Source organism: Vitis riparia, chromosome 6 (assembly GCF_004353265.1).
Source record: "Vitis riparia cultivar Riparia Gloire de Montpellier isolate 1030 chromosome 6, EGFV_Vit.rip_1.0, whole genome shotgun sequence".
Classification (NCBI taxonomy): domain Eukaryota; kingdom Viridiplantae; phylum Streptophyta; class Magnoliopsida; order Vitales; family Vitaceae; genus Vitis; species Vitis riparia.
The window spans coordinates 22,481,881-22,538,585 of record NC_048436.1 but is presented as its reverse complement, the minus strand read 5'-3'; the positions used below and the strand labels follow the sequence as shown (position 1 = coordinate 22,538,585).

The 56,705-nt window shown below is 35.2% G+C and overlaps 6 protein-coding genes and 1 pseudogene across 9 annotated transcripts; 4 read left to right on the top strand and 3 right to left on the bottom strand.

Moving 5' to 3' along the window:
* The window catches only part of LOC117916031, a 2,645-nt pseudogene extending 114 nt beyond the window's left edge, over nt 1–2,531 (top strand).
* A 1,385-nt stretch (nt 2,532–3,916) lies between these two features.
* On the top strand, nt 3,917–6,392 carry LOC117916033 (60S ribosomal protein L4-like). The gene is made up of 2 exons (XM_034831838.1): nt 3,917–5,063; nt 5,946–6,392. Exons 1-2 carry the CDS (start codon nt 3,960–3,962, stop codon nt 6,057–6,059), a joined length of 1,218 nt encoding a protein of 405 aa, XP_034687729.1. The 5' UTR covers nt 3,917–3,959; the 3' UTR covers nt 6,060–6,392.
* A 3,797-nt stretch (nt 6,393–10,189) lies between these two features.
* LOC117915537 (receptor-like protein 46) lies at nt 10,190–13,420 on the top strand. Its single transcript, XM_034831106.1, has one exon. The coding sequence runs from the start codon at nt 10,516–10,518 to the stop codon at nt 13,174–13,176; it is 2,661 nt and encodes an 886-aa protein (XP_034686997.1). The 5' UTR covers nt 10,190–10,515; the 3' UTR covers nt 13,177–13,420.
* Nucleotides 13,421–17,532, bottom strand: LOC117915538. Its single transcript, XM_034831107.1, has 2 exons — nt 16,339–17,532; nt 13,421–13,838 (listed from the first exon to the last, which is right to left on the bottom strand). Exons 1-2 carry the CDS (start codon nt 16,677–16,679, stop codon nt 13,775–13,777), a joined length of 405 nt encoding a protein of 134 aa, XP_034686998.1. The 5' UTR covers nt 16,680–17,532; the 3' UTR covers nt 13,421–13,774.
* Nucleotides 17,533–19,867: 2,335 nt separating this feature from the next.
* LOC117915647 lies at nt 19,868–26,897 on the bottom strand. 3 transcript variants are annotated; one of them, XM_034831267.1, is made up of 4 exons: nt 26,504–26,891; nt 23,084–23,164; nt 20,678–20,841; nt 19,868–20,223 (listed from the first exon to the last, which is right to left on the bottom strand). In XM_034831267.1, the coding sequence occupies exons 1-3, from the start codon at nt 26,666–26,668 to the stop codon at nt 20,680–20,682; spliced, it is 408 nt and encodes a 135-aa protein (XP_034687158.1). In that variant the 5' UTR covers nt 26,669–26,891; the 3' UTR covers nt 19,868–20,223; nt 20,678–20,679. The 3 variants fall into 3 exon arrangements, with proteins under 3 accessions (XP_034687158.1, XP_034687159.1, XP_034687160.1); XM_034831268.1 differs by lacking the exon at nt 19,868–20,223 and adding an exon at nt 21,133–21,214 and having other exon boundaries at nt 20,360–20,841; nt 26,504–26,897; XM_034831269.1 differs by lacking the exon at nt 19,868–20,223 and adding an exon at nt 21,133–21,182 and having other exon boundaries at nt 20,360–20,841; nt 26,504–26,897.
* A 1,469-nt stretch (nt 26,898–28,366) lies between these two features.
* LOC117916708 (lysine--tRNA ligase, chloroplastic/mitochondrial) lies at nt 28,367–40,845 on the bottom strand. Its single transcript, XM_034832854.1, has 14 exons — nt 40,507–40,845; nt 39,585–39,803; nt 38,529–38,640; nt 38,140–38,248; nt 36,713–36,770; nt 35,674–35,742; nt 34,783–34,890; nt 32,846–32,938; nt 32,589–32,693; nt 31,871–32,077; nt 31,248–31,342; nt 30,275–30,365; nt 29,617–29,793; nt 28,367–28,781 (listed from the first exon to the last, which is right to left on the bottom strand). The coding sequence occupies exons 1-14, from the start codon at nt 40,747–40,749 to the stop codon at nt 28,689–28,691; spliced, it is 1,779 nt and encodes a 592-aa protein (XP_034688745.1). The 5' UTR covers nt 40,750–40,845; the 3' UTR covers nt 28,367–28,688.
* A 4,591-nt stretch (nt 40,846–45,436) lies between these two features.
* LOC117915746 lies at nt 45,437–50,206 on the top strand. Of its 2 annotated transcripts, XR_004651440.1 has the most exons (3): nt 45,437–45,846; nt 46,232–46,269; nt 49,993–50,206. XR_004651440.1 is itself a non-coding variant. In XM_034831426.1 (2 exons), exon 1 carries the CDS (start codon nt 45,540–45,542, stop codon nt 45,813–45,815), a length of 276 nt encoding a protein of 91 aa, XP_034687317.1. In that variant the 5' UTR covers nt 45,437–45,539; the 3' UTR covers nt 45,816–45,846; nt 49,993–50,206. The 2 variants fall into 2 exon arrangements, 1 of the variants encoding a protein (XP_034687317.1); XM_034831426.1 differs by lacking the exon at nt 46,232–46,269.
* Nucleotides 50,207–56,705: the final 6,499 nt, after the last annotated feature.

Below are 56,705 nucleotides of genomic sequence, written 5' to 3'. Positions count from 1 at the left end.
GCTTTTTCTTTTTCTTCTTCTTGCCTTGTCTATCTTGCCCTGCACACCAGAAGCAGGCTCTTCTCCAGTTTAAGTCCTCCATCCTTGCTATTACTTCTTCATTGAACAGTTCCGTCTCTCAGTTGCAGTCATGGAATTCAAGTTCAAGTTGTTGTCGATGGGAGGAGGTTGAATGCAATGATTCAACTACAAGTGTTGTGATTAGTCTCGATCTAATAGGCCTTTTCACCGATCTGTCTCCACAGCCCCGGGTGCAGTCCACTATCTTGGCACCCATTTTTCACATCAGAAGCTTGGAGGAGCTTCAAATCTCAGACAACAACATACAAGGTGAAATCCCGGCAGTTGGGTTTGCAAACCTTAGCAATTTGGTTGGTCTATATATGTCGGGGAATAACATCAGTGGATCCATTCCTCCTCAGCTCTTTCACTTACCATTTCTTCAGTATCTCTCTTTGGATGGTAATTCTCTTAGTGGAGAAGTCCCTGAAGAATTTGGAAACCTCACAAGTTTGCAGGTGTTGTCCCTCTCGGGTAACAAATTTTCAGATGGTATGCTTCTTTCAGTTTTGTCTTTGAAGGGATTACAAGAATTGGACTTGAGTGACAATGATTTATCCATGAAAATACCCAGAGAGATTGGAAATTTACTCAACATCTCCACTTTGGCATTGAGTAACAATCGGTTAACCGGTGGAATCCCCTCTTCGATGCAAAAACTAAGCAAGTTGAAAAAGCTTTACTTGCAAAACAACTTGCTAACCGGAGAAATTCCATCTTGGTTGTTGGATTTCCAGGGCCTCCAGGATTTGTATCTTGGAGGAAACCGTCTAATTTGGAATAACAGTGTGACGATAGCACCAAACCCCAGGCCATTTCGCTTGTCTCTGAAATCTTGTGCTCTTTTTGGAGAGATTCCAAAGTGGATTTCTACCCAAACGGGTCTTTATTTTCTGGATTTGAGTGAGAACAACCTCCACGGAATATTTCCACAATGGCTTCTTGAAATGAAATTACTTCAGGGTTTGATTCTATCAGATAATGAATTTACGGGTTCTCTTCCACCTAGTCTTTTTTCTGGAGCTTCTCTAGGCGTGCTTGCTCTCTCAAGGAACAATTTCTCCGGGGAGTTGCCCATAAACATTGGAGATGCAGCCTTCCTTAGGATTCTTATGTTGAGCGGGAACAATTTTTCTGGGCCAATTCCTCAATCCCTCATCCATGTTCCCTACCTGCGACTGTTGGATCTATCTAGAAATAGATTTTCTGGTAACACTTTCCCAGTTTTCTACTCTGAAGGAGCACTAGCTTACATCGATTTCTCTTCCAACGAACTCTCAGGAGAGGTTCCAACGACCTTTCCTAGAGAAACTAAATTTCTTGCACTGGGCGGAAATAAGTTTTCAGGGGGCTTGCCATGGAATCTGACTAACTTGAGCAAACTTGAACGCCTTGAACTTCAGGACAACAAACTTACAGGTGAGTTGCCAAACTCTCTCCCAAATCTCCACTCTACAAGTTTTGAACCTCCGGAATAACTCCTTTCAAGGTTTAATCCCTGAAAGTATTGTCAACCTCAGTAACCTCAGAATTCTTGATGTTTCCAACAACAACCTAACTGGAGAAATCCCCAGAGAGTCTCGTAACCTTGTTGGAATGATTGAAGCACCAAATTTGCCATCATCAATCCTTCAGAAAATCGCTTTAGATTTTACTGAAAGATGGTCGAGCCAAGAAGTGCAGGTCTCTCTGGAGTTCAGGGACTTGATAGTGAATTGGAAGAACTCAAAGCAAGGTATCTCTAGCGACAACCTTAACATGTACACTTTGTTAGACTTATCAAATAACCAACTCTCCGGCCAAATTCCAGCCTCGTTGGGCACTCTTAGAGCCTTGAAGCTACTCAACATCTCTCACAACAAACTCTCCGGGAAGATACCAACAAGTTTTGGTGATTTAGAGAATGTAGAGACTTTGGACTTGTCCCACAACAAGCTCTCTGGTTCAATTCCTCCGACCCTCACAAAGCTGCAACAACTCACCATTCTAGACGTGAGTAACAATCAGCTCACAGGTCGGATCCCAGATGGTGGGCAAATGGGCACAATGGTATTGGATCCAAACTATTATGCCAACAACACTGGATTGTGTGGTATGCAAATTCATGTGTCATGTCCTGAAAATGAGCCCCCACCACCGACGAAGCCACAGGAGCATGATTATAAGGAGCCATGGTTTTTATGGGAAGGTGTGTGGATTGGGTACCCAGTTGGATTGTTGTTAGCAATTGGAATCATATTTCTTACCGGGTATTTTACCTCACCACCACCTTCAAACGCCCGCCGGCATCGCCCATATCGTCCAAATCGTCCAATCAGGCGATGGAATTAAACCAGAATATTGGATCGAGGGCGGTCTCCACAAGCAGTGAATTTCATGGGATGGCGGAAGACCTTTTTTGCATCGAGTGAAATGTAAAATAAAAAATTGAAATAAAAGTGCATTTTCTCTATAGTTTCATTATGTTGATAAGCCGGTATGCGTGTCATTTCATGCATAATGTATTTATTTACTTATTCTTCTGTTGAATAATTCATATATATATATATATATATATACTTGATCTAAGGGTAAATTAGTCAAAAGTATAATTAAGTTCCAAAATTTTAAATGAATTCTTCCACTACATAAAAGCTTATGTACATTGGGCATCAATCATTATTCCTATTCATTTTTTCAAACTATTTTCCAATATTTAGTTAAGAACTTAAGATTAATGCAGTTTTATTTGTGCAAATTTTTATTTATTTTAGATAAGTGAAATAAATATAAAGTAATATGCAAAAATAATTTATTTAAATTTTATTTACATTTACAGAATTTCCTTTTACATGCACCTTATTTATACATCTATTTTGAAATATTAACTATATTAATGGCATTTAATTGCAAATTTCCAATAAATTTAAAATACCATTTTCACCCTTCTTTTCCACATTCATCTTCTTTCTTTTTCTTTCAAGTTTTTTCTTCTTAACAACCATAAGAGGAAAATATCTTGTAGGGTTTACTTGTTATGTAAATTTTAACTAAAAAAAATCATTATAAAAATAGTTTTAAAACAATTAACAGGAATTTAGAAATGATTTAAATGTGAAAATTTGTGAAAAATGCAAAAGAAAAGAACGTCGGTTCAAATATTCAATTTTAGTGTTGAGGAAAAAGATAAATGTGTATTTCTTCTTAAGGCAAAAAAATTATTATTTAGATGGATGTAAGAAAAATCTATGTTAATGCAAATATAATTTATCTTATTTTAAATCTATTTTTTATTTTTTCTCTCTATTATGTTTTCTTCCCTTGAATTTTATAAAAATCTAACATAGCCCTATGGGAAAGGAAAATCCGAGAGCTTTTGTTTTTCTTGCTCATGAAGCCCGAGTCTTGGTATGAATGGGCCTTCCTTTAGAGGCCCAAGTTGTAAATAATAAAGTACCTAACAACTTAAAAAAATTGAATAATAAATTTTTAATTCAATAATAAAAACATATGGAGTAATACTAATATTTTAGCTTTGCGTCGATGAAATTAACCGTTAAATATAATCTTAACGTTTTTTTTTTTATAAAAGTATTAAAAAAATATGAAAATTGTTTTTAAAGGAAATGTAAACCAAAAGTGAGAATTAGTTCTAATAAAAATTGACAAAAATATTTAAAGAAAATTTTGAAAAGAATTAGATAAATAATTTTAAAAAAAATTAAAATTTTTAATACTTTTAGTAATTTTATCTCAAATAAGCTTAAATTTTTTAAGAATTTTTAAACAATTCAATATAAAATAACTGAAAATAAATTCCTTTATTTAAAATTATAAATTTATAAATTCCAAACCCTATTTTAACCCCCACACGCCAAAACCCTACTTCCTCTCTTCTCCAACTCCACACACCCCCAGCAATGGCTGCCGCCGCTCGCCCTCTCGTCACCGTTCAGGTGCTCAAGTCGGATATGGCCACAGACGGCGGCAACGCAGTCCCTCTCCCGGATGTCATGAAGGCCTCCATCCGGCCAGACATCGTCAACTTCGTCCACTCCAACATCTCCAAAAATAGCCGCCAACCCTACGCCGTTAGCCGTCGCGCTGGTCATCAGACCTCCGCCGAGTCCTGGGGAACTGGCCGCGCCGTCTCCCGTATCCCTCGTGTTCCGGGTGGTGGTACTCACCGCGCTGGCCAGGGTGCCTTCGGAAACATGTGCCGTGGCGGTAGGATGTTCGCCCCCACCAAGATCTGGCGCCGCTGGCACCGCAAGATCAACGTCAACCAGAAGCGGTACGCAGTGGTTTCCGCCATCGCCGCCTCAGCCGTCCCCTCACTCGTGATGGCTCGTGGGCACAGGATTGAATCCGTCCCGGAGCTTCCTCTGGTGATCGGAGATTCGGCCGAGAGCGTCGAGAAAACATCGGCGGCGATTGATATTCTGAAGCAAGTTGGCGCTTATCCTGATGCAGAGAAGGCGAAAGACAGCCATGGTATTCGTCCCGGAAAGGGTAAGATGAGGAACCGCCGCTACATTTCAAGGAAGGGTCCGTTGATCGTCTACGGCACGGAGGGTGCGAAGCTTGTAAAGGCTTTCCGGAACATTCCTGGGGTTGAGGTTGCTAACGTCGAGCGGCTCAATCTTCTGAAACTCGCTCCCGGTGGCCATCTTGGAAGGTTCATTATCTGGACCAAATCGGCAATTGAGAAGGTGGATTCAATCTATGGATCCTTTGATAAGACATCGGAGAAGAAGAAGGGATACCTCCTGCCACGCGCAAAGATGGTAAATGCTGATTTGGCTAGGATCATCAACTCGGACGAGGTTCAGTCTGTGGTGAGGCCAATCAAGAAGGAGGTGAAGAGGGCACCTATGAAGAAGAACCCGCTCAAGAACTTGAATACAATGTTGAAGCTGAATCCATATGCCAAGACTGCAAGGAGGATGGCTCTTCTGGCCGAGGCACAACGGGTCAAGGCCAAGAAGGAGAAGCTTGACAAGAAAAGGGCACAAATTCCTAAGGTAATTTCTATAACTTGTTTGGTTTCTGGCTGGCATTAATTTCTAGTATGAAAATCTTTTGTGGGTATTTATTCTTTGTGTTTGTACGAATCAAAATTTTGGCTGGCTCATACCAAAAAACCTTTTGATACTGGACTTTTATCAATGAACTATGCTCTAGATACATCTTGAGCAAAATTTAAGCTATAAGTACACGTACACCATTGATGTGTGTGGCAGAGGAAAATTGATAGCAAACAGCCTATTAGACCAGTACAAAGCAATAAAGGGACTTTGTGCTATGAATGTGATGTTATTATATCGGTAGAAAACAACCCATTAGACCATAACTAAGGTCTGATGATCCTATAGTGTTTTTTTTGTCTAGTTAGATCTCTGGCACTTGAGTATGAGCTCCTAAAGGGAGAGAGCCTGAAGTACAATTCCCATAGTCTTTTGAGTTATTAGCCTATATGTGCTGGTTTCCTAGATATTGTAAATGAAGTGATGAATATAGCAATGGCTTCTAGGAGTGTTATTTATTCAATTTCAATTGTTGGAAAAACTAAAATAGCAAAAGCTCTGGTTTCTGTCTATTTCAGGTTTATGCTTCTTTCTGGAATTAATTTCTACTATGAAAATCTTTTGTGGGTGCTTATATGTGTGTATCCAGAATCAATAGAAGGGTTTGCTATTTTAATTCACATCATAATGTCCCTTTTTTTTAGTTGGTAAAGATTAATTCTAAATGATAATATGTGGTGTATGTTCACAACTCAGTTTTCATGCTGATGCTAATTAATGATTTATCTGTTACATGAAAATCCATTGTTGTTACATGATGTATAAACTTATGATAGTTTGATTGATTTTTTTTTTCTCCTTTTATATTTGATTCCTCAGGAAGAGGCAGCGGCTATCAAAGCTGCAGGCAAGGCCTGGTACCAGACAATGATCTCAGATAGCGACTACACGGAATTTGACAACTTCTCAAAGTGGCTTGGTGTCTCACAGTAATTTTGCCTTATGCCTTGCATGATTTCAGACCTCTATTTTGTTAATTTTTTTGGTTTTGGTGTACTCTATTATGGCAATTTTGATTTTGTGGGTGAGATTAGGTGGGAGGGGAATGGTTGGAATAATTGACAGACCCTTGGCCTTTCACTTCCCTTTTTATTCACTTTCCTGGCTTAGGTGGGTAAAGGTTTTAGTTGAAACAGAACTGAAGTTACAAGTAGCTTGTTTATGCTTTATGGTTTGGACATCAGGCTTATGTTACAATCCTGCAACATCATGTTTTCAAATTTCTATGTTTTAATCTTTTTGTGTTTGCATGTGGTTGATGGGCAATATTTTGTTGAAATCCATTGTGTTTGAAATATATACTGCTTTAGCATTCTCTGTGTGATGTTTGCGTTAAAGCCTTATGGGTTGAATGCTTGTGCCTGGATACAAAGTATAGAATTGAACCATTGCTTAAGATTATTCTATGAAGAAGAATTGATATTTTATTGAGGATGCTGGTCTTCAATTCCTATTTGTTTACAGTATGTAACATAACATGCTCTTCATTTATCTATTCATAATGAACTAAATGGAGCAAGCTGAGTGGGGTGAAAATTGTACAATACTGCCTGAGAGTTAGTAGAAGGTATAGATATAAATAACAGATAATGACAAAAAAGATTTATTGAAACTAGTCCTAGAAGTGAGGATAAAGCTTCATTCAGCTGAGAGACTCCTATTAATAGAGGTCTTAAACCAACTACACAATACAGATACAAGGCCTAGGGGTCTTAATTACATTCAACAGTACCGACTGATGAAGCCTCTTTCTTGTGGTTGACACAAAATGATGATGCAGACCTGCTATATGGAGCATTGAACCTCTAACCAGTCTGCATTAAGTATTATTCTCATACAATCAACTCTAATAATTAATAATTTTGGGAATCAAATTCTCTGTTAATGGAATTATTAAATATTAAATTTTAGTATTGTATTAACAATAACACATCCTTGCAAGTGTATGACTTTCAGCCCAGAAAGATGATCTTGTCTATGGCTTTCCAAGTACATTCATGTATGTTCAAAAGAAATAAATTTTGTATCCTTGAGGCAGAAAACAAACTCCAAATGATGGCCCCGGGGCGAGGGGAAAAAAAAAACCTCAGCAGATGATATGGGATAGGATGAGAGGGACAAGAAAGAAGGTTCTTTCAATCCTATGGATCAGCCCATGGATAGGGCTATAGCCTGTCATCATGAACTCAATGTCATCATCTTCACTCAAAAGAGAAAAGAATGAGAGAAGTTGGTGGGTCGTCTGTTGGCTAATTTTAATCAAGTCACTCTTGGCTCAAGCATTGGAGAGATAGTTAGCTCACCCACTGTGGCTTTTCAAGGAGATCTTGGAATTTATTAATAATTTGGGCAGAAGTTGATAGTCTTCTGTGAGGTGGTGTCTCATTTTGCTTTTCTTTTCCCCAACTTGGGTTGCATCCCTCTTTGCACCTTTTTGATTTATTATCTTCCTTACCAAAAAAACTAATTCTCTATCAAAGAACCAAGTTGGCTTCAGAAGCAGTTTATAGTTATTAGAGATTTAGGTCCTATTTGGCAACTGTTTTCAAGAACAGTTTTCTGTTTTTTAGAACAGAAAAATTAAAAAACACGTTTGGTAATTAGAAACTGCTTTCTGTTTTATTTTTCTGCTTTCTATTATCAGAAAACAGTAAACAGGGTGTTTTCAGATATCTTCTTTTAATTGTTTTTAGTTGTTTTTTGAAAGTTGTTTTAAAAATTAATTATACAAACATATATAATGATTAAAAATAAAGCTATGGACATAAAATTTATTTTTATAACATATTTAAAAATATTAAAAACAGGTTAAAAACAATTTTAGGTTCTCAATCAGATTTTTATTTTACAAAACATTAAAGAACAGTTTTTGAAAACTATTCTTAAAAGCTATTTTTTTATAACTGTTTTCAAAAATAGTTACCAAACAAGGCCTTAACTTCTCAAATTATGTGTCCACTGTGTGCATGAAGTTATACACTAGCAGCTTCCCTCCCCACTCTTTCTTCTAAATAAGCATAACAAAGATCAAGGTTGGAGGTAGACTCCAACATCAGTGGAGACAGGTTCCTATGATATTCTTAGAGTCAGACTTGATCACTAGCTTCCTCTGATCTATCTAATTTATGCAAATCTGCACAGAAATTTTTCTAGGCTGACTTATCCAAGAATCAGTTAAGATACCTCTTATGGTGTGATCTAGAGAACTGAAGGTAAATTGTTAATCTAGAGAGATCAGTGATATCTTCCTGTAGCTAGACATCCACATGTTTCAGTGTAGGGCAGAACTAAGAATGGAGAATATGATTGTCTCTAATAAATTTGGAGATGGAATTGTGCTGAGACAGAAGCTATTAGTATAAGGTTACAGAAAGAAAAGAAAAGGTTCAAAGGTGGATGGAACGTGGTTATAGGTTTGTGTGCCTTTGTGCCTTTTTTTTTCCTTTTTTTTTTTCTATGTTTGGCCGTTTGGCCTTTAGGCTTCATTGTATACACTGTGCATACCTTCTTGACAATCTTTTCTTACTTACCTATGAAAAAAGGGTGTTAAAGCTAATAAATCACTAGAACTAAGAGTTTAAGAGTTAGAAGGAATAGGTTAATACAACTTAAGGGCAGAATGGAAAAACTCGGCTACAAATCCTACTTTCCAATTATTTTACAAATTCAGCCTACAATAGGGAAAGAAACCAGGCAGAATTTCTGGCATTAAACATGACTCTTGAACTACCATTATAACAAGGTCTATGTCTAAAGTGAATCATGAACCAAGAATTCAACATGCAAATACTGAATTTAGTATCAGAGATCTGAAAAACAAGTGTGATTGATCAATCAATTTAGAAACTTGAAGGATATGTCGTAGAGAAAAACAGTCAGAAATATCAGCTGCCTGGGAGAAACCCTCACAACGGAGCTGTATGCTATAAAGTTCCTTGTTAATATCACGATAGGGGTGGAGATAGGGTGGTATGGATAGTTTCAAAGAGTGGTAACTTATCAGTTAAATGCCATTACTCCAAACGGTGCATGGGAGATCAGTGGCCTTTGGAATCCAGGGTTTGAACAAAAGTTGGGTTTTTTTTTTCATAGGAAGCAGTTTGAAAAGAATTTTTACTATGGACCAATTAAAAAGGAGATGATACACTTTGATGAATAGGCATTTTATGTGCAAAGGTGAGGAAGAATCTGTTGAGAACACTAGAGTGTCAAACTATGAATTGATGAGTTTATCATGAATGGCATCTTGGTTTGAACTCTAGAAGTCCAATTCTTTGGGAAAAAAAACCTATGATAACTTCAAAATCTTCAGGATCACCAAAATATTATTGAAAGCATCAATCTAAACTTCAGCCTCAATCTAAAGCTTTCTCTATTTATTATTGAGAAAGCTTCCTCATGGAAGAGGCCGCACCATAACAGATTTATAGGTCAAGAGAGAATAGGAGAAAAGGATTGCCAGAGTCAGGAAGACACGTCTTTTGAGCCCTCATGAAGCAAATTACTTCTAAGGCTCAAAAAGGATTCACCAAATTAGCAGATCTCACTGTTTTCCTCACCCCTGTTACTGTGGAAAAATTTTGAAATGATAAAAAGATTGGTTAGGATACAACCATCCTGTGCTTCAGCATGAAAATGAAGCTATATTTCTGTACTTGCTACCAGTGATTCTAATTTCAATACTATCCTGTTGCCCTACTGTAAGAAAATGCCTGTTTTTTTGCAACAAGTGTTTTAGAATGTCCGGGCAAGTTTTCAATTATCTGGGCACCTCTTGGAGAACAAATTGGGAGGTCATATATATAAGCCCTGCATTCCTATAAGCATTGCTGTAAGTGGAAGCCATACTTTGAAGGTTCACATTACAACACAAATAAGGGGACCATTGACTGTTTGTTGGGCACTTGGTGATGTGTCTTATCATTCATCAGAGGATTAAGGCAATTTTCTTTTGTATTTTCTATAATGAAATCAAATATGGAAAAATCATTTTTCTTAAAAAAATTTCTTTCCTTAACTTTTCAGAAACCAAACTTAACTTAAGATGATTTTTCGCCTTCATGAAGTGCAATATGGAGGTTTAGTAACTTAGTTTGCATTTTGATATTGACCTGAATGAAGAAGCCTTTCAAGCATGTGCCAAGCCGAAAGAGAGAGCTGATGTTGTTGCATTGGTCCAACGGAAAATCTGGCTGGGAACTAGCGAACATTGTTGAATGATATTTTGGTTGTTCACACTGAGTTGGTACGTTTAACAGAAATAAGGACCCTTCTGTGGAAATATTTAACAACCAAGTCTATAGAAAAAGCAATAATTGAATACTTTGAACAAAAAGGGGAATGGACCGGCACTACGAAGCCATTTACACCACAATCATAGGAATGATTTATGTACCCAGAACCAGTGAGAAAGCAAGGAAATTGTGTAACCCATAATACCCAGTTAAAGATCTCGTGGAACACAACCCAATGTACCTTCTTCCCAATCTTTTTCCCTCACCTTGATGATGAGTGCAACCTCTATATATTCATCAATCGTATTCATCCATTCACCCACAAAGAAGCCACAAACCCAACAATGGCCAAGCCAAGTCTACTGCTTCACTTCTTTATCTTCTTTTTCATGATCCTGCCTTGTCTCTCTTGTCCTGAATGCCAAAAGGAAGCCCTTCTCCAATTCAAGTCCTCCACCCTTTCTATTTATTCTTCATTGCATGCCTTGGACTCATGGGAGTTCAGTTCAAGTTGTTGTCTATGGGATGGAGTCATATGCAGTTCTCCTCTAAATTCAACTTCAAGGGCAGTGATTGCTCTTCATCTCTCTGACCTTTTTGTAGGGTCACTTCTAGAGAACTTGGAGCTCTTTCCTTCTTCTATCTTGGCACCACTCTTTTTTATTAGAAGCTTGGTTGTGCTTGACATTTCCTCCAGCTCCATATATGGTCAAATTCCAGTACTCGGGTTTGGTAATCTCAGCAAGTTGGTTTACCTTGATATGCGCTGGAATAGATTCAATGGATCCATTCCTCCTCAGCTTTTTCACTTACCAAATCTCCGGTATCTCGATTTCAGTGATAATTCACTCCATGGTAGCCTAAGTCCTAAAGTGGGCTCTCTTCAAAACTTGAGGATATTGAATTTGGCTCACAATTTTCTTAGCGGAGTTCTCCCTGAGGAGATTGGAAACCTCACAAAGCTGCAGCAATTGTCACTTGGAAGCAATGAATTTTCAAATGCCATTCCTTCTTCAATTTCGCATTTGAAAGAGTTGGAAAAATTAGACTTGGGTGACAATGTTTTGTCCATGGAAATTCCCACTGACATTGGAAATTTATCAAACATCTCCACTTTGATATTGGGGAATAACAATTTGACTGGTGGAATCCCTGCTTCGATGCGAAAACTGAGCAAGTTGAATACACTTAAATTGGAAAACAACTTGCTGACAGGAGAAATTCCATCATGGTTGTTCAATTTCAAAGGCCTGGATCACTTGTATCTTGGAGGAAATCACCTGACTTGGAATAACAGTTTGAAGATAGTACCGAGGTGTATGCTGGTAACATTATCTCTGAGATCTTGTGCTCTCAGGGGAGAAGTCCCAGACTGGATTTCCACGCAGAAGAGACTGAATTTTGTGGATTTTAGTGAGAACGAGCTCCAAGGAACATTTCCACAATGGCTTGCAGAAATGGAGGTCGCATATATAATTCTACCAGATAACAGACTCACAGGTTCTCTTCCACCTGCCCTCTTTCATTCTCACAGTTTACGGCTCCTTGCTCTCTCCAAGAACAATTTCTCTGGAGAGCTGCCCAAAAACATTGGAGATGCCAACTCCCTCAGGATTCTTATGTTGGCTGGGAACAACTTTTCTGGACCTATTCCTCCATCAACCTCCCAAATTCCCAACCTACAAGTGTTGGACTTGTCAAGAAACAGATTTTCTGGCAACACTTTCCCAGTTTTTGACCCTCAGGGACTGTTGAGCTACGTTGATTTCTCTTCCAACCAACTCTCAGGAGAGGTTCCAACCGCGTTTTCTCAATACACTGAAATTCTTGCACTAGGAGGAAATAAGTTTTCTGGGGGCTTACCTTCGAACCTGACTAAGTTGAGCAATCTTAAACGCCTCGAACTCCAAGACAATTATATTTCAGGTGAATTCCCAAACTTCCTCTCCCAAATCTTCACTCTGCAAGTTTTGAACCTGCGGAACAACTTCCTTGAAGGTTTAATCCCTGAAACTGTTTCCAATCTCAGTAATCTCCAAATTCTTGACCTCTCAAACAACAGTCTCACTGGAAAAATCCCCTTAGGATTTGTTCATCTAATGGGAATGATTGAGGCACCAAATTTGCCATCATCATATACTTCTATATCCATGATCTACATACTGTACTCTGAAGACATCCGGTCCAACATTGTGCTCAATGACTTGATAGTGAATTGGAAGAAGTCAAAGCAAGGTCTCTCAAGTCACGACCTTGATATGTATTTTTTGTTAGACCTGTCGAGTAACCAACTGTCTGGTGAAATTCCAGCCTCGCTAGGTGCTCTCAAGGCTCTGAAGCTACTTAACATCTCCCATAACAAACTCTCTGGGAAAATACCAGCAAGTTTAAGTGATTTAGAGAATCTAGAGAGCTTGGACTTATCCCACAACCAACTCTCCGGTTCAATTCCTCCAACCCTAACAAAGCTTCAACAACTTGCTATATTTGATGTGAGCAACAATCAACTGACTGGTCAGATTCCGATTGGTGGCCAAATGGACACAATGCTGGATCCCAACTACTATGCCAACAACAGTGGGTTGTGTGGTATGCAAATTCGTGTGCCATGTCCTGAAGATCAGTCACCAGCACCAAAGCCACAGGATTATGATAACAAGGAGCCATGGTTTTTGTGGGAAGGTATGGGGATTGGATACCCAGTTGGCTTCTTGTTAACTATAGGAATTATCTTCCTTGCTGGCCATTTTAACCCATCGCCACCTTCAAACAACCACCACCGCCGCCCACACCACTCAATCAGGCAACGGGTTTGAACCAAAACAGTCCAGGTAGGCTTTTCTGTCATGGTGAAAGTTTTGGATTTCCTAAGATGGTGAAGAACTTTGGTTAAAGCATAAGCCTTATATCAAGTAGAGTTTGGTGGCCCTGTATTACAAAGCACCTTTCTTAGTGAAATTCCTGTTGTAGTTCCTTTTGTGATGTGATGGGAGCGAAGTGTTTTTCATGTTAATGAATTTCATGAGAGTGTCATGGAAGATTAATGATAAGCATACAAAATGATGAAGCAGGCCATTTATTAGAAAAAGTTCAAGAACTTGTGTGAAATTTCATGATGGGTGAAAAATCAAACATTGTTGTGTCAAAGAAAAGAAGAATAGCTTCACATTCTTACTAAGGAAACTTGACTGTCTGCTAAATTCAATTCCCAAAGAGCAGTCTGGTTTCGGGTGCTGAAGAGCCAGCAATAATGAAAAAGAATACCCATGAGTGAATATGATGGACATGGAGCTCTTTTCTAAACCCATTGGATAAATAGAATGAAGTTGGAATCAAAAGCTTGGTTTCGCGTCTTCATCTTCTCATGGTCATAGCCACAGTTGGAATTTGCAAACTGAAGCTAGTTGAGCAGGTTCAAAGAATGATACATACACAACCTCTGTTGTCTTCAGCCTCAGTGTCAGTATCCCCTGTTTCACTGTAGCAGGAAAAAAATAAACGAAATGGTTAAGGGAGAATCAGATTATAACCAAAACCATGGTTCAGCACAAGAATGAAGGTAAACCATTGTACAACTAATATAATACTTTGCTGTCTATTTGCAAGAAAATATCTTATTTTTGCAGCAAATATTTCAGAACATGTAGAGCCTGATTATGAATCATCTGGGCAACTTAAGGAACAAATAATTAATATGAACATGTCAAATAGAAAGGTCTTATATGATCCAAAGCCCTCATATGCCCATAAGCATAATTATACACACAAGACATGCTTCAAAGGTTATAGTCAAGAAAATACATCAGAGCAAGCTGCATAGAAATTTGGATAAGCCATAGCCTGTTCCAATGTTTTTGCTGCATCTGCTCCATCCTTAGTGTTTTTAAAGTTCAATTATCTCATAATATGGCACAGATGCAGCACAAATTGGAGCATTTAAAGCAACCCTACATATCCCAAGTCTTCTCATGGACTGTTTTTAAGCAGAGACGAAAATATCAATAAATATTTCTTCAAAGCAGAAACAGGATGAAATTTCATAAAATAGATGGGCAGGGAGAGATGGTCCATTTTTTAGCTCCAGAAGCCATTTTTCCTTGTAGAGTGAACCAGAAAAATCAAATAAACACATTCGTATCTTCAAGTCACACCAGGAAAACTGTAACATCAATAAATATACTATTGTCACAATCATAAGGGCACCAATCACTAGGTCCTGGGAATCCCATTCTTAGATTTTGGCTTGTTACAAGCAGGATACAAGGGGGATTCAGCACCCTTAAATTTCCATGGCAACTTGGGAGGCCGCTTATGAATATCTGACGAATAGGATTGTGGCACTAGACATTAGTGAGATATTTATCTCAGTAAATCTCAATTTTCCAGTATGAGGAAAGAATACTCGATTTGATAAGATCATCTGCCCATACTTATCCCAGCTACATAAAGTTAGCACATAAAACCCAACTCAATCATTTGGGAACTTATAAGAATAAGGGACCATTTATCAGAGGCATCTTCCATCATCAGCCTTGTGCATTCTTCCACTGTGAGTTATCATCTATGATGTGTTTGAACGCTAGAAGTCAATTCATTATAAGGGAGTGAAGAGGTATGGACAAATGTAATCTAAACAAAATGTATTATAACTGGAAACCCCTTATCTCCCTGCCTCTAGTTCTCATACAGTAGACTCCTGTGCATGTACTTCAAAATCTCCAGGGTACAATATTTCCCCCATGACAAAATATTATTGAAAGCATCAATCAGAATCAGGTCTTTCACATGAATATCGAAAATTAAAATTCAGTGTCGACCTACAGCTCTCTTTATTATTGAGAAAGCCCCTTCATGGAAGAGGCAAGGCCATAACAACCATAACAGGAGAAAAGATTACCAAAGTATCATAGCACCCTAAAAAATTCATTTTCTTACCATTTATGGCAATGAATCTCTATCCAAATAGCAAAATGGAAAAGAAATATTGAGCATTTGGGACATTACTGAGAATACTGCAACAATTGCCTCAGATTTCTTTTCACTCCGAAAAAATTCTCTTTCTCAGATAAAAGAAAGTGCCGAGAAAGCACCATTAAGCTGAAACTCATTTGAGGTTAACATGCCTTCAAAGAGTATTAGGCTATTAGCAACAGGTGGTATTTCACAAACAAATTAAATATTATGACCCTCAAATCCTAAGAGTCCAATTTTAACCAAAAACTTATATTATATGCACCAAAGTCGGGAAGATATGACTTTTCAAGCTTCAACCATCATGGAAAAAATAATTTTAGCCCCAAAAAGGATTCACCAAAATAGCAGATCTCACTTCCATGGTCCAAACCTCACTTTGTCGAAGTTCCCTTTCACCCGTCAAAAACTTGGCCTTCAATCTCGCTGCATTTAGAGGTGTGAATAACGTCACAAACCCCCATTCCTTCTTATAAGCATAAAGTTCCCATCTAAGCCAAGCACATTTTCACATTTTTTGACTGCATAATTTCCACAACAACCACTTCCTTCCCAATTCTTCCTATCAATATAATCTCTAATACTCCAACCTGATTCAAATTCTCCTCTAGGGAAGCAAAAATCTTAGTTTAACCATCAAACTTTCCCCTGAAGTTTGATAATGACAAGAAACTAGGCAGGATTTCAGTTTCCGAGCCCCCTTTCCATGGATAACCAATACATCTTCACTTTTAAATTAAATGCCAAGCAAATCATTATTCAAATTTGATCCAAAAAACCCAGTTATCCTAAGCTGATTCATCTGCCAATATTCTCAACCTCCTAAAGTAGATTACAGTGCTAACAACAAAATGAAGCCAAATCAGTTCAATTATCTTGTTGTCAATTTCAAGCACCATTACAAAATTCATGCAGAACAATTTGAAAAACACATCAGAAGGTAAATCAAACAAAAGAATTGGAAGCAAAAATTATTCTAGATATAGAGATAGGGAGGGAATATCCACCTGGATTCAAATTCCTTGATCTCAACAAGTTCTTTCCCCAAGAAATCCATCCATTGTACTCTCTTCTTTCCAACCTCTTTGGGAGTACCAGGTTCTGAAGGTGCCTTCTTGAGACTGGTTTTCAGAAGATTCTCATCTGGTTGCTTCCCATCTGAGCTCCCATCCTTGACCTCAATGGTATCACCAGATAAATGATTCTCACCATCAGGAATTGACACAATTGATGGAGGAACATGTGGGTTGTTCTCCAATTTCAATGGTCCAGGAGTGTAAATATGAGGGGAGGGTTTGCAGAAGCAGATGAAAGAAGGACAGTGAATCTTGCAGAACAAAACCCTCATGAAAAAATTATGAGAAAAACTTATTACAACTATAAGTAGTCCATTTCACAACTCCAAATAAGAACATTAACTTAATCAGAACTTAAACTTCTTGATTCCTTTTCTTCTGAGTGTAATGACACAGAATCAAAAATCACCAAGCAAAGGATTTTCTAAAGAAGAAAAAATCCCAGCCAGGTTGACCCTCATAACAACAGAAAACACCCCATTAAAAAGCATACCAGATAACAACAACCCAGATCCCAAATCTTCTCAAAAACAGAACCAAAATCAAGAATTTTTTTTCTCAAAACTGATTGGTTGACGACAAAGAAAATTTCCGATTTTTTTTCTTTTTCTTTTTTTTTTTTTTTTTTTGTTTTTCCAGAGCAAGAAGTGAGAAACTCCAATTTTCCCAGAGAACGAAGGGACACCCAGAAAGCCCTGTTGATTTCTGGATGTATCTGATGGTGAATTACAAGTCTAAGAGGAATGGGTACCTGTCAAACAAGCCTAAAATTATCCAGAAACCTCTGTTTCCACTGTTATATGAGAGAATCTATCAGACAAAAACAAAGTGATCATGTACCCTCAAAATGACAATCCTACCCTCTTTCAAGATTTCATCGTGCATTCTTCTCAAGCATGAATGAAGGAAGAAGAATTGTAATTAGGAGATGATATTAGAAAGAACAAAAAGAAGGAAAAGTCTTAGCTGGAAAGACCAGATACCAATTCGGATGACAAATCCAACTGTCCAAACATTCCCTTATGTAACCGTAGTCCATCTAGGAAAGGAATTTTATTAGTAACTGCCATAAATATCTTATACTGAGTAAAGAAAGCCAACACCCAACACCCTTCTATATTTTAATCTTATCTTTCCTTACCAACCAACATCTAGTAAAAAGAATACTTTCTGGATCTCTTTTTCCCCTTTCTTTATAGTGGTACTTCCACATTTTCACTTTTTTTAACCCTTTGATGTTGGACCTCAACTACCAAGGCAAGTTTTTTATTTATATTATATTTTTTTCCTAGATATATCTATTACACTTTTTTTTTCTAGATTTGTTTTAAAGTTATATGAATCATAACCTGAAATAAATATCATTATTTATAGACATATTTTAAAGTTATTCCTATCTTAACCCTAAAATAAATGAGGATAAAATTGAGAGGATCATTACCCATTCTCTTCAATTATGTGGGTTTGTATTATTAATTGAGAATTTTTATTTTTATTTTCATTTTTTTCTACTTTAATGTACTAAATGATTGAAATATTTCCCATTTTTTACCTTCTCATTTTTTTATATACTTTTTTTTTAAATTGATTTTAAAAAGTTTATAGTATCATGGAGGCACATGCATTTTGTACATTTGTAGCATTTATTATTCAGAGAATCCATTTAAAATATGAAACATGAGAAGACATGTGGACAACCATGGAGGGGAGGGCTTTTTGATGTTTCTTAAATTTAGTTGAATTTCTCAAACAAATTAAAATAAGGGCTACATTGAAATCTTCAACATTATGATGTGGATGATTGTGGGAGTAGCATGGAATAAGAAAATGATAAATGTTCATAGTATCCAAAATGAGTATTTAATTACCATCTTTTGTAATACCCCAACCTAAAGCAAGCTTTGCCAAGCCTATAAAATTAGTAATTGGATTAGTTTATGCTTCATCTATTGAGGATGAGTTTATAGTGTTACAAGGAGCATCTTAAGGCGGATGTATGATTTTATAGCACTAGACCAAATTTCAAATCTAAATCAGTAAAGTGTATGATTGAATTTGAATCATTGAATAAAGGTAGGAAGATATGAGGCTCTTTTAAAAAATAAAATCAAATCAAATCAAAATACAAACAATTATAAGGTATAAAGCAAAAGAATTTTTTTAAGATGTGATAATTTATGACCCGTCATCACTTTTATTTATGATATCGAAAAACTACTTTTCAGTACCATAGGATGACTATAGCTATATCTTAAAAACTTACTCAATCCTAAACCCATCAGTCATAGTGACTAGAATAGTAAATTAAACAAAACTTAATCAATTAGGGTAGCAATGTGAGAGAAGTGGTGAGCCATTAGGTCCATATGATTTATTTTCTTTTGTGCAAAATCTAACCAGTGGAGGCTACTAAGTGGTAGATAAGATCTCTGTTGTAAATGATTAGCCATCAAAGCTTCCAACTTGTCTCACATGTGTGCCCATTGTAATGATCTTGCATGAAACTTGAGAAGTTTGAGGCCAAAGCAAGCCATGTTGATTTGCTAGAGAGATGAGCCTTTCCTTTTGATGCTCATATGTTAATCCCATTTTGTTTTATTCTCCTTCTCAAGTGGGAAGTCTGTTGCCTTTTTCCTTAATAGAAGGCCCATCTTGAAAGCTTTATGGAAGGCACAAACTTTTTCTTTTCTTTTCTCCTTTTTTGCCTTCTTTTTCCTTTTTTTTCTTTTTGGGTTTAACATGGATGACATGATACACCCTTTTGAAAATCTAGATGGGTTCTACTTTCCATTCTCATAAAAGGCAATCCACAACTTTTCTCAGCCACACCCACCACTATCCATTGCATAAATATCATACTTTTGTTATATTCCCCTGCATAGCTCTTCTGGGTCCATAGAGTCCAGCCATAATCTAACCCAAATTGAGAGAAACTAACCCCATTTTGGGGTAAGATTATCAAGATAATCACGTTTTAAGTGTAGCCGACACCAAGCCCCGCAACATGTGATATGGGAATCGGGTGATGCTGGAAATAAGGAGATGATCCAACATGTGTAAAACCATATAATTAGAGCAAGGGCAATAAAGGTGGGAATGGGAAACCCAGGTAAGATGATAGCTGGGTGTCAATTTTACCTTTTGTTTGTTGTTGGGACAGGCGCATGCCCAAGTGTATTTGATTGTGGAGGCATGGCCCCTCCTCAAATGCAACCATGTCCAGCATCATAACTACATGTAATCTTGAAACAAAGATGGTATGTCCTCTTAAGCACAAAGGGTTGTTTCTACCCAGAAAAACGCACACATGGCGGTGTCTGATTGGGACAAGCTCAAATATAATTGCTGGGCATGGTTGTGACAGTAGGGATGTAAAATATAATTGAGAACTTTTACCTGGGAAACAACTTGAAAGCAAGTTCCAGTTGAGAAATGATGTGAGCAGCAGCAACAGCAACCATGAGGGAAGAAGCACTGTTCAGATTCTGCATGACTAACAAAATGAATGTGTTCAAAGGCAATACTCTGTTGAGACAATCGGATAACTCATTCAGACAGTTTTGCTCATGCTGACATGAAAAATGTGTTCACAAGTCTTGCATATTAAGCAACCTATGAACCATCATTTCATGCCCTTTTTGTCGAAAACCCCTCACTCCTGGTCTTTCTAACAACATTCATTCCCTTTCCTTAGGTGGGAATATCTAATCTAAAACACTTGCTAACCCCTTCTGGTTTCAAAGGTCGAGCATACTCTCGAGTAGATCCATTCCACAGCGGCTGCAGTCCCGCACCAAGAACATGTGATCTACCTATCTGAAAAAGAACAGACCCCATGAATATCAATAAATATGTTAAGCCATGAAGGAAGACATGATGAAATGGAAGCATTACACTAATGGGAAGTTATTGGATCGGTTTATCAAAACAGTGATCCAATGTGGACTAGTTGTTGAGTTTTTGAAGTCTATAACCAAAACTATTGAGTAATTTATAAATATGTAATACACATTCTGTTTTCTCTATAAATATATAAAAACTGTAGTTTGTAAACCATCCATTGGTCTTAACTGAGGGTTGAATTTCCTCAGATTTAACCCACAATACAAACGAAACCAAGACCTGCGACTGTATAAAAAGAAGAGAGACAAACATCATGACTAGCAAAACTGGACAAGATGGCAGGTGGATGAACTATCAGCCCTCATGAAATGGATGATCAATATGAACAACACAAGGAAAGAGACCGAAAATGAGAGGACTCCTTCACCATTAATGAGGAGATTCTTCAATCTCCATTTCTGAACTAAGAGAACAAAATGCATTTTCGTCTCGATCTTGGCTCTGCGTGAGGGAAGTAGAGAAAGACAAATCCGCCTCATTCTGCCTGCCATGGAGTGGATTAGTTGGAAGTGATACACTGTTCAGCTCATTCTGCAAACACATCATGGAAAAGCAAAACAGTAAGACTTAATTGGAACTCAGTCATTTATCTATTCATAATGAACCCAATGGAGAGGCTGCAGGGAGGTGAGAAATATACAAGATCGTTTATGAGTTAGTAGATCTAAATAACGCACAATGACAAAACAAAATTATTGTAACTAGCCCTAGAAGTTAGGATAAAGCTTCATTCATTGGAGACACTCCCCAATTAGGAGAGGCCGCATCCCAATTACATAAAACATATACAAAGCCTAGAGTCCTAATTACATTCAGCATTACCAACTGATGAAGTCCCTTTTGGGGGGTTGACTCAAAATGATGACGCTGACCTGCAAATGGAGGCAGTGGATCCGTAAACAGCCTGCATAAGTATTATTCCCATACAATCAACTCTAATGATTATAATTGAGGGAGTCAAAATGTATATTAAATCTCACTTATATTAAGAAAAGACATCCTGGCAAGTGTACAGCTTCCCATAAAGAAACACGACCTTGTTTACATCTTTCCAAGTATACTCATGCCATGTACACAAGAAATAGCTTTTGTATCCTTTAGGCATAAAGCAAACTCCTAATGATAAGTGGAGAAAAGAAAGAGTGTTGAACCATAGAGGAAGAAACGGGATAGGAAGGGAGGAAAAAAATATGTTTTCTTCAGTCTTATGGATCAGTCCATGGGCAAAGAGGGGATAGCTTCTCATCATGGACTCAATGCCATCATCTTCACTCAAAAGACAAAAGAATGAGAGAAGTCGGTGGTTTGTGTGTTGGCTTATCTTAATCAAGTGATTCTCAGCTCAAGTATCAGTAAGATGATTATGGCTTTTCCAGGAGATCCTAGATTTTATTGATAATTTGGGAGGGAGTTAAAAGTGTAGTTTTCCATCAGGTGATATCTTGGCTTGCTTTCTTTTCCCCTGCTTGGTTCCCCTTTTTGCACCTTTTCTATTTATTCTCTTGTTCATCAAAAACTAAGACTAATTCTCTACCATAGACCAAGGATCTCACCCCACAACAGTTATTAATATGAGAGACTTAATTTGTTAAGTATTAGTCATTAGAGTGTTGATTCTGTATATGCACAAGCTCCCAGCCTGACTCTCTCTTCTAAATAAGCTTAAAAAAGATTCAGGTCACAGGAGACAAATTTTACAATTTTCTTAGTGTAAGATTTGGTCATTAGCTTCCTAATCTATCTAATTTATGCAAATTTCTAGGCTAAAGCATCCTATAATCCATTGAAAGACCTCTGTGGCATGATGTAGATAACTAAAGGAAAGGAAAATTCATGATCTAGAGAGATGAGTGGCATCTTTGTATAGACAGGCATCCACTTGTTTCAGTGATGTAGCACAGAACTATGAATGGAGAATATGGCTGTCCATAATAGATTTAAAGATAAAATCAGGTTGAGACAAAAGTTGTAAGTGTAAGGTTACAGAAGGAAAAGGAAAGGCTTCAAGGTAGATAAAATGCAGATAGATTGATATAGGTGTTAAAGCTAATAAATTACTGGAACTAACAATTAAAAGAAAGGTTTATGCAATTTACAGACAGCATGGAAAAACCCAGGTACAAATTCTCAGTTAACAAAGGGAGCATGGTTTAAGACTCCATCTACTACAATCATTCACCAATGATTAATGTTATGCAACAGTTATAACTCACTTAAAAGCATGATTCTATACCATGCATCCATCTAGATCTCACTCATTTGGCCAATAAAAGGACCCAGCAAATTTGAAAATCGGCTCCCAAACCTTAAAACTCCTTTTCTTGGACCTTTTACAGTGAAGAAAGCAAATGATTTGTGCTTGAACCAAAATCTAAGTTCGAAAGTCAGTATTGCTCAGATCCAACGTAATAGGAGTTCCACCTTTGAAAACATTAGATCACACATTGGTAGGTTATTATGACAGCTTCAAGCATGCAAGATTTTCACCCACTTCAGATCCAATCCTACTTCCCAATTATTTGGAAAATTCAGCCTATAGTCGGGAAAGAAACCAGGCAGAATGTCTGGCATGAAACATGACTCTTGATCTACCATTACAACAAGATTTATGTTTAAAATAATCCTATTATTTAATAAGATCAGTAATGAACCAAGAATTCAACATGCAAATACTGAATTTGGTACCAAAGATCCGAAAAAACAACAATAATTAATCAATCACTATAGAAACTTGAAGAATGTGTAGTAGAGAAAAACAGTCAGAACACGAAACCTGCAGATAGGCAGAAATATCAGCTGTGGTGACCAGCATTCCTTCTTGATGCTTCACTGTCATCCACTCATTCAGTTTCTCCTGCAGAAAATTCATGGGAAAGAATAAAAATGCATGACTTTTACAATAAGTTTAAAACCGTATTCTGGATTTCTTTTGTATGTAGAAGTTGAATTATAAGAAAGCCAGTCAACACACTTCAGACTGCATATAATTTAGTCCATCAAGTAAACTCAAGAATGTTCAAACAATGCAGTCCCCCAGGGAAAAGCCTCTCACTACTGAGTTGTAAGCTAAAGTTCCTTCCTAATATTATGATAGGGGTGAAGAAAATAAGGTGGCATGGATGGCTTTAAAAAATGGCAACTTCTCAGTTAAATCTTATTACTCTTGGATGGGGAAGAGGACATCAGAACCTTTTTCCAATGGATGTTATTTGGAATCCACGTCCAACTTAAGTTGGTTTTTTGTTTGAGAAGCAATCTGGAAAAGAATTTTGACAATGGATTAATTAAAAAAGGAGAGAATGGACTTTGGTGAATATGCAAAAGTGAGTATGGACTTAAGTGAATTTTGAGTACAGATGTTAAGCACATCCTCCTTCACTGTGCCAAAACAAGAATCCTATGGCAATGGTCTTCTCCTTGTTTGGAATAGTATGGGTGCTAAACTTTTCAGTAAAAATGACCCCTCTAAGTTGGTTTGGATCCTTCATTCAGAACATGGAGAGTTGCTCTTTGCTGTTTGTTTTGGACTAGTTGGAAAGAGAGATCAAAGGTCTTTTGTCAAAGTGGAGCACTTGAATCAAGTGATTAAAAAATGTCTTTTATTTGTAATCTTTTGGAGTGGGTTAGATGGGGTTTCGAGGAAATGTCTATGTCAATGATAGACTTGGTTGATTAGTTAGGCACAAGTAAGGAGAGGAAATAGTTTTTGTTCTCTCTTCTTTTTCCTTGCCTTTTGGCACTCTTGTATATTTCCTATGTACTTCGATGCGCTCTTTTGCTAGGGGCTTTTATTATATTTCTTTGCTTGCTTATCAAAAAAAAGAGCCCCATTGCCAACTCCCCACATCACTTGTTGAATTCATTGAATATGTAAGAAAACAACTCTTACTTTTAAAGACATACGCCCAGGCAGGTGAACCCAACTGACCAGTGTGCCTTCTGTATAATGACATACCAAGACCAAATAAACAAGTAGACATCACCTTCCAATCAGGTAAAGTTTTTCCAATTTCGTCTTTCAATATGAAGAATGGCCAAAGGTTTTTCCTAAGCCTCTTATATTTCTTTCTTTCTCTTTTTGTGTATGTAAAGTTTATAAAAAAAGAGCTTTGTATAACTCACTCTACCATTTCAAGTTGATATTGAAACCAAATGAATAGTTCCACACTACGAGACATGCATTCTTTAAGAATTTTACGGGTTCCGTTATACGTTGTGTATAATGTAACACAGACTAACCAGAATCCAGACAACCAAACTTATTGAAGAACAGGTTCAATTTAATCAGGTATCAGAGCTACCCTGATTTCCTCGCCCTTTGCCTCACTTTCCCTCCCCTCCTCATCTCAAGATTCTCCACTCTCAGTCTCTTCACCTCCAGCATTCTCTTTAGATCATGCTGCAATCATGACATCTTACCAAATCAGCTCAGCCTTCTTTTGCTCAAGAACTTCAACCTTTTGAACCAACTCTGCAACCTTGATATCGATCTCACAATCAAGATCGAAAAGAAAAAATATCTCATTCATTGTTTTGCATCAGCATCATCCATCTGCCACTGTTAATCTTTCCCTTTTGAGATTGATTCAAGTAGGGTTCTGAGTTTCTTTTCCTTTTTTTAAGTGTTTGAACAATTTATAAGGAGATTTCACTGGAGGTTCCAAAAGAACTCAACAGATTTCATTCACACATTCAATTACTTCAAAGCTTGAACACAATGACTTCCTGATTTGGAGAAAACAGGCTCTTGCGGCTGTACGAGGGCATTCCCACATGAGTTAGCTTCATTTTAAGTTTATTTAGGAATTCCAGAATATTTGGAAGGAAAAGGAGAGGAACCATGAAATGAAACATAGGAAACCTGAATCCAGAGATCGCCATTTCGGTCTTAAATTGTCAGGGTTTTTATTTTTATCCTATGATCAACTTCTAGTGAGCTTTTACGAATTTTGGATTCATTTGGTTAGTGAGAAAATTAATAGAAACATGATCTCAACCAAAAACTACTATCAAAAGCTTATGTGTTTTTCAACTAATATACCCCTCCTACGCTACATATAATTTTATTCTTCAAAATACTTAACAATAAATCATCATATCAAAATGATATCCAAAAATAATATCAAAATCATCATATCTAACCAAACAAATGAATTAAACCACACTTGAAAAAATAAAAAATAAATAAATAAAAAGTAGGTTTTCCTTATCAGTACAATACTCATTTGCCCATTTTTCACAACTATTCCAAATTGTGTCCACCTGAATTCTTCATCATCATTCATCCATTCATTCCATCTGTTGTAGTCTCTTTCTTAGTTCTCACAATAAATGCAATAATTTAGGCAAAAAAGAAACAAAATGACAAAGCAATCAAACAAAACATTCTTGTAGAAATGATGTCAATATTATTGTAAAACACTACCTCCCTCCAATAAATTTTAACTACCAAATCCATATTTTGAGAACATAAAAAACAATCAAAACTAAACAGAAGTAACCCAACCAATACCAAAAATAATTTCAACATTACTGTAAAACACTACCTCTCTCCTGTAAATCTTAACTAACAAATCCATATTTTGAAGACATGAGAAACAATCCAATCTCAATAAAAACTACCCCAACAAATACCAAAAATAATTTTAACATTATTGTAAAACACTACCTCTCTCCTATAAATTATAATTACCAAATCCATACTTTGAAAACATGAAAAACAATCTAACCTCGATAAAAAGTACCCCAAAAAAATACCAAAAATAATGTCAAAATTATTGTAAAACACTACCTCTCTCCTATAAATTATAATTACCAATTCCATATTTTGAAAACATGAAAAACAATCTAAACTCAATAAAAGTAATCCAACAAATACAAAAGATAATGCCCCATCAAAACATATAATTGCTTCACCAAGTAGCAGCACTATCATAAGCCATAACAGCTACTTATCCCCTGAAATCTTTGGAATTTAGTTTCCAAGATTGAACTAAGAATCCAAACAAAGTTTCGAATTCAATCAAAATCAACCCACGATTGTATAACTTCAATCAATGGCCTAAAAAGAAACTCTACAAACAGTAACAAGATTAAACAATAATAATCCCAAATGAGAAATGCATAAACTCAATCAAAATCATACAAGAAATTGTTAAACGATCAAAAGAAAAGGTGGGGTTTTCTTGCTCACAAGGGCATGTCTCTGTCCAGCTTCAAAGGCAACCTTGTGATGATTGAGTGCTTGAGAATAGAGATGAGAGAGGCCACCAGCAGCACTTCTGAAAACAGAGTACAATACTCTATCACTCTCATCATCAATATCAGTAGTCACCTCCACCTTCCTCTTCTGTGCCATTCCCTCTGCTTCCCTCAATCTGCTAAACCCTCAATGATCCTTTCTCTTCTAACCCTCAGGCTCCTCTCAGTGGCCCATAAAATCATCCTCACCATTGCTATTTACAAATTTACACATTTATCAGTCTTGGAAAAATCAAAACTTTTCCAATTTCAGCTAACAAAATTGGGACTCTCTCTCCCTGTATTTAATCTGGAGTGTGCTGACAAAGGATCCTGGGGTTGAAGACATTTATGAGCGGTGTTGTGTACAAGCTCTGGAGTTTGTGGGCTTCATTATGTGGGCTTAATTGGATTATGAGATTTTCAGCGTTTTGGGCTTTTGTGTTTTGGATGAATTGCATGGGCGTCGGTTCCACTGAAATGATGTGGGTTTGACTGAGCAGTTTTTGAAACTATGTCTGATTCCCGAGAATTTGGAGGAAAATGAAGGGAAAAGAAAATAAAAAATTAGATTTAAATTCAATGAATTATTTTTATATGTTATTTTAAACTCATTTTATTTAATTTAATTTGTTGATACTTTTTAACAACCAAACATAAGTATTTTTTTTAATTTGAATTAAAAAATGGGAATCAAAATCTATCCAACCCTATTCAAAATCACAGTTCTTCCTTTGCTCTGTTTTATAACATCATTTTAAAAATAGTTTTCAAAATTTAGTTTAAAAATAATTCTCAATAATTTTAGCTCAAATAAAGAAAATTTAAATATGAAAATAGTTTCCTCAACTTGGTAAAGGCAGTCCTATTCATGTATTATGCATAACCTTGTAATCTACTTTTCAGATTTCCAATTGTTTCTCATAATGCTTTACGCAACCCCTCCAAATTATTCTCCTAAATCACCTTGTTTTAAAAAAAATCTCACAAAAAAAAAAAAAAAAATACTATTTTTTATTTTAAAACTTGGTAAAATATTTTTTACATTAACTATTTTCCATTTTCAAACAAGTCTCAAAACTTTTTGGTATAAATAAAAATAAAATAAAATAATTAGAAAATTCTTGCTTCCATCGCACCATAATCCAAGTTCCTGGATAAAAAATTACAAATAAACATCCATTTCTTCCGGGATATCAAATCATGGCAATTGTTGGAAAGTGTTTGAAATTCTATTTTTTGAGTTAATTGAAAAGTTTTTCCTAAAAATATTATATAAAAGAGTTTCCTATTATTATTATAGAGGAAAATTATGAGATCTTTTAAAATATGCATCTTTGACAATTATATAATTAGATTTTTATATGAATGCTTAATATGTAATTAGGAAAAAATAGAGGCAAATATTTATATAATTAGATTTTTATATGAATGCTTCATATGTAATTAGGAAAAAATAGAGGCAAATATTTAAAAATGAAATATAATTGAGACTTTGGGATTTGAGAGATCTAGATTTATAATCTCTTTCATCAATAGTGATAGTGAAAGTTATGGTGGCGTACTTTGTATCTTCTTATTTTCATATCCCAAAACTTATGTTAAATGTCAACTCCATTAATTCATTGTAATTTAACTTATTTTTCTTTATGGGTAAATTTATATCCCCACACATTAGGGGTCGAATTGTTATCATGCTTCCATTCTATTCTAGATTAGAAGTTTTAAATGTATTTTTACTTCAAACCCAAACAAGACTTTATGTAACTCATCAAAATTAATTGAGATTAAGAAACTAAATTAAGCCGACCTTAACTAAACTTGATTGGATTCAAAATTTTCAGCTCCATTTTTATTCAAGTATAAGACAATCACTCAAGTTAGGACAAATTTTCCTTCAAAACCCCAACCAAACCGAACCGGATCATTTTACAACCCATCAAGCAGGGGAGAAGAACATTTTCTTCGATCATGCTATTGGAAGGTGAGTCTCCAGATACGGTCAAAATTTTCCTGTAAATAACATTAAAAGGGATAGAAAAGAATAGAGTGACATTACATCTTAAGACACAAAGATCTTCTTTGAACTTCAAAAGAATGCTGATCCAGAATGGTTGAGCAGAGCTTTTGTTGTGAAACTACTGCTGAACTTTGAGGACGGGGAAAGCAATAACATCTCGAATGCTGGCGGAGTTTGTCAGAAGCATCACTAGCCTATCAACTCCGAGACCCTGAAAATGAACTCTTCTTGTTAGGGTTAAGCACAAGGAGGTTCAGTTTAATAATTTTCAATAGCAAGTCTTAGTAAATCTAGTGTATCAACAACATTATGTTCTGTTTCAGAAAGTTTGAGGGAAAACAACATAGAAAGGAAATAAGGAAAGACAAAGGAAAATTTATAAAGTTCTATTGTGTGGTTGTCAAAGCAAGAGTTGAGAAAGAAATAAATTAGTGAGATACACTTTTGACCTTCCTTCCAACTTTTTTGCCTTTTTTTCATAAGGAAAATTGGGAGAAAATCTTTGACTCATCTTTTTCTTAATACTTTTTTTCCCTGGCCGTTTTTCAAATGGCATCCAAACATAAGAAAATTGTTTTCTTTTTCAGTTCTTTTTTTTCTTCATTTTTCTAGTATTTTCTGGGAACCAAACATACCCTAAATAGTTAATGCTTAATGAGTTATTCAACACTGGGGTAACAATAAATTGAAATCGCAACAATTGGTCATTAATACACCATGCTTCCTAGAAACCCTGAGGGGTAGCTCAGTTGGTCAAGCCTTGGGTTTGCTCCCCAATGGTCACCAATTCGAGTCCCCTCAGGGCCACTGGAGGTTTACCTAGTCGTTAACTTCAGGGCCCAGTGGGATTAGTCGAGGTGCGCGTAACCTGGCCCGGACATCCACGGTTATCAAAAAAAAAAAAAAATACACCATGCTTCCTAGAGGTATCTAAGAAGCAAACTCAGCCTCAACCACTTTCTATCCATTCTCACTGAGACAATCTACAACTGTAATTAAATGGTTTTTAATTTGATAGTTTTTCAGATGTAAAGGGATCACCGTACCATTCCTGAAGCTGGAGGCATTCCGTATTCCAAAGCCGTTAGAAAGTCATCATCAAGTGTAACTTCATACGACTCATCCTCACTTTCTGTGGTTTTCTCCTCTGCATGATCCGGCTCTGAAACAACTGCAGCTCTCTTCTCATTATGCTGCCTCACTTGCTCCTCCAAGCGTCCTCTCTGCCATCATTTGAAACTAATAACAACATGCCTTGTAATTGAACCCAAGCTAGACAACATTTTTCATGATGTATTCTAAACGGAGCATAATTAACTTGCAACCGGTTGCTATCCAAGTTTTTCAAGTCTCCAACCTACTAAATACTACATTTTCAACCTACAGTTTTGCAGAGGACATTCATGATGGCTACTGAATAAAAGCAGAGAAGCATTACTTGGTTTGTTTATCATGTTGCTTTATCTACTACAAATTACTTTCTGCATGGGCTGGTTTCTAAGATTTAATAAATTTTATGAATAGAATGAGTTTCTCTTAATTCACCCAACCTCAATTGATTAATGCCTTTGCCACTCAAACATATAATTGCTTTTCTGGGATTAAAACAAATTTAAATGTCTGAAAGTCCTCAGTTATGTTATAGAAAAAATATATATATATACAGCAATAGAAACCAAATCCAAGAATTATGTTAATGCTTACCTGATCCATAGGATCAGTCAATTCAGAGAATGCATTGGCCAGTTCACGACCACAAATGAATAGTTCAAATCTCTCAGTCAAGCCTGCCTGCCTAAAATGGAAGGATTAAGAGTCATAAGACTCAAATACATGTTTCAAAATATCAAAATACACTAGTTAGTATAATACATTTTGGAAAATTAGTCATCTCTCTCCACTTCAACTTATTTTTCCATTACACGCACAGAGAAAATGCATGGCAAATCATTAATTGGAATTTGAAGTTGTTGTCATAACACTAAACAATTGAGAATCCCTTATAATCAAAATACTTGAGATGTTATGTCCGTCCACATGATGTCCAATTATAAAGGCCAATTTATTCTTCTTATAAAGAGAGGTGGAAAAGAAAAGAAAACAGGAAGGCACTCACAAAATTACATACAAATATTCCTATGTGAGAAAATGAATCAGACCCGCAAATCTGCTAATGCTATTCCGACACCACTATGTAACTCAAACTCCAAATTGACAAGTCTTTAGAACATTGTCAACAAGCACTTCATTTTCATGCAGTTGGTTCATGGTTATGATTTTCTCCCAACCCCATGTTAGAGTGGTTGCTCGCCGCTGGACGATGCATACACCCAGTAGCCCAGTTGCAGAGAGAAATGGCTCAGGCTATTTGCTAAAATGGTGCTTAACAGTGACAATCCTATACAGGCATTCCAGTACCAATTTGGAAAGAAACTACTAAACAACAATTGCCATCACCACCAATGCCACCATAGAACCAATTAATTGGATCTAAATATACTAATCCAAAAGGTAGAATTTTCAGATGAAAAGATTTCCAATTATATGATTCTAGATTCCTCAGGAAATTTTACGTGCTTATTCCAAATGCAGGCTTAATATCTCAGAGCATTTTAGAGGGGAAAACATTTGACATATGGCAAAAAGTAATCAAACCATTTCTCAGAAAATTTAGTACCTTCGATGTGGTTTGGCTAGAGGAGATATCTCAATAGGATAATCCAAGACAAACGTGGGTTGTATGAGCTGTGGTTCTACAACAATCTCAAAGACCTGGACAAATACAAAATTGAAAGCTAAGAACTGCTGAAGAGATGGTCTACCATGATAAAAATGAAAAGAAAGCTCAGAACTTAGAAGAGATGATCTATCATGATAAAAATGAAAAACAAAACATGTCCATATCAAGACAAACTTCTACATTTCACCATTATAACATTGTGCAGCCAGCAGCCCCTAAATGGAAACACAACCAAGCAAATTATACACAAAGATAAATGAGACCAAAACATGTCCATGCACAGAAGAACTTCTAAATTTCACCATTATAATGTTGTGTAGCCAGCAGCTCCTAACTGGGAAAATAACTTAGAAAATCACATACACATATAAGAAACCAAAACCACATCAAGAGGAACTTTTAAATTTCACCATTATAACATTGCGAAGCCAGCAACAGCTAACTTGAAAGACAACTAAGAAAATCACTCCCAGAAATATGTGCATGCATGCATGTCCACACACAAAATATACGTATGAACAAATTACTTTAGATTCTTAGATAAAGAAAAGAGCATCAACCTCATTAAGAACATGGCCAACAGATGTGCAGGCTTCAATAGAAGATTTGTCTTTACTATCATGACCAATCCCTAGTGCTCTCAGAGCAACTTCCTTAGCAACTTTAATATCATTGCCCAACTCATTGAAGTCAATCCCAGTGGCCTCTTTCACAAGATTGAGCATGGTTTCTCTTCTCCAAGGTCGTTCTAGACATATCTCCGTTCCCTGCGGGGAAGTATCTCATCAGCTTTAACACATTTCATATGCCTGTCAGATATTACTAAAAACTAAAAACTCAAGGTCTGAACCAATTTGATAGTGTAATTAGAACACCGATGAATGCTGATCAAGAGCTCCACAGTGTAACACAACGAGGTACATGCCTTAACTAGCTACTGTTTCCAACATCCACATATCTTAAACGCAGTGACCAAATATTAGAGCTAGAGGGAAGCAAAAATTAAAAAATATATAATTACCACCCCATCTTAGAAGCAACATTACCATGAAAGAGGTAATCTGGATCTAGACAAAATTTCAGCAGCTAAATATAAATAAGGTAAGAAACGTGTTTTGACAAACTACATTTGACACTATAAATCCAGTTCCACACCACTGAGTAAGACAAGGAACTTGAGCTCGTTCAACTCGAAGTCAGGTGGGTAAGCAATTTGTGTCCATTAAAAGCAATTTGATGTATTTGAATGCTTTGCAATGGAAAGTAAAAGTTCATTACCTGGTAATCAATGGTAAGCTTCCCACAAACTGCAAGAGCACATTGAGTTACAATTTCCTCTGCCATGTTCATCATGCTTTCATAGTCTGAATATGCTTCATACATCTAAAATCAGGTTAAAGCCAACATTGATCAGAGTTCCTTTAATAGAAAGGAAGAGTCAATGTATATTATTATGGTTCAGTCAAAAGATCATATCATGTAAAGCATCATCCACATAAACCCTGCACTAGACCAGTTCAATATTAAAAAATTACCTCTATAGTGGTAAACTCAGGATTATGACGAGTTGAAATGCCTTCATTTCTGAATATTCGACCCATCTCATATACTTTTTCAAATCCCCCTACCTGTCATTTTCAGATATATATTTTAGTCAACAGGAACTTAAGTGGAAAGCAAGGTTAGGACCTAAGGCGAATGTAACATACACAACAAGACAACATAATTGTTTACAGTGATCATAAATCCTTTATAAAATGGCCATAGGATTACCAATTATTTATTTCAAATAAAATCCTGCAGTTGTAAAATTAGTCCATAGGATGAGAAATTAAAACATTAACTAGTTGGAATGATAAATAGACAAACTACAAAGAACATTGCTAAAAAGTCCTGTTTTCCTGAGAATCAGAAATGACATGATAAGAGACAAAAGAAGACTAGTGACTGCATTGCTAATAATCATTATGATCAAAATCTCTATAATGGCAATTTAGGTTTAAAAAAAAAAAACAAAGACATGGATTTTGGTAACCAAAACAAACGTTTGAAATAAATGAAGTTTACGGGAAATAGAGGGCCAGTAACATTAATTCATCAAAGATCTCCACTCTGCAAAAGTAATAGAAACACATTGATGCATCCTATTTAGCTTGGGGACCATAAGAATATGGCAGGCAGCTTATTTTTTATTAGCCTGAGTTATACGAGGAGCCTTTTACTGAATGTTGCTGTAACTTTTTATATTTAGTCTAAATCCTAATATATTGCCACATTATTTATTTAGGAAGAGTTGTAGACTGTTTCTACTTATTCTAAGGGTTCTTTGAAAGGCCTCTTTAGTGTAAAATGATTCCAGATCCCTAAGACGAATAAATATAGAAAATATTTTCTTCTGCTTGTTCTTTCTTTCATTTTCCTATCTCCACCTTTCTTTTCTCTCGTTATGAAGGGGCACAAATGAGAGCATTTTGCCTCTCTTATTTCTTTGTCTTGTATCCACATCTTTTCTCTTATTGTGAACATGCACAAAAGACCAATATGCCCCTCCCTCTCTTATTTTCCTCCCTCCTTTCTCTTATGTTCCCTTCTTCCTCTCATTTCACTCCTCATGATTGAAAGGCTTGAAAGTCGGTTTGCAACCTCCCACCCTCCCTCTCTCATTGAAAGTTTGCGCATTCCATATGTTGAATGAGATTACACTCTGTTTTTTTCCTGAATGAACACAGCAGGGGGCTACATGAAAAAAGGACTTGAAATTTAAAAAATTGAAAATAAAAAGGAAAAAAAAAAAAACTATGGTACTTGATCGAGAAAAGCAGCAGAATAGGATTTTATGTAACAGATGCAGCAACCGAAATGAGACTTTGATAAGTTGGGGCATATCTACATACCTAAGGGTATGATTACATTGCTTGCATCTGTTTGAGGCATATGTCCAATATTTATAGCTATCTAATATTCAGGAGTAGCAGTCACTTGTTAGATAAATAAAGCAGGATAATACATTTGATTTTCTTTTTGTTTAAACTTATTTATAATTATTCATGTTCTGGAGCTTCTTGGAGAACTTTTAATCAAATAAAGCCTAGAATTTACAATTTCACTCAACCAACACCCATTATCATTAATGATACTATTTGCACTTCCAGTTCAATGTTCCTAGATATTTTCAGACAGAGCAAACAGACACAGAACAAAAGGGAAAAAAATTAATGTAAACAGACACTAAATGAGAACACCAAGAAATAGGTCCAGCAGGTTATCAGCAAGCTACAAGTCATGAACTTTCAAGAAAATTCATAATAAACCACAAGCTATTCTCCTTAAATAAATGATTCTTGATTACTTCAAGCAAACTTTAAGTTGATATATTGACAAATCCATTTTATTGATGAACAGAAGAGAAGTCTTTGACAGGATTTGTCATAGAAGTTGCAGAAAAGGAAAGGTTACATATGTGAAATCTCACCAGCATTCTCTTTAAATGCAGCTCAGTTGCAATCCTCAAGTAAAGATCCCTTCCAAGTGAATTATGGTATGTGACAAATGGCCTAGCTTCTGCTCCACCAGCTGCTCCCTAGTAGATGAAATAAATTAAAAACCAAGTTCCAAATGCAAACAGTTTGCCTCTTCAGATATCAAATAGAAAAACAAATAATATAACATTTCAGACACATGCAGCATTACTAAGTTTAAAAAATGAATCAAGCAAAAATTTTCTCCAAAAGCCTGATCAAGTAACAAAAAACAGATGAGTTTTAGAAGTTTCTTCTATGAAACAATAGTGTGGCTATCATTCTATGAAGTATCTCATGGATTTAGAATCCAAAAATATATCTTGAATTTAACCAGGGAAGATATCTTGGGTTCAGAGAAGATCAACTCCTCAAGGGTCTGCCTTCACATTACACAAATCATATCAGTTGGAATTCAGAAATAAACAAATTTATGTTGAAAAGACCATTTCAAGGCTAAATCTATGAAAAATGCACAATTAGATTTGCCACTAAACATAAACAATATATTTTGAAAACAGGATCAATTTATCTTATTCTCCCCTCTTCTAAGCAGAAAAAATAATCAAAAGATTGATCAAATCGAACATTAAAACAGACATACCATTTTTTTATCAGATTAAAACAGATATACCATAACCCACTAGAAGTATTGGGTGGGTTCTTGGTGAGGGAGGGAGTGGTTGTTTTTTGGTTGTCCTCACCCTTTAAGGTTTGTGCCATTGGGTACCATCTGTATACATCCTGTATACCTTGATGTATAGCATCCTTGTTTATTTATAATATTTACCAGTTTACTTTTAATAAAAAAAAAAAACCACTAGAACTATAAAGTATCAACGAACCTGTAGGACTGGAGTTTCGACTTCAACAAAGCCTGATGATTCCACTGTTCTGCGTATCGCTGATACAATCTACTGAAAGTGAGGTTAAATTAGCATACCAATTCTTAAGCATGAATGCTTAAAATTACTTAAGAAAAAGAAAAAAAAAACTAATCTATAAAAAGCCAGTACAAGAGTTGAAAACACTTCAAAAGAAGGTTGAAAGTTACGACAAAATTTTGAGCATTTGGAGTTTTGTTTCAATTTTGAGCTATTCTAGATGTTTTAACTAGGAAATTCAAATCAATCATGTTTTGTTTCTTATGAAGTTCGCAAAATATAAGCTAAGAAAACAATGGAAAAAGTAATGTTTCAGATTTTATTTATTTACTTATTTATTTATTTTTGTATATCAACTAGAATAATAATTGCTGGAACAAAAACAAGAACCACAATAGTAGATGAAATTGAAAGGTTTATAATTTCTTAGTTGCATCATCACCTTTTATAAGTGTTTATCAAATCCTCTAGTTAAAAGCTAATGACCGTATAACTTCTGTTACAACAAAACCAAGTTCTGTTGCTGTGTAGAAGCAGGAAAAGTAAATGATGGAAATGGAATCAGGAAAACCCTGATTCTATAATGGTTGAAGAAAATGATATAGAATTTATTTTGCTGAAAACATTCAACTCTTTCAAGATGATGCTCCCCTGGAAAGAGGTCAGATATATTAACCTTTTACACTCATGTTATCCAATTACTTAATAATATTTTACCAATTGTATCAAAACACAAACACTCTGAAAACAGAATTTTATACTCTAGGCATTACCATTTCCCTCATAGAATGTCTCCAAGTTTTGTGAGCAAATGCTAATAGTGTTCTAACATGTAGCACTGAAATATATAAATCTCCTGTTTTGACATTGTAGAGATATAAAAGCATTAGCATGAATCAAATGTACAGAGACAATGGGCCGTGGAAGTTTGACTTATAACTACATCAAAGGTTGTCCTCAGAAAACACAAGACAACATTTAGGAAAAAATGAGGACCCACCTTTGCTCTTTTCCGAAATATATCAGCTACTTCAGGATTAGCAATCATGTCTACATACCTAGCAAGAGAAAAAAGCAAGATAAATCAAGTACCAACAATCAGCAATAAGCTGAGGGAAACAAGCCATCTGATCACAGATTTTAGCATAGGCAAAATTGGAGTAATCCAGAAGATATTTAGGAAATTGAAGTATCAAACAAACAAGAGTTGCTTGAAAATTTACTATAGCCACAATACTAGTTTTAAAAAAATGTTTCATACACAGAAACACAACTGCACATGCAAGTATAATTGCTGAACAAATACAATAAAATAACATACAAGATACTGAAAAGTGGTATGTTGCTCCCAGAAAAATATAGGAGCAGCAACATTAAAAGACAACCACTTAAATCCATTAGAAGAATAGTATTAGAATTACTGTTTTATTGGATAATCAATGCACAACCAGCTATAACTTAATGGCAATCATTATGTTCACCATAAGTGGTGGGTTATTCACCACATGTAAGAAACCTATGCCACCAATAAAAAAATTAAAAAAAAAAAACTGTAGGACACCTATGCTGAAGTTTATTTTATGGGATAGTTAATTAAATTTATATTTCCCATATATAAGAACTGTTGTATCGTCGCTTTTGTCAAACTATCAAATCAGTCCCTTCTTTCAAATAATATTTTGATGATTTAAAAAAGGGGTAATACCATTCACCATATGTAGGACGCATATGCCAAAATTTATTTTCATAGGATAGTTAATTAAATTTATATTTCCCATATATAACTGCTGTATCGCCACTGTTGTCAAACTATCAAATCAGTCCTTTCAAATAATCTTTTGATGATTGAAAAAAGGTTATAATATTATGCTATTCAGGATGTCAGGAATGAACTTAAATGTGTTCAACTTACAAAGTTTCCAGAGGTAAATCACTAATATCGACTTGACAATTAACTACCATAATACAGGGAATGGGCAAACAAAGTGGATATATAACGTATAAAAGACAACAAGGAATGTCCATTCAATGTTTTTTTTTTTTTTTTTTTCGATAGACAACAAGATCATTATTAAGAAAGGCCAAAAAGGAGGGGGCACACCCTGTCCATTCAATGTTACTGAGAAGTGAATCTTTTGCTATGGTTTAAAGGGTATAATCTAGTGCAGTTGACACCATATTTTCATTTCATTTGATCATTTACTGAATTTTCTATTGACAGAGAGATGATGGTTGAGATAACCTCTTATACGGTAAGTTTTTTGCAGAAACAATTAGATTCACTCTAGAAACATGATTCAAAAGCTTCATCTAGATTAACCTAGATCAGTAGTGAATATCTACAAAGAAATCATTACCACATTTCATCAGTCACACTACAATTTTACACATTCAATTCCTAGACAGTTTGTGGATGGAAACACTCACCTTTGGCGATAACGCTTATCCACATCAGTTAGACCATGATATTTATCTGGCAGTGGGAGTAGAGATTTTGTAAGAATTGCAAACGAATTCACATAAACAGAGAGCTCTCCTGAAGAATACACGGCAAAAAAAGGATTAATCAAGTGCTATATAGACCAAGACATCAGAAAAAAGTAGCATAGCTCAGATTAGAAGTTGGCGACAAGATGAAGCAACCATGCCCCACATTTCCCCCAATTGTCCTAACAGAAAACCCCAACCATTCCCCTTCTTTACCATGGAGGTTACAAGAAACCAACAGACATTGTTCAATGTGTATATGTTTGTATGTTTGCATCTCATAAGGAAGCTAATGACTGAATGTAAAGCAGGGGCATTACAAAACTTACCTTTCTCTGTCCGCTTTATTGAGCCACTTACACCCAGAATATCACCAATATCAACAAGTGTCTTTAACTGCTCAAATTGCTCATTTAAAAGCCTTTCCTTCTCGCAGTAAAGCTAAAATCAGATGTTACCAGCTTCAGGTTGCAATACTTCTTTTAAAGGAGTAAATGAAAACCATGCCCAAAAACAAGGCAGAAAAGGGAAAAACATGCGAACAATAACACAAAAATGAGTGAGCATTTCATGTTCTAAATAACCATTTAATATTTGGCATAATCACAGCAATTTGCATCTTTTCAGGCCCAAGTCAGCCAGAAAAGTATGGATTTAGGACCCAGCACATAAGATATGAAATCTGGCACTATAATGAACACACAACCAGATAATTTTCAAAATCAAAGTTCTTCAATTTATTTCATTTGTGTTAAGTTCTTCAGCCATGTCACAGAGTACAACACCAGCTGTGGAACAGAACCACAACCGCATCATTACACCGTTTCAAGATCTAATATTAGAATCCTTATATGAGAGTAATCATTTACTTCATGTATTAAAAGTCCTTCCACATCACTTGTGCATGGATAAGCTCTATAGCCTCTAATACAACATTGTCATTTCAAAATTAAGTGCTTGCTTATTTCTTCTAAGAAGTGACTAAAAGTCTTTATTTAGTACACTAAACAAGAATCAAATTCTGTGTTTATCTCAATCATTTAAAGATTTGAACATTCCTGAAAGACATACAATGGCAGTATAGAGTGCCAATGATCAAAGCCCACTTCTTCTAGACCTTAGGATTGATGCACAGTGTCTTCCTCCAATATTAACTAGCTTAATCCTTAACAATGCAAATTTTTAGCCTTGAGGATACTTGGATTTGTTTTAGTATTTTACCAATTAAAATTACCAAAAAGAAAAGAAACCAAACAGAATGCTTGAAAACATAAACTAAAATAAAAATGAAGCTGAACTCCTAATTAGATATTTTTACAAGAAATTCCCAAATAGATGCCACCACGAAATTTATGTGATAACCAAGAACAGGTAAATGAGCAAACCTGGATTGTCCCCGAATCATCTCTCAAAGTGAAGAAGGCAAGCTTTCCAAATGCTCTACGTGCCACAATTCTTCCTGCTATTGACACATAATCACTCTCACTGTTTAACTCTTCCCCATTCCCTAGATGTCTATATATATCTTGCAACTGATTAGCAGTATGAGTCCTATCCCACTTATAAGCATAGGGCTCAAGCCCCTTGTTCCTCAATTCTTCAACCTGTAAAACAAGTATGTTTACTTTTCCTATGATAGCAAATTCTCTACTAGCCATAAATATCAGATAAAAAGAAAATCATATATTTGGGAAAATGCAGCCGTCAGGCAGAATTGGTAGATCTCTTCAATTTCTCTAAATTGACGGAGAAGCCATCCAATAGAAATATGAATCAATAAATTGACCTCCAAAAGCCGTTTGCATTGTGGAAAAAAAAAAAAACAAACAAACAAAACAAATGGTAGCCGAACCTAAACAAATGGAGAGTGGTTTTTTAATGGTTTTTTTTTTTTTTCCTTTGCGCAATAGCCTATTTGGAGCAGATTCCCTCTGAAATTCCTTTTTCTTTTTTCTACAATTCTGGCAATTACCAATCACAACAAACAACATAATGAGACTTAAGATTCAGGTTTTCCAATTTAAGTACAATCATAAACTTGTTCACGGTGCATTCAACTTCATGATTGTAATAATTTCAACAGAGAATTATGTACATAGTTACTCTCCTTTTTGGAGTAAGATTAGAGTCAATTGAGCAGAGCTCCGCACTCACTCCCTACTTTTAAAATATCCAATCAAGAAAATGTAGTGTTACGGAATTTAATTTCTGCCATAACACTTCACCTGCAACCTCTTATCTTTTCGTTTCCTCGAGTTTCTTAGCAACCAAACAGATAGATTCGAAGTGTTACATCAGTTTGTTTACCTTCTTCAGACGAATGGCACGAATGGCGTCTCTGTCGGAGGTGGACGAGGAAGACGAAGACGCTGACCTCCGATTCCGGCCGGCAATCCTGGACCCGCCGCCGGCGGTGGTGGCGGTGGTGGTGGAAGGAGAACAGCATGAGACGATGAATCTGGAAGAGGTGCGGCGAGTGGTAGAAGAAGCCAAGTGGATGAGTTGCTTCAGCGGCTGCGATGAAGCGCTCCACACCTTCCACGCCTCCATTCTTTTTCCCTTACTCTTCTTGCACTATCCACTCTCGCTACCTGCCCTTCAGGCTCTGTTTGGCTTCCTCTTTTTCTTCCCAAGAAAATCAGGTCTTCTCATTTGGAAAAAATCTATTTCCTCTATTGCCCTCTTTATGACATTATAATTATCTTTTAAAATCAATATCAAATGCGCTCTAATTTGACACCATTTGCAACTTTGAATTTGAATCGTCTAAGTATATGTTAAAATCTGAGCCCTAATAAAAATAAAAATATATAAAATTAAAGTTTAATTTGATCAAAGCAAAAAAATAGTGATTATATCAACTTCGAATTTGGATCATTTAAATATATAATAAAATTTAAGTCGTTAATAAGGGAATAGACATGTATAAATTTAGAGTATAAATTGATAAAAATATAAAAAATTAAAATAAAATTATAATATAAAACAATGAAATTAAGATTAAAAAAAATAAATAGATAGGGTAATAGAAAGCAACAAGATTGAAGTGAGATTAAAATGTGCATCTAACGGGTATTGATTGATGAGATCTTTTCAATATCAAAATGGTACCACGAAATCCTAAAAAAATATTTGAGTAAGAAAAATACTATATTAATTATAAAATTATAATTTAAGTATCAATATCATAACATCTTTATGATTTTTAGAGAGTACTGAGAATAATTCTATAAAACGTTTCTAATATTTTTAACACTTAAATGATTAAAATTTTTAAATATTAAAAATATTAAAAACATTTCCTAAAATCACTATCAAACAATTCTCAATGAAAAAGTTGATTTGTTAACAATGAATCTTATAGTATAATTATTTTAGAAGCTCTCAAAGAAATTTGGGATAGCTATTAGAGGAAATTATTATTTAATATCAAAGACCAATCCAAGGTTCAGAGGTGAACTATCATAAACAAACAAAAATAATGCAATAAAAATACGAAAAATAGGATCAAAGTAAGAAAAATTTTCCATCCATACCCAAAATAAACTCCCTTTGTTTTATTAACATCTAAAAATGAAAATCTAGAGCATTTAGGGAAGTTCAATACAACTCCTCATCCCCTCTACCAGGGCTAAGCCCCATGCCGTACAGCTGCTGGCATCCCAACACACATGCTGCCTCGCAAGCTCCGACGCTTGCCTGCTTCCCCCCCTTCTCTAGTCTCAGGCATATCGGCATGCAATCTTTTCTGCACTTCGCGAGCGAAGCGTCGTTCTTCTTCCCACATGCCGCCACCATTAATGCAGAAATCAAAACAACCGCAAACATTAATGTCTTCCAACTCATTTTCTCAGATGGGACTGGTGGAATTTTCAGGGAAAATTTCTCTCGATGAAAAGGGTATGGAGGAGAGAAATAAGGAAACGCAATGGCCCATCTTTCCCTTTTGACCCTCAAATCTATTTTTAGCCACTTCGCTTTATGTTTTCAACCACCCCGGAGGCGGAGGCCTCTCCAGGGCTGAAACCAAACTGCATTTCTGTTCTCCTGCATTCAATGACCATGGCAATGGTTTAATTTCTGTGGTGCGGTGGCTCCGATAGCGCATGTGAAGATGACAAGTTCCGGCCCTTCCGGGTGCGTGCCGTCCTGTGTGCTGGACCCGATGCAGCCGAGGACGGGAGCTATCTCTAATATCCCACATCGGATTAAGACAAAGTTTTTAATGCTTTTGAACCAGATGCATTTTCAAATGATAAGGCCACAATATTTACGCGATTAAAAGTAAGTAAAAACAGTCTATCGGAGCACAACAAATATAAATTGTTTTTCATTCATTTTTTTAATAATTTTTTTATCATTCGATCAAGTCTTAACTAAGGTAATATAATCGTGATGAGTTCGTATACCACTTCTTTATAAATAAACAATCTTATCACCAATTCATTAGTATATTGAAATTATGTAATAACCAAAATGCATTTCGAAATTGGCTTATCTATAACTTTTATAAATTAAATTTTATATGTTACTTTTGGGTAACCCTCTCAAACACTAAGGGATCATACCAGGGAAAGGGTATTATTACTTCAATTGAAATAATGAAAAGTCATTTCATATTTTTAATTACTTATTATGCTATTATAATGAATATATGTGAAGTCCACCAAACATACATAAATCTTCAAAAGTGGTCAATATTAGAATCGACAATTAGAATTCCACTGAGATGAAATCAATATATATACACATATATTAAAACAAAAGATATAAGAATAAGTTTGATTGTCAATTGTTTTCGAAATATATTTTTGAGAAATTTGTTTTAAAAATAATGTATTTTTAAAAAACATATTTTAATTATTTTTATTTATTTATATGAGATTATCCTAAAAAATGATTATAAAAATATGTAAAGTTATTAAAATATAAAACATTAGATATGAAATTCATTAAGAATTCACAATTAAGGTGTCGAATGCCTACTAATAACACTAGGAGGCCAAAGAATGCCCTTAAAGTCCAAAAATTAAGTCAAAGCATATTTAAAATCAATAAAAAGAAATTAAAAATATCATAAGCTCCCAAATAAACTTTTGATTTACATATCATCATAAAAAATAAATAATTAAATACAAATTCAAAAACCATTTTTAAAAATTATTTTTCATAATTGTTTTCAGAAATAGGTATTGCGACCTTAACTATTAAGTTTGAAAAATCTTCTATCGACTGCAAGTTGTTGATCAAACAAATTCCATCTTTCCTATTCGAAGTTGTGTCTTCGAAGATTCAAGCTAGGAGGATGATTCTTGTATCCATTTTCTTCATTTGATGGTAAACTTGTTGGGAATGATAAAATGCATCTAATATAAGAAAAAAAAGGTTCCAAGCCAAGTTATGCAGCTCTCACATTTTAATCATGTGAATCTTCAACCTCTTGCAAAGAGATTGCTTGTAGATCTATCATACATTACTCATAAATCAATTTTTTTATTCCACTTCCTAAACACACTTATATTAGTTTATGACTGCTCCTCGGTCAAACCATCAAAATGGAGTGGGGTAGAAACCTAAGCCTTAAATGATTATCTTTGTATAAAAAGTTACATGTTTGGTCAAGTAAGTCCAACACAGGAATACAAGCCTTGTGTATAATTTTATTTTATTTTTTTATAGATAAAATGATATATATAAACGAAAAGAGGAAGCACAAAAAACAGTGCCTTCAAAGTATATAGTGAGTATACAAAAACAACCCAAAGTCGCACTTTGAGGAGGAAATGATAGAAACACACCACATTTCCTTACTTAGAGCCTAACCAATCTAAAAAATATTATAAGAGAAAAATGACTCAAAACTATAGAAACCCTAACCTAAGATAAAATATTACATACAAAATGATATTTCGGTCTTTGAAGCAAACACTCCTCATTCCCAAAAGCTAACAAATTATTTTCCTTCTAGACTGACCAAAATATACATAAAGGGGTTATTTGCTAAGCCTTTTGACGAGCTTTCCCTGCAAACACTCCATGCCACCCAAGAAGAGTTCCTTCACTTTACACAAGAGAATCCAAGCCACACCAAATAGGAAGAAAAGAAGATTTCATAGATCCCGCATCTTTACACAATGAAGTAAAAGGTGATCAAGAGGCATAGAAAACACTTGTTTGCCAATGAGTACCCCCTCCTTTAAAGTTGCTCCAAAGTTAAAATTTTACCCCAAGAAACCTCCCAAGAAGGTCGTCTTAAGAGGCACACTTACCCTCCAAAAACTACCACTAGGGAACAAAAGAGAAACCCTAGGCTCCAAAATAGAATAAAGAGACTTGACTGAGAAAGCGCCATACTTTGATGCTAACTAAATCACTCTATCTTCCTCCTCCCTTTATGTGACATCCTACATCAGATAAGGGGGAAAGTTTCTGACGCTATATAAGTATGAACTTCTCTTAACCCTGTAGACGCGTTTCAAAGTCGTGAGGACCCATTTGGGTTAAAAGCGGACAATATCTATACGATTGGGAGCGAGTCGTTACACTTTGCACCCAGAAGGCTTGCATCAATCTCCCAATCATTAAATGCTGCTCGGTGAGTGATAAGTCGAATAAAGGAACGCCACATGGTGAGTGATAAGTCGAATAAAGGTGAAGGTAATATATTGCTAAATTCATCGTATCTATCATTTATCTTTATATATTGTTAGCTTCCACTTCACTATCATTTATTATTATAAATCAAAATTATACGTTGCTATCGGTCTCTTTCACTCTCATTCATTCTTGTCTCATATTTTTCTTGCAACATCTCTATCCTCTCATCCTAATAATGATGATTTGATCAATTATGTAAGTTTTATATACATATATATATATATATATATATATATATATATATATATATATATATATATATACTTTTACTCCCATAAGAACTTGATAACTAATTTAAGTCAACTTTATCAAATTATGAAAATTATTATTAATTTAGTTAAAATTTTTCTAATAATTATCTTATTTTGAATTATAGAAAATGAGAATAAATATAAATTATTTGAGAGTAATATAATTCAAAATAATAATTTTCACAAAGTGTCTCTATATAATATATAAATATTTTTTTTAGTTTATATCAAGTTATAGAGGCCACGTGACAACCGTCTAAGCAAAAAAGGCTACTCGAGACCCCTCTAAGCAAATAAACGAAGTGCGAAATTGTTCAAGCAACAAAAGTTAGAAATTGAAAAAAACCGGGGAGGCAGAGAGAAGAAAAACTGCTTGTTTGTTTGGCGAGAAAGAAAAGTAGAATTTTCTTTTCCTTTCGGGAGAGAAAAAAAATGGTATTCAACAGTGTGATGGTAGTATGGGTGGCGAACAGATCAGCAGATGTATGGCAATACGTTGCTTGCATTCCTGACCGTTTAAGCAGTCAACAGTTGCTAGATCTAATCTGCTGCTTCCCGTTGCAGCAATTCGGCCGCTTCGCTCTGTGTCTCTGGACCTTCTTCTGTCTCCCTCCGTCCGATTCTTACTATTACTCCTCATCCAACGACTCTGATTCGTCATCTTCGGCTCCCGACTACGACTACTATTACGATTCGCATTCCGATTGACCGGTCAATCCATCAATGAATGGACGATCCTGTATAGTACTTTCAATCCATTTTTTCTTCTTTGTTTTTAATACGTATTTTGATTGTTGTGATAAGTGAATTTATTCGAATCTATGGATTCAGCTTCTTAGACTTATGTATTGATGTTGATAATTGATATGTAAGATAGATTTTGGAATTATTGGATCGTTTTGGTTGTTGTTATGGTAGTTTTGTTTTTTTGGTCGTCGAGAAAGTATAGGACGAGAAACTAATTCAAACTTTTGAATCTTAAATCCGGTATTGTACCATTTGGCTTAGTTCGAGTTAATTATTTTCGGTTCTTGGGGAAACCAGAGCAAAGTAAAAATGAGAGTTGGGACTTGGTTTTGTTTTTGTTTTTTACTCGAGTTTCTTTGTTGCTTGAGTTTTCTCAGGAACCAAACATGGGGATAGGATAATTTGTAAGGTTCAGGTTTGTTGCTTCTACTACTCGTATCCGTTTTTATTCAGTTTTGTGTCCCTGCTTGACCATCGTTGTGATGATTTATGTCTGCATTGTTAGTAGTTTGTGAAGATTATTGTACTTACATTTCTTCTCATTTTGCATTTGTGGATGTTAATTCACTAAGAATCGAAGATTAACCTTATTTCTCTAAGACTCATCCTCCCCCCTCTGTTATTCTTTGCCTTTTTTCCATGGCACAAAGAGTCATCCAGAGCTACAAAGCCTTCACGGTCGATGGCTCCCAACTGTTTTAATACTGCAACTATTTCCAGTGTCTTTTTTGAGTGATCTTAGAAGCCAGTCATAGGCCTTAGAATTTTGATGGCAAAACAAGCTAGCTCCAAGCCTCCAATATAGAAGTTAAAATTCATTCCATATGCCAATGCATGTGCAAACGCTCTACTTATGTCCTCTCATATTACATTCATACCATCTGCAGCATATGGGCCAAAATTAAATGTCCTTGCTTTGCAATTTGCAATTACTGGCTTTGTAACAAGTTCAAATATGTTCTCCCCTAATATCTCCTTTGTCATCTCGTCCTTGGTTTACAAAACACAATGACCTGTATCCAAATGAGATGATGTGGCTTTACATCTTCAGAGCAAAAGTCCAAATAGGGCAGTTTACCAAAAAAATATAATAAATAAATAAATTTCATATCATTCTACTAGTCAACTCATCCTACATAATAGTAAACCCATTAAGATAAATGCTCTTTCCTCAAGACACCTATGAATATCATGTGACTCTTTTAGAATTGGCCTTTTGGCGTTGCATCTCCAAAAGGGAATTTGGAGAAGTTAATATGTTTGGGCAGGATATGCCACATGTTATATGAATACGAAAGCAATGATTGTATTTTTCCAAAAAAGCCTTTTAGATGGTATCTCAAAAGAAAGCATGGCCTTTGTGGTGCCACATTTGCTTTTTGGATAGTTAAAGTGGTTAACAAAGTATGCATAAATAACATACTTGTGAATTCAAACAATGCTTTTTGTTTCTGTTTTTTTTTTTAATTAAATTATGTGTCTCAGAATAACATGTTTAAGTTTTTCTGGATATTTATTTTTCTGGTTGTATGATGCTACCATTTAACCACTTGTCCTGTTTCATGCTTGACCTCCTGGACAACTTATTTACCCACCTAGAAAAAATACTGTTCATCACAAGAATGTGAATGAGAGTAAGCCAAACTTTATGTTATTGCTTCTAATTGTATTTATGCTTTCTTGGCCAGCTCTATCATCTTACATTGGCCACTTCCATCAACAAATCATAAAGGATATATTAATATGTGACTATAAAAAAAATCAAAATGGTTAGATTAATTCAAAACAATCAATTTTCTATGTTGAATGATTAAATTGAGAGAGTTTTGTTTTCAGCTGAAATTTTAATTTTATTATATTTGTTTAGTCATCTCTATCATGTTCGAGTTGTGTCCATCAACCATCACAGCTATGTTTTGTTCAATGATATGACTCACTCACAATTATCATTTGTGTCTCCATAAATAAATTGACAATGATGATATCTCATGTATGTTCTACATTATTCAATGTATCAGCTCAATAATGAACTGGAGAATCCTTCTTGTGGGTGTTTTTGGGTGGGGCAGGCATGTTAAATACATAGCATGGATGGATCAGTGACTGGAATAAGATGTAAAGGGGTAATAACTGTCTGTTCTAAAATAGGAGTAATGAGCCCCCTGTGTGATCCTCAGCAGTAGTGACCTCTGGCTCATAATTTGAGCCTCCTTGAATTCAACTGGTGTAAAGTAGAGGGGTAAGCTCATACTACCCAAGGGTTGCTTTGCCAAGAATTGGGACAAATGCCTCTCTGTTTTGGTGGATCCCTCATTATTAAAAATATAAATAAAAGAGTAAATAAGCAATTCAAACACTGGTGTGGTGATGGACAAAAGACATGGGGTTGAGTAAGTCCTAAAATAGGGTTTACAGCTTAGAACCGTAGACCTCTTAACATAGCAGAAGTCCGTCAATGCTGAAAACAATTCAGGAACAGCTAAAAGGACCTTTTCTGTTCCCCTTCTTGTCATAATTGTAACTTATAAAAGGGTGTATGGACTAGTCTCCCATGCCTTCTATTAAGTTGAACGCCTATGAGCTGTTAGGAACCAAAATTAGCTATTCTAGTGAAGTGTAGAAGGTTATGTACAATATTCAGTAAAACTTGTTATATACTAAACTATAGCATAAGGTAAACCAAAAATTTCATTTACATGAAAATGATGATGGCAAATGCAACAAAATTTTATGTCCTTGGTATAATCAAATATTAGCTTTACTAATAAATATGTGAATAAAAATATTACTCTTTGGAGGCATTGAGTAAAATTGGAAGTATCTATAAATAAAATTATTAGCCATGACCTTGCAATAACATTGAGAGTTGGGACTTGGTTTTGTTTCCTTTTTTGCTCAAGTTTCTTTGTTGCTTGAGTTTTCTCAAGAACCAAGCAAGGGGTTAGGATGATTTCTAGGGTTCTGATTTGTTGCTTCTATTACTTGTATCATTTCTTATTCAGTTTTGCGCCCCTGATTGATCATTATTGTAATGATTTATGTCTGCATTGATAGTAGTTTGTGAAGATTATTGTTTGTGCATTTCTTCTCATTTTGCAATTGCAGATGTGAATTCACTAAGACTTGATGCTTAACCTTCTTTCTCTAAGACTCATTCTCCCCCCTTTGTTATTCTTTGCTTTCTTTCCATGGCACAAAGAGTCACCAGGAGCTACAAAGCCTTTAAGGTCGATTGCTCCCAACTGTTTTAAAGCTGCAAATGTTTCCAGTGTTTATTTTCCAATGATCTTAGAAGCCTGTCATAGAGCTTAGAATTTTGAGGGCAAAACAAGCTAGCTCCAAGCCTCCAATATAGAAGTTAAAACTTATTCCATAATGTGAAAAAAACTTATGCCCTCTTATACACGTCTATACAATGTGCAGCATATGGGTCCAAATTAAATGTCCTTGCTTTGCAATTTGCAATTTGCAATTACTGGGTTTGTAACAAGCTCTAATATATGCTCCTGTACTATCTCATTTGTGGTGTCATCCATTGGTTTACAAAACACATTGACCTGTTTGTGAATGAGATCATGCAGCTGTACATCTTTAGAGCAAAAGTCCAAATAGGACAGTTTACCAAATAAATAAATAAATTTCCTCTAGTTCTACTAGTCAACCCATCTTACATAATAATAAAGCCGTTAATATAAACTCTCTTTCCTCAAGACACCTTTGAATACCATGTGATGCTTTCAAAGAACTGGCTTTTGGCATAGCATCTCCAAAAGAGAATTTGGGGAAGTTGATATGCATGGGCAGGATATGCCACATGTTACATGAATGCAAAAGCAGTTATTTCTCTTTACCAAAAATGCCTTTTTAGATGGTATCTCTAAAGAAAGCATGGTCTTTGTGCTACCACATTTGCCTTTTGGATAGTCAAAGTTGTTAACATGGTATGCATAAATAGCATACTTGTTAATTCAAAAACATGCTTCTCGTCTCTTTTTTTGTTGAATAAAATTATGGGTCTCAGAACGTATCAAAAAAAAAAAATTATGGGTCTCAGAAAGCATGTTTAAGTTTTTCTGGGTATTTATTTTTCTGGTTGTATGATGCTACCATTTAACCATTTGTCTTGTTTTCATACTAGATCTCCTGGACATCTTCTTTACCTGCCTAGAAAAAATACTGTTCATCAGGAGAATCAGAGTGAGAGTAAGCCCAACACTCTCAGTAAACATGGTTTTATTATAAATGTGGTTGACCACTTTGTGTTGCTCCTCTGGAAAATTCTAGAAGAGAATATTATATCACACTCAAACTTTTATGGTATTTTATATTTAAGCTACCTCTAATTTTATTTATGCTTTCTTAGCCACCTCTATCATCTAACAGTGGCAACTTTCATCAATCATGATAACGGTTATATTAATATTTAACTATAAAAAAATCATAATGGCTATTTTAGTTCAAAAATCTCATTTTTCTATGTTGAATGATTCAATTCTGAGAGTTTTGTTTTCAGCTGAGATTCTAATTTTTTCATGTTAATTAAGTCACCTCTGTCATGTTGCAGTCGTGTCCATCAACCATCATAGCTATATTTTGTTCAACGAAATGGCTCACTCCCGATTATCACTTGTCTCTATAAATGAATTAACAATGATGATGTCCCATGTATATTCTAAATTATTAAAGTTATCAGCACAATAATGAACTGGAGAATCCTTGTTTTGGGCCTGGGTGGGGGTGTGCAGTGGTGCAGGGGGTTGTTGTGGGCCATGGCAGGCATGTTAAATGCACAGCATGAATGGATCTGTGGCTGGAATAAGATGTAAAGGGGTAATAGCTGTGTATTTGAAAATAGGAGTTATAAGCCCCCTGAGTGTAACTCTGCAGTAATGACCTCTGACTCTTAGTTTGAGCCTCCTTGTTATTCAAGTGGTGTAAAGTAGAGGGGCAGGCTCATACTACCTGAAGTTTGCTTCCCTGAGAGTTGGGATAAATGCTCCCCTGTCAAGTTGAATACTTTGTTATCAAAAAAAAAAAAAAAAAAAAAAAGCAGTAAATAAGCAATTCAAACACTTACATGAGGTGGAGTAAGTCCTAAAATAGATTCCATTGCTTATCATCTTGGACTTATAAAAGGGTGTATGGAGTAGTCTCCTATGCCTTCTATTTAGCTGAATGCCTTTGTGCTGTTAGGAACAAAAATTAGACATTCTGGTAAAGGGTGGGTAGAAGGTTATGTAGAATACATGGTAACACTTGTTATATAATAAACTATAGCATAAAGTAAACCAAAAATTTCATTTACACGAAAATGATGATGCTAAATGCAACAAAAAATTTTCCTTGGTGAAATCAAATATTAGCTTCACTAATAAATAGATAAATAAAAATATTGCTCTGTTTGGAGACATTGAGTAAAATTGGAAATACATATAAATACAATTACTAACCATGACCTGGCAATAGCCTTCTCACATTGTGTTTGATTTTTGGAATCGAGCTTGTTGAAATGCTGAACTGGGCGAGCCTTTAAAAAAAATAATAAAACCCATTAAACTTCTTGTGGATTACTTATTTTGGGCTCACAAGAAAGCTGATGGGAGTTATATGGCAGGTTATACCATGGTCATTTACCCAAGCTTCATTGTCCATGGGGTCTTGTACTAGATTGTCTATGAGTTGATTGTGCAAAATTGAAGCCTGATAGTTGCGTTTCTTAACATTTTGAAAATTAAAATTCTCTCTCTCTCATGATTGTATGATAGGATAATAGATTTTCCTAATCTGCAAGATATTCATGTGGAACTGCTTGTGAATGATACTATAAAATCTGTGTTTATTGCTAGTGGTTCAAAATCTCCATTATTCTCTTATGTAAGTGCTTGTGTGTGTGTGTGTGTAAGAGAGAGAGAGAGAGAGAGAGGGAGGAATTGTAGTAGCAAAGGAATGGCGACTCGCTTCTTTGCTAGGCCTCGTTAATAAATTTTTTGCTTGCCTATAGAAAAAGGGAAAGCAATTGTTCTGTATTTAAAAATTCTGCAGTTGAATATGAATAAATGGGTGACTGGTTCCACTGATTGTCAATGAATTGACAAGTTGTAAATAAATCTTTATCAGAGTTGTATTTGCTGATTATGAATTGGTTAATGCAAAATCAGTATTGTGTAGAAGGTTTTGAATAAGGTACGAGTCTAATGAAGTAAATGTGTGTTAGAATGTATACAGTTTGCTTTGTTTTGATAAATTATTTTTAAAATGAGTTATTTTTGCACATGTTTATGTTTAATATACCATGATAAATATAAATTAAACTTGTCTGCTTAATGATTACAAGTTATTGCCAAACATGAACTACTTCTAAACATATGTATTGGATGTTATAGCATAACAATCAATGGTATCCTCCTACTTCTGGATATGCTTTATATGAGCATTCTCTACCCCTATATGTCACAGCCTTGCTTTGTATGTCTTTTGTTGTACAACATTTCAATATTTGATTCTAATTGTGCAGCACAGTCTCTTTTCTTTTGTCCTTCAATTAAAAAATTGTTTTGTAAAATATTCAACTTTTTGATATCTACATTACTCCCTGTTTTCAAACTTGACGTTACTTTTCATGCCAATCTTTTCTTCCTTGCTACTAATTTAAATTAACAACTATTAGGAGAAATTTATCTTGGATGTTTTGTTCATGTTGTAATAATCGAGTAAAATGGAGAATTCATGGATGTTATATGACTGGCATGGCCTATGAAACTTGATATGAGATGATACCACATGGGGTCTGGGCTGCCTTACAGAAGAAGTGTTGTTCACGAAGAAGCCTCAATATGTAAGGCTGAGATGAGGATGTGAGATAGTCAATTGAAAGACCAAAACTGAGTATCCGCACTCCAGAAATTAGAAGTCATTGCAAGGCGTGAAAGATAAGGGAGGGTCAATTTAGATATTTTAGATGTGTACAATTATTTGCTCGTGAAGAAACCTCACATCTGTAAGGACTGAGATGAGGACAATGAGACGATGATTGAAAGACCAAGGGGATATGAGATAACGACACTCAGGATAATTAGGAGCCACCACAACGTGAAAGAAGATGAGGATAAGTTGATTGAGATATTGTGGACAAGTTCTATGAGAACCAATGACTGCATTAATAAGAAGCAAGTAAATGCAAGTTAAAGGAGAGTGGATGCCAAAAGAGGCATACCAGTAGCTTGTGAAAAATGAGTGATTCCTAGCTGCATTGAAACCGAACATCTGGAAATGGTTTTAGTGATTGCTATGTGGTGGCTTTTAGAAAATTTGAGAAGGCAACCCATGGATGAAAGTTTAAAGCAATTTTTACTCTAGCTTAATTGTCATCATTTCTTTTAGTGTAGAACCTAGATGTGGGTTCCTCCCTACCCAATTTGGACAAAATAATACTAATACTAATACTAATACTAATACTATTTTGTTGTTGGTGTAAGCAATTATCCAAGAGAGAATGTTACAGCAATCTAAAGAATGGACTAGATTTGCTTTCTTTGTTGTTTCCAAAAGTAGCATTCTTTTGGGCATTCCAAGAGGTTGTCGATAAGGTAATCAGACCCTTTATTTAAATTGTACAATAGATTTACAAAATATCTTGTACCATTGTGATATCAAAAAACTTAAGAGATAGAGGTTGTGGCAACTGTTTGCCCAAAATTTCAAGATAGGCATGGTGTTGGAAGGGATGGGACCCCACCAGAGGAGGTCTCAGCAGATGGGGGTGATCCAAGCAGCATTGTCACCAAATCCCAGATTGCACAATCTCTATTAGAAGGTTTAAGGAGGGGTTTAGGAGGACATCTTGTGTGGAGATTTACTATTTGAGGTCTTGATATTACTTTGGATAAGCGTGTGGTTGTGAATTATATTTCTTCTGCAGTCATTGCTGGTGGAGTTTTCCACTTTTTGTACAAACTTGCAGGGATGGGCATAGATTCCTTGATAGCCTTTAGCTGTGTTTCTATACCTGTAGAGGCCAAATAGAAGAGGACATGAGGAGATTGTTGGTAAGCAATTCTGGGTTCTTCTCAAAGTCAGTTACTTTTACAGGTTATTGCCGGGTAATGAGAACCTTGTCCTCTTCACCTAAGATAAGATCTGAAGAACCCAATTCTGTTTTCAATGGCAGCCCGGCCCCTTTGATCCCTAGAAATTAAGGACAAAAACATGTTTTTTGTTGATCAACGGGGTATAGTAGCTACATATTAAATGTAATTACATTTATATATCATGTTGGAAAGTGTATTGAAGTATTGAGGTTTAATCATTTGAACAAGGGGTTAACAGGGAGAGAAGACTTACAAAGCAGTTTCAAAAACCGTTCTTAATGGTTTTACTTAAACTGGTATCGAAAACCAAATAAAAGATGGAATTGCAAGGACTGCAATTGTAACTTGAAAGTAGAAGAACTAGAAAAGGCTCGTTGAGGTCTTAGTAAGGAAATGTTATTCTCTTTAGAGTGACCAACCTATCCGACTTTGTTTCATTGGTTAATACGCAAAAATTATGTTTAGAAATTTAAATGTTAAAATAATTCTCTCTAAATGTTATTTAACACTTATTTATAATATAAAACTTTGTAAAATGTTTTATAAAATACACATAAAACAGCTTAATTTTATTCTTAAAACTAATACTAATAATTTTAAACGGAATTAATAGTTTTTTTAAAAAAAAAAAAAATCAGCTTAAATTGATGCTCTACCTCACTTGGACATGATTAGTAAATTATTGCTTCTTCTTCTTTTTTTTAATGGGCTTACTTATTTACCAATGGGTTCTTTGGTAAATTGCCCTCCCATAAAATTGGACCCAGTTTGATATTAATTCTATCTTAAATTTTTTAGATTGAATTCAAAATAATAAATAATGTCTCAAATTATTAATTAAAAAGATAAACATAAATCCCACAGGACAAGAAGGGTTTGTACTTTGTCCTTTCCTTCTCCATGGTTGTAGAGTTGTAGGGATTGAAATAATTAGCTGAAATTTGATAAGACCCTTCTGAATTTGTCAGAGGCTTCTGTTTTCTGCCAATGCAACAGTGTCACATTAACTTGTCCACGAATGACAATTTAAAAAAAAAAATAAATTATTATTTAATATAATAAACCACATGGTCAAATTAATTTGCCAAGGAATCTTTTCTTCGTAGAAACTTCAAAGTTACCCAAATAATAATTTGGTAGAAACTTAAATTAATAGAATATTTTTTAAAATAACCTTAAAAAGTTTTTAATTTTCTTGGCATTTCATACAAAAATTAGATATTTTTTATTTTTAACAATATTTTATTTATTTTGTAGTTATCATGGATACTCATCCTGATTCCTGACATGATACGTCATATTTCTTTAATAAAAAAAAAACACTCTCATTTCTGTCTCATCTTTCCCCACTTTTATCCCACACAATTAAATCCCATCATCCACACCTAGTAACTTCTTTATACTCTTGAAAGCAAATGGCTGGCATCAACCAGATAGCTCCCAAATAGCCAAAATTTGGACTCATTATCATCTTCTCCCAAAAACAAAATATCCCATGCTAAAGACAATCCAACTTTCTTTTCATTCCTAATATTATTTTTATTCCTACGGGTTCTCTACTACATTACTTATTCAATACCTAAAAGGGTTAATTACATTTTATCATGTATACATTTTAAGTTTTATTGTTTTATTTATTTATTTATTTTAATCACATATATTTATATCTTTATTTAATTATATAATTGAATCTTCAATACTTGCCATTCAGTATAAGGATTAGAATTTCTTGGAGGAAAAGCCCAAAAAACCATTAGTTAATGTGGTCAAAAAGAAATCACAAGAAAACTTTTACCCATCGCCTAGGGGGAGTGATAGAATCACCCTTCTTGGGTCTCTCAGTGCTCGTGACTTCCAGAAATATTAAGGCCAAAAACTCCCATCAAATTCACAGAATAGCCGAGGCTGTGTCCCCCACCGATATGGGGTTGGGGCCTGGGGGTGTCTATGAGTGGCACACCCTCGTTATCCATGTGAACTAAACCGCCCATTTGGATTCCACCTTTTACATTCTTCTGTCTTAATCCTCATGATTGTGTTGATATTATCGTTAAGTCCTAAGCCCAAGGAATGGGGTCTATCACATATTTAGTCGATGTGGGATCTCATAATTGACACCCCCATGCAGATAATATTCACTATTTAGCCCATATGAGATTTCAATCTCATAATTTCTGATGCATGGTGTAGGATTTTACAGTAGATATTCTGGAATAGATGGTATATAATGAAGATAAGATTTCATAATTTTTAATACAAGTATAATGTCCTCATTGTATTTCTCTAGATTAGGGATTGCATATCTTGGAATTGAGAGTTATATCATTTGGGATTACGGGTTGTATCATGAAAATGGAGATTAGTCAAAACACTCACTTAGACTCCCCACATCGGATGTTTTGAATCAAATTTCTTAAAACTTTAAAACGGCTTTATACAATAAAGTAATCCACTATACTTAATTGATGCAATATCTCATAAAATTATTGAGAGTGAATAACATTGCTCATTATTTTTCGGTATCTAGGATAAGGCACATCATGCCTGAATTAAAATGATTTCATGTAAAACTTTGAGAGTGAATAATATTGCTCATTATATCTATGTTATCTTCAAGTAGGCCAAGTGTTTTCTTATTTGATATCTGCTATGTTCCTCTTCCATTCATTACTCTCAACTCTTTTCTCATTGATAACCATTTTGCCCTACAACCATACGGTTTATACTCTATGTTTGGTTGTTAAAAAATTTGAATAAAATAAAA

Coding starts and splice junctions, on each gene's coding strand:
- LOC117916033 (XM_034831838.1), top strand. CDS start 3,960: ATGGCTGCCGCCGCTCGCCCTCTCGTCACCGTTCAGGTGCTCAAGTCG. Junction 5,064..5,945: donor AAAGGGCACAAATTCCTAAG/GTAATTTCTATA, acceptor TTGATTCCTCAG/GAAGAGGCAGCGGCTATCAA.
- LOC117915537 (XM_034831106.1), top strand. CDS start 10,516: ATGTACCCAGAACCAGTGAGAAAGCAAGGAAATTGTGTAACCCATAAT.
- LOC117915538 (XM_034831107.1), bottom strand. CDS start 16,679: ATGAGGGTTTTGTTCTGCAAGATTCACTGTCCTTCTTTCATCTGCTTC. Junction 13,839..16,338: donor ATCAAGGAATTTGAATCCAG/GTGGATATTCCC, acceptor TTCCTGCTACAG/TGAAACAGGGGATACTGACA.
- LOC117915647 (XM_034831267.1), bottom strand. CDS start 26,668: ATGGCACAGAAGAGGAAGGTGGAGGTGACTACTGATATTGATGATGAG. Junction 23,165..26,503: donor CTGGACAGAGACATGCCCTT/GTGAGCAAGAAA, acceptor AATTTTCTGCAG/GAGAAACTGAATGAGTGGAT. Junction 20,842..23,083: donor ATATTTCTGCCTATCTGCAG/GTTTCGTGTTCT, acceptor ATGTGTTTGCAG/AATGAGCTGAACAGTGTATC.
- LOC117916708 (XM_034832854.1), bottom strand. CDS start 40,749: ATGGAGGCGTGGAAGGTGTGGAGCGCTTCATCGCAGCCGCTGAAGCAA. Junction 38,641..39,584: donor ATGATTCGGGGACAATCCAG/GTTTGCTCATTT, acceptor ATCTGATTTTAG/CTTTACTGCGAGAAGGAAAG. Junction 36,771..38,139: donor GATAAGCGTTATCGCCAAAG/GTGAGTGTTTCC, acceptor TTCTCTTGCTAG/GTATGTAGACATGATTGCTA.
- LOC117915746 (XM_034831426.1), top strand. CDS start 45,540: ATGGTATTCAACAGTGTGATGGTAGTATGGGTGGCGAACAGATCAGCA.